This window comes from Falco cherrug, chromosome 2 (assembly GCF_023634085.1).
Source record: "Falco cherrug isolate bFalChe1 chromosome 2, bFalChe1.pri, whole genome shotgun sequence".
In the NCBI taxonomy this organism is placed as follows: Eukaryota; Metazoa; Chordata; class Aves; order Falconiformes; family Falconidae; genus Falco; species Falco cherrug.
Genome location: NC_073698.1, coordinates 99,750,793 through 99,822,881, shown reverse-complemented (window position 1 = coordinate 99,822,881; position 72,089 = coordinate 99,750,793). Strand labels below are relative to the sequence as shown.

General features: G+C 35.9%; 2 long non-coding RNA genes across 3 annotated transcripts; both read left to right on the top strand.

Moving 5' to 3' along the window:
• Positions 1-15,959: 15,959 nt before the first annotated feature.
• On the top strand, positions 15,960-34,147 carry LOC114014552 (uncharacterized). 2 transcript variants are annotated; one of them, XR_003558097.2, is made up of 5 exons: positions 15,960-16,065; positions 18,314-18,424; positions 19,887-19,971; positions 30,666-30,867; positions 33,353-34,147. It is a non-coding gene; the product is annotated as an uncharacterized LOC114014552 (long non-coding RNA). The 2 variants fall into 2 exon arrangements; XR_003558098.2 differs by lacking the exon at positions 30,666-30,867.
• Positions 34,148-48,200: 14,053 nt separating this feature from the next.
• LOC129735455 (uncharacterized) lies at positions 48,201-57,443 on the top strand. The gene is made up of 2 exons (XR_008731110.1): positions 48,201-57,186; positions 57,246-57,443. It is a non-coding gene; the product is annotated as an uncharacterized LOC129735455 (long non-coding RNA).
• The last annotated feature ends 14,646 nt before the right edge of the window (positions 57,444-72,089 follow it).

The following is a 72,089-nucleotide window of genomic DNA, read 5'->3' as shown; positions in this document are numbered from 1 at the left end:
AACACTGGTATAGCAGCTTTGACTTCAAATGGTAATTGTGAGGAAACCCCTGTATTAAATTTAAGAAGGTGATAGTGCCAGAGTACATTTTTGTACAAAATTTTTAGTGCCAAAGTGAATTCTTGTAAGAGATTGCTTTCTGGGAAAAACAAAACAAAACAAAACAAAACAAAATTAGATAAAGGTTTGAAGAATTAAAAATAGTTTCAACAAATAGAGCAGTTAAAAGTGCAAGATTAAAGTACTCAATCATAGGGGTGTTTTGGATTTAGTTTAGTATTCAGCTGCATATACGGGATCTAATGCACAGACAAGTGAGGAAGATTATGAATGCCATAAAAATGTATCACAATATTTACTGGTTTCATCACTCTTTGCATTAAATGGAACTGAAGGATATTAAAAGAAGTCAGTATTTGAGATTACATATAAAGGCTGAGGAATTTGTGGGTTTTATACTTTTAGAAGTGAAAGCATCGGAAATACTGATGTATCACAGCTCATACTTTACTGTACTAAGCACTATCATGTCTTTGCATTATTTGTTAAAATAAGCATAGAGCTTCTAATTTTGTTTAAGAAGAGTGAAAGATACTCCTTTTTGTGTTTTAAGTCTTCTGAAGACCTGTCTGACCAGGCAGCCTCCCAGAGACAAAACCAGACCCCCCCAGTGCTTCTGTCTCTCCACCTCTCCAGTCCAACCCTGCCAGCCTCCTGCCCTGCCTTCTCCCTGCCCTGGCTGTCCAGGAAGCAAATGAGGCTAGAGTAGGAACTGAAGTGTAAATTGAGATCTAAGCTTTCTCATGGCTGAATTGCTCCTTCCATCTGAACACAGAGAACCCACAAGTTAACAACAACATACTAAAATCTGAAATCTCTCTTCATTTGTAGATGGAAACCCCATCTACATGGATTTCATACCCTGTAATCCAGCACACAAGTTATAAAAGGAAAATGAAGCTATAACACACAGATGGCATTTTTTTCATTCCTGTAGCGTTTTGGCTAGGTTCTGAACATTAGAATCTTGCCAGGCACCTGTAAAATATGCCATATACTCCAAATAACTTTTTTATCAAATTTTGCAACTGAATATGAGGTGTTCCCTTTTTACCCCTGCCTAGACCTGAAAGCTCTGGGTGAAGGTTTTTTTTGGTTGAAATTGATATATGATCAGTCTCTGGCAAAGACTTAACTAAACAAATATTTCTAAGGCTGTGGTTTTCTTAAAAGACATAAAGCTTGGTTGTCTGTTTTATACATGATCCAAACTGATCCTTTATTCATTTCTGGTTTTCTGACCATTTTTACTCTATGAAAATACTTTGCTTCTCACCCCTTTGACTATGTTAGTTACAGCCTGCATGTTCAAAACCTAAGTAAATTATGTCAACTAATTCTACTTTAGTTACTCTACATTTATGTATTTAAAAAAACCCTAAAAATAAGGGGTTTTTTGAGAAAATATTTGACTTCTGGTCATCATCTTATGAAATATCTTTCTTTTTACATTATTCCAGCCACTTCAAAATTCCCATATATTCTATATTTACAAAATTTTTCTGCAATGGCCGCATTTAGAAAGCTGTGATGGATTTACGTAAGCATTTGTAATTAAAACAAAAGTCAGAATTCATTGTCATATTAAATTATACTCTCACACACACCTTTATAAATTAAGTCTTGAGCAACTTTAAAGAATGCAGCTGCTAGAATGTAAAACACATTTCATTTTTAAGTGAGATATTTTAGGGAAAGGAGACTTTAATTTACAAATTATTTTGATACCTTAGCATTTGCATTATGTTATAAATGGCAACACAAAGAAAGATACTGAAATGGAAATATGTTTAACTAACCATTTTAAATAATTCAAAATGTTATGATTGAATTATTTATTTTTCAAGTATGTCATATGCAGTTTTTATTCCATTGCATATTATGAAATAAAGAAAATCACAAGACCTAGTCACTATAAATGTAAACAATTCATCATTCAAAATAGTCACAGCTAAGCAATATCAAATATTTTTTTTTTATTTTATATCAAATTAAACTAGTGCAAAATTAACATAATTCAATAACCTAATTCAAGCTTTCAGTAATTGAACCTCATCAGTGTCAGGTAACGTCAGGCAAATGGTTCAGCTAAAGTTTCTCCTATTTATGTCTTTTGAATTCAACTACAAAATAAGAAAAAAAAACAGATGAGCACACACTAAAACCAGTAACATTCTGGTCACCCTCACTAACGTATATCTTTTACAGAGCTGAAACCCTATAAGTTGTAAGCCTCTGTCTTTTACATCCTGATTACTTTGCTGTGTAAAGCAAATTTTGTTGGCATTTTTTTGGTTACTGTTCCAGTACTTCCCAAAGTGGATTCTGTATTGACTGCACTAAATCATGCTACACAGATGCCAAAGTGATCTTACATTAATTCACATCACATCAGCTCCTTTCTATTTCCATTTACTGTTCTCTTACTTCTTCCTTGGTTTTTTTTTTTTCACTTTGAATGACTCATATCCTTTTTCATGTCTACCTGCATCTTGCCAAGATACAGCCAGAGTGTTTAGCAGTACAGATAGGTCAATGTAAACCTAATACACATAGATAAGAAAAAAAGTACATCAAGAAAAGACTTGGTCACAACATGATGAAAATACAGCATTTCTATTCATTATTTAGTTCCATTACATTTTCACGATTTTTACTGAAGAGACTGATCTTGTTTTGTTGACAGAAGATAAACACCTCAGCAGATAAAGAGGTGAACTTCTGTTTTGTTTTGTGTTCCCCATTTATTTTTCAAAACTATTGGTTTGTTGTGAAGTGGATCCGTTCCTCCTGGAATTAAAATTCTAAAAATTTTTGCTGTCTTGTTAATATATATCATTATTCTGAATTTCTTTGAGGAAAAAAAAAATTAGTTTAAAAATACAAAATCAAAACTAACATAGTAAGTGATCTCTTTCATATAAACTATACATGATTAAAAGAGCATATGATCTTAAGTATGTCCCAAAACTTATCAGATTGATGTCAGAATTCTGAAATATCTGGACTCATTCCACCTTGCTTTAAGAACTAAATGAATGTTATACCTCCCCAGACATCAAAAGAGAATATTCCATTGCTACATGTCTTGTGACAATGAACTTACATTTTCTTCAGCACATCTGATTTTGAGAAAACCTCAATTAGTTTACAGAGCACCTGAATACTACACGAGCAGGGATACAATGCTAAATGACAAAAGAGGATAACAACAACAACAACAACAACAACAATAATAATACCACACCAAGGGAATAATGAAGAGAAAGGAAAACATAAAGAAGGGAAAATAAATAAAAGAGGAAAAAAAAAGCAAAAAGGAAAAAGGAAAAAGCAAAAAGCTAAGGCTTTTATGTAGAATAGAACAGAACAGAATAGAATAGACTATTTCAGTTAGAAGGGACCTACAATGATTATTTAGTCCAACTGCCTGAAAACTTCACGGCTGACCAAAAGTTACATCATATTATTAAGGGAATTGTCCAAATGCCTCTTAAACACTGACAGGCTTGGGGAGTTGGCCACCTTTCTAGAAAGACTGTTCCACTGTTTGACTACGCTATGTCAGTAAAAAACTTCCCTATAGTCTGAACTTCTCCCAATGCATTGTTGGATGATTCCTATAAGTGTTGTCGGTGGACACCAGGGAGAAGAGATCAGCACCTCCCTCTCCACTTCCGCCCCTCAGGAAGCTGTAGAGAGCAACAAGCTCACCCCTCAGCCTCCCTCTCTCCAAACTAGACAGCTCCAAAGTCCTCTAGCTTCTCCTCATAGGTCATGCCTTCCATTCCTTTCAGTAGCTTTCTTGCCCTCCACTTGACTCATTCAAAGGTCTGCACATCCTTCTTAATTTTTTGCACCCAGTACTCAAGGTGAGGCCAAACCAACACTGAATACAGCAGGATAATCGCCTCTTCTGACCAGCTGGTTATACTGTGTTTGATGCCCCCCAGGATGCAGGATGCCTTCGTGGCTGCCAGGGCACACAGCTGGCTCCTATTGATCCTGCTGTCCACCAGCACCCCCAGATCCCTTTCTGCAGGGCAGCTCTCCAGCCACTCCTCCCCCAGTTTATGTCTGTGCCCAGCATTACTCTGTCACAGGTGCGGAATTGGCATTTGGACTTGTTAATCATTGTCCAATGGCCCAATCAATCTGGATCCCTCTGCAAGGCATCTTGTCCCTCAAGAGAGTGAACAGCACCTCCCAGTTTGGTATCATTAGCAAACTTGCTAATGGTGAATTCAACTCCTGTGTCCACATCATTGATAGAAATATTGAAGGGAACTGGCCCTGGAACTGATCCCTGAGGAACACTGCTGGTGACTGGTCACCAGCCAAATGTAGCCCCATTCACTACAACCCTTTGAGCTTTGATCTTCAGCCAGTTCTTAACTCAGCACACCATGAACCTGCTCATCACACAGCTGGACACCTTGTCCAGAAGGATGCTGTGAGGGACAGTATCAAATACCTCACTAAAATCCAGGAAAACTGTGTCCATCCCCTTCCCTTCATCCACTATCCCTCTGTGAACACACGTTCACTGTGCTTGACGCTTGCATTATTCTTTAAATGCCTTTCAGTAGTACCCAGTAAAACCTTGACCGTAATTTTCTCATGAACTGAGGTTAGACTAACAGGTCTGTAGTTCCCTGGGTCTTCCCTCACATGTTTTTTGTGCATTGGAATAACACTGGCTGGATTCCAGTCAGGAGGGACCTCCCCAGACTCCCAAGACCTTTGGTAGATGGTCAAGAAGCATCCTGCCATAACATCCTCTGACTCCTTCAGAACTCTGCAGTGAATCCCACCAGGCTCTGTGGACTTGTGATCATTCTTCTGAAACAGCTGATCCCTGACAATTTCAGTGTCCACAAATGGAAAGTCACTGCTCCCACACTCATGGTCCCCTGACTCAGGGCACCAGGCAGCCCAAGCTCTACCAGTATTACCAAAGGCTGAGGCAAAAAGTATGTTGAATGCTGTTGAATTCCTCTGCTTGTTCTTCATCCCTATTAGTCAGATGACCATCTTCAATAAGTATTGGTCCAATGTTTTATTCAAATCTCCTCTTGATATTAACATACTTCAAAAAAAGTCTTTCTTGTTATCTGACACAACGTTGGACAGTTTCAACTCTAAATGAGATTTGGCCTTTCTTGTCTTCTCCCTGCGTAAATGAACCACAGCTCTGTAATCCTCCTGCAAAGCCTGGCCTTGCTTCCAGAAGTGATACAATTTCTTTTCCTCCTGAGCTCCTTGAGGTGTTCCCTGTTCAGCTAAGCCGGCCTTCTGCCATGGTTGCTTGACTTATGACAGAGTGGAATTGCTGCTCCTGCTTCTAAAAGGTGGTTCTTAAAGAGTGACCAGCACCTGCGGACTCCTAAGCTCTCAAAAGCCACCTCCCAGTGTGCTCTGCTAAATAACTCCCTGAATAGCTTAAATTTTGGTCTCCTGAAGTCCAGGGTAGCAACTCTGCTATCTTTTTTTCTCATTACAGCAAAAATGTTAAACACAACTATTTCACGATCACTGAGGCCAAGACAGCCACCTACCATTCACATCCCCCATGAGTCACTCTCTAGTCGCAAAAAACAAGTCTAGAATGGTGTCTTTCCTAGTTGGCTCACTGAGTACTTCTGAGAAGACATTATCTCCCACAAACTTCAAGAATTTCCAAGACTTGCTTGCCACAGCAATATGATCCCACTTTCTGCTTTCTGGTTTTGGCTGAGATAGTTTTCTTCATAGTAGGTTGTAAGGTTCCATGTTTTGGATTTGTGACCTTAACAGAGCTGATAACACTAGAGATGATTTATGTATTGGTGAGCAGTACTTGTGCAGCATTACGGCCTGTTCTGCCTCTCACACTGCCCTGTCAGCAGGTAGGCTGAGGATGCACAAAAGCTGGGAGATGACACAGCCAGGACAGCTGACCCCAACTGACCAAAAGGATATTCCATATTATATAATGTCATGCTCAGCAATAAATGATGGAACAAATAGAGAGTAAGGGGACATGTTCAAAGCTGCTGCATTTGTCTTCCCAAGTAACTGGTCGGTGTGATAGAGCAAGGCTTTTTTTGAGGTGACAGAACACCTGCCTGCCGCTGGGAAGTAGTGCATGAATTCCTTATTTTGCTTTGCTTGCATGTGCAGCTTTTGCTTTACTTACCTTTATCTTAACTGTCTTAATCTTAAGTTATGATTTTTCTGATTTACCCTTCTTATTCTGTCCCCCATCCCACAGGGGTGGAGTCAGAGAGCTGCTGGGTGATGCTAGGTTGCCTACTGGGGTTAAACCATCACACATCAACAGCAAAACATTTTGTATCGCTATATTTGTATTTTAATATTTATATAAGAGAAGACAACTTCTAATTTTATGCATATATTTGTAAAATAGAGATATGAAAAGGAAGAAGGAGAAATATTTTACAAATAACTCTATACAGGATTATTATTCTGCATAAAGATTATCCCGATTAACATCTGTTACTAAATTTTTGCATTTCAACAGTTACTAGCATCCTTGGCAGTACAAGAGGCAATGGGTACATAGAAAACATGGGAAGTTCTGTTTGAATACAAAGAAATACTTCTTTACTGTGATGCTGAGTGATTGCCTTAAGAGGCTGTGAAATCTCCATCCTTCGACATATTCAAAAGCCAGCTGAAAATGGACTCAGGCAGGCTGATCTATGTGGCTTTGCTTGAGCAAGGTTTGATATGATGACCTTCAGAGGTGCTTTCCAACCTCAACAATCCTGTGGTTCTGCGGAATCAGTGAGAACAGATAGCTAGGTTCTGTAGGCCAAACCTTTCCCTTTGAAAGCATCAGCACAGTGAAATTAGTCTTCTCTGTTTATTGACTCCGTAAGAAGATAAGACTGTAAAGGATGTTCTGCATTATTGGGTTTGAGTCCCTGTCTGCTGTAGCCAAATACATCACACAGCAATATCCATAAATACATTAATTCTGAGTATAAACTTCCTTACATCTTTACAAGCTGCTTCAATGCCCTTCTATCCAAAGGGTCAAAAATATTAATCTGATTTTCAGCCAAGATAATTCATTAAAACCAACTACTTATTTGTAACTTGTGCCTGTTTAATTTCTCCCCATGGAAAATTTTCTATTTTTAGTACACACAAGGCACAGCTATAGTAGTCTGCTTAGCTGTTATCTGGATTTGCACAGAAACAGTGGGAGATACTTGGGCAGTTGTAAGGATAATAAAAATCTTTCAGATTCACTGCTGGATTGCCCGGTGGAAAGCTGCCAGCAGATTTCCAGTAAAAAAGCTGTGGTTTAAGTAGTTTTTCTTCCTTCTTAATGATTATCTCTCAATGAATTTATTAAAAAAATGCTACGCTAACATGGTTTGCTAACATTAAAACACATCTCCTTTTTTTTTACACTTTGAACTAATATGTCTTACAAACCAACAAGTTCAATAAAGAAAGGTAGGCAGAAATACCCCACTCATGTTTAGCAGGGAAGTGTCTGGGAATATCTGTCTCATGTGCTTCATGGCTGTCTACACTGAAATATTTGCTACCAACCTTTCTACTGTCTGACTGACGTCAGCAAGCAATGTAAAACTCCAGGTCTAAATCCCCTTTCTCCATGGAACATTTTTCTTTAAGTTACAGTAAAAACAAGCAAGCAAATGGAGTGTACACACAGGAATTTGGAGGTACTTTTATTAATGTGCATGCACACTCAAGAGTAAATTGATTTACTTGAAGCAGTACTATTTTTAGAGAGAACAATAAGCCTTTTACATAGGAATTCATAATAGCTAGCACCTTAAAAATTCAGGAAGTGTGTCATGTGCTGTTCAATGATAAATGGACAGAGAGACATATTCTGAAGTGAGCAGTCTCAGTGGCTCATGTACACTTTGGTTTCTTAGGGCCAGATGGAGAGAAATGGTAATGTAATGACCTTCTCCCTACAAATTCAAACACCTGAAATCCAGAAGGCAATGTTGCTAATGTACTGCTGGCCATATAATTGCTGAACAGGTGTCTTCTAGGCAAAGAATGCAACAGGAACAAGCTTCCAGGGCAGCTGCATTATGGACATTTCAGTCTGCTCACTATTAGGTTACAGAAAATGCTAAGTTTATATATATATATATATATGTGTATGTATGTATCTTTTAGTTTTTAGTTTTGTAATGGGAAGTAGTCCAGGGAGGGAAGAATTAATGTGGAAAGAAAGAAATCAAGAAGTCAAAATACAGATCATTATCTGCCCAATCCAAAATACAATGGAATAAAAGCCAGCTATTAAAATAATACAAAGCAGATGGTGAGCTCCCACTCTGCTTTTAACAAAACCACAGATTATGTTTATTTTGAATGTGATCCTTTGTTCTACTGTTTTTTTGAAAATTTCACTGCCAGCCTACATTTCTTCCCCTGTGTTATTTTCTACAGACATTTCATTCTGATTTTTGTTGTTTTGGTTGTCATCAGTTTTTATGTGGAAACTACTTTGGAAACTTGGAATGATGTTACCTTTAAGATAAATTTCTTACACTACTGCATACTTATAGGGATGTTTTTTAACTGTATAAAGATATTTTAGTTCAGCACAGTATAATGCCTTCATATGTACATATGTAGGAATGTGCTTGACCAACAATGTGCACTGCTGAAAGAGCAAGAACTGATGAAATCAAAGCAGTACCACTTAGGAATACTTACAAATACTGGGGACTTCCCAAACTTTTAATAACAAAAAAAAAAGTTTCATTACATTTCCTCTTACCACAAGGCACTCAACTTCTGAAACACAGATTTATGACAGTGAATTTCAATCTCTTTAGACTTGCTGACTCCTTGACAGTTACCCTTTATAGTTGTAAAACTCCTACATAACAAATGGAAACTTCCCGAAAGTGAAGTCTTTTGCACATTCCACAGATTGCTCAGAAGTTGCTGGACTACATATTTACTTACAGTGCAGAAAGTGTGCCACACATCATCTGTGACTCAGAATGAGCAAAGCTCCTTAGCAGCACACAGTCTCAGAAGTAATTTGTGCACAGGACGGCTATGCCATGATAAAAATTGCCATGCTAGCAGACCTTCAAACCATTCTCAGTCACGTGGCCTTTTACATGTCTTCTAGGGCACAGGGAGGACATTGAACACATAGCTACCACAGGCTTATTTCTCCCAGGAGGGCAATTTTGAATCCTTATCAGGTATGACTTCAGGGTTTGTTATGAGACTGTAGCAAACCTCCGAATTTCTCTCCAGAGTTCAGGAAACTGGAGTTCTGTGACTTATTACTTTAATACTCAACTGCTATTGTATCACTGTCCCCTTTGTACTTCCATTGCTATTATTTTATTTACATTAATTAATAATTACTGCTATTATTCTTATGTACCTATACAGAACCTCATTTGGCTCTTAAAAAAGTAAAACGTATTGCATATTCTCCAAAAATCTAAGAGGGGATTCTATTTGTGAACCTATCAAAATTATTCTACCTAACGCCAAAAAACAATAATAAAAATGCTGTTAGAAGCTTAGGAACAGGTAGCGATAGACATTGTCCTGTTATGTGTCTTAAGTAATGCAGAATGGACTTATCAAAGAATATGCTGTTAAAACAGTAATAGAAACAGTATAACTCCTGTGTGTGATTTATATATATGGTCCAAATGTTTTCTTCACATGGAATTTATCTCTCCCTTTTGAAATCAAAGTCTGTAGGTCCTTACAAGCAATTGTTCTTATGTTGCCATGTTAAGCATTTCTTTCAGAGTTCTTTGTGAACCAAGACAAAAATTTTCCGATGGAAAACCTAAGATCAAATTTTGGAAGCTATATATGCAGCATACTATCATTCGAAGAATACGTTTTGAGCTGAGTTTTTCTTCAAAAGTTTTCCCATTTTGTTGAAATCAAATCTGTTCAGTTTTCCAAACACTGTACCCTACACTTCATAAGACCTCCTAAAAACACCAAAAAAATCTTAATTCCAGGTTTCTGTGTTCTCAAGGACCCACAGAAAGAGAACCCTAATAACGGTAAGAAATGTGACCTGGTAAGATGAACAGTAGTAGCTCCAGAGGCACAGGTATAAAATTAATTATGTACAAATTAAGCAGAGGATATAAGTCCCAAATTTTTATTATCTTAATCAGAATTATTTGGAAATTGTACTGTTACATACACACTGATGGAAAATGAGAGCTTCCCCCAAGTATTCTTTTTGTGGGAATATACTAATTTGAGCATAATTTTAATTGGCAAAAGGATCTCACTTCCAGCAATTTTTCAGTAAAAGCAGTAGTCTAGTACTTAATAAATTCCAGTCAAATCCAGAATCAAACACCTGCCACAGTCAGGAGTGATACTTGAACTTAGCTTTCCTGCTTGTAGTGAGACCTAGTTCTTTTTTGAGGAAGTGATGAACTTTCAGTTCTTTGCATTGGAACTGCTCTACTTTATGTAAATTGTCTCTGGGAGAAGGGGAGCAAAAGGTGTCTCTACAGGCCAAAGCTTCTGACACAAATCTGACAGTAGTCTCACTTTTGAAGTCCCTCATTGCAATCAGAAGAATTTGTCTATGTCATCCTATCTGAATAACATCACCAGTGTGCTACTAGTTATGGCCAGCAAGGTATTTTCTTGTTCTCTTTAGTAACAAAAGAGCACAACTATTTCAAATGTTCTAGAAGAGCTTGAAATTATTTATACTATAAATCTGTTTGATGGCAAGGGAAAATAATTTCCCATATTCACCTCTTGTCAGTATCATCTTTTTCTTGTTTAAATATTTACAGTTAACTGAACAAACAATCTACAACTAGCTGATGTTTTGACCAGCTATTTGATACGGGTACTTGTATGCATACAATGTTATATTTCATAATATTTTTTCATCACTGCTGTAATTTTTTTGATGTAATTTTTATTTCTGTTTCAAACATACGTAGTTACACAGGTAAGTGAAAGTGTCCCCTGTCTTAAAAACCTTGTTATCCTCTGTATCTTCATAAACATTATTTTTTCCACTGAGATTTTAAACAAGTTCAGCATGCCATTTGTACTTTTAACAGATAGAATGAGCAGGAGGAATTTCTCAGGTGAATTTTATTGCAAATTGAAATGCTATTACTTTGTATTCCTTTTTGTTTGTTTGTTTGGTTGTTGTTGGTTTGTTTTGGTTTTTTTTTTATTCTTTTGTTTTACTTTACATTTCCTTTAACTTTATCTTCATGGAAATAAGCCAAAAAAAAAAAAATCCAGTCGTTACCATGTTATCCAAAGAATACTGCTTTTTTTTTTTTAATCTGAAATATAGAGACTAGTATAGAAAATTGTTTTGTTCACTCCCACCAGTTTTCAACTCTGTGATTACGATTCTAGTCCATTCTTGAGATTTGTGCTTAAGGAGAACCTAAACAAGTCGGTAAGAGGAATACACTGCAACCTCTGCCTTAATGTTCTTCAAACTTCCCCAACAAAGCATATTTTAATTATAGATATATGATCTGAAATATTATTTTTTCATTTCAATGTTTTGGGGTTTTTTTTGCTTCTATATACAAGCTCTATTTGCATCTCTTGACACCAGTTAGTAGTCAGCAAATTGAGGATTCCCATCTGCCTGAAACAGGACTAAACTGAGATTATCATCTTAGTTCCGAGATCATCTAAGTAAGTGCTACTAATGTCACTTTCTAGGGCTGCTATTCAGTTTCTCTGCATATGGCACAGTGCTTAATAAACCTGTTCTACTGCTCCTTAGGGTAAGTATATAAAATCCACCTGTTCCTTAGGGTAGTTATATAAAATCCACTACCGAAGTTCAACATACTGATAATCTATTCTATTATATTTGAGAGTTTTACTTACCCGCAGGAATTTCTAACCATGGAGGACTGAAATATAGTGTAACTGAGTGCTCCCATCTATTTTTGTCAGGACTCTTGTCCAAGAACTGAGTTCATTGCAAGGGAGGGGATTGTGCTGTCCCTCTGGCTTAAGCAGTTTTCTTGAGGTAGCTAAGTAAGCAGCTTGCAGAAAGGCAAAGAAACAGTAGAAAGAGACAAGATACGGGGATCATATAAACTGTCAGCAACTGAGTATATAAAGGAGTCAGGAGATAAGATATCAAGCAGTATATCTTGGGAGTTGAAAGCTAGTAATCTAGGAAATTGGAGACCACAGAAATTGGTTTTCCAATGGGACATGAGGTGGAGAAAAAATGTGATAGCATTTGAAAAAATCAATTAAAATATTTTATCAAAATATTTTCAAGTTTAAAAATGTAAACATTCATTTTAAAAATTGTTATTTAACATAAAATCCCTTACAATATGATTTTTTGCCTTTGGAACTCATAGAGTCCCCATGGAATTACAAATATTATTGGCTTAGGAAGAAGTCAGTCATTATTTATTATAATAATGTTTTCCTAGTGGATAATTCCATAGTAAGAGATGAAGCTCCCACTAAGAAAAAGGCAAACAGAAATCTGTGTTTTATAAAAAAAAAACAAACAACCAACCAATCTTAGAAACTAAGTTTGAAACAGAAGACAATATTTCTGTATGAATTCTGCTAACTTCCAAGGAAAAGGAAATTTATTCAGGTTCTAATGAACTGTGAAAAATGGCAATCCACATGAAAACTATGCCATTTCTTAGGAAAAAAAGAAAAAAGGGAAAAAAAATAATAATAAGAAAAGGAATTATGTCCTCCACCCCCAGATAACAACAGAACAAAACTGGGGGGAGGGGAAGTAATCTTTTCAAGTCTAATGAAGGTTTGGAAGGGTTAGTCTTTAAAACATGGCTTATGGAGTTAATTCAAGCAAAGCCATAGCTGTGAATGATGTGCATCAATTAGAAATCAAAGAGCTGTGAATGAGGGGCAGCTCATCAATTACTGAAACGGAAGTCTCAGAAATGTAAATAAAGACAACTAAAAATTAAAGAACCCAAAATAAATCCTCATGATTTAATGAAGACTGACAGGGTTCATCTGCACATGGTTAGCACAAAGCTTTTGAGACTGGAAATGTTCAAGATGGATTTGTGTTTGTTTTCTTTTTCAACACAGTACAATTTCAGGGAAATACATGCAATGCACACTGAAATCTATGTCATTTTGCTGAATAATGCATTGTCAATTGCTTCTGAAATTAATGACAGTACTTTGCAACTGATAGAATTATAGTTGCATATATAAATATGTTTTATTTCAAAACATATATTTATAGAAACAGTAACTTTTTCTCAGAGTCAATGCTTCTTCACTTACATCAATACATTTGTTTCTCAACTCCAGCTTTTTCCAGTCAGAAGTACTTGAACATCCAATGTATATTTCCACTCAACATATATCCATTCAAGCTAACACAATACAGCAACATCTACTATTCTGCTATGAATAAATATAACATACTTCTGTGGGATTGAATGCATATTACTGAAAACATATCTGAAGCTATCACACTTTACATTAAATCAGCATGGCATAACTGCAACCAAGACTTGTCTATTTTTCAGCTTCTGATGAATGCAGAATCCTCTACATATTGAATAGGCAGTGTTTTGCTGGACAAAACTCAGATCTAGTTGAATATATATTCAGGTATTTTTCAAGTGGAACTAAATGTTTTCAGTAGTAATGGGAAAACCAGTTCTCATAACCTAAGCAATTTTGTTTTCCTATAGTCTCTAATTCTTAGGACTGACAGGTGAAGGGCAAAAGATTTCAGAGACCAACTCCTCTAAATCTCATTACAACCTCTTTCTCTTCCTTACTGGCTGACAGGCTCAGTGGTTGTTTTGGGTGCAGATCCAGAAAGTATGACTAGAGATCCCTATTATCTCCATTCACACTATGGATCACCAGAGGGAATCTTTATCCAGTAGAAACTCAGTATTTTTATTTTTTTTAACATTCTCAAAAGAGCTCCTTCAAAGTAAACATGAGGTTGTGAGGTGGTGAGATACCTTGCTGTAGCTGCCCTCATGCATAAGCATGTCTGTTGAGACTCTTTCTTGATTCCTTCACTGATGATCATCATTCTGTGTACCATCAAAGCATTTTCTGTTATTCAGATTTAAAGATGAGAAAAATTTCAGCACTTTTTCAGGTGAAGGTGCTGAGTCACTTATCAGTCATTTTTTTCATACAACTTTCATGTTTGAAGTAGTATTTGACAACGTTATGTATTTTGCCCTTCCCTCTCCCCTGCAGAATACAAAAAGTTGATAAACAAAGAAGTATAACAAGATTGCTTGTCTACCAACTCTGTTTCCAATTAACAAATAATTAGGACTATTTTGAGTATATGTACTATAATTAAAAAGAGGAAATTTTCTAAGTATATTGTTTATCAAAAATATTTTCATGCTACTTGAAATATTTTTATCTGACAACAGTAAACATGTAAAACAAGTATAGTGACAGTTACCAATGGATAAATGGATTTCATGTTAGGTTTGACTCACTATAAACAAATTATTTTTTCTTCCTTAAGCCTTGATCCCACCAAAAGTGACTGACTGAGGGGACTGTTAATAATTCTATGTAATAAGCCAAAAAAAGATTTCAATCATAGGGTTCTTCAAAATGGTTATGTAATAACAGGTTAAAGTATCGATTATATATACATGGAATGAGCTCTATCTCTGCAGCGTTTCTACAGCGGACAGTAATATCCAGGAAAAAAAACAATTACGTTTTCAGATAAGGATTTATATTTTCATTATACTGTTTGACCTTAGGCTGAACATATTTATTGAATACAACTTCTTATAACTACCATACCAAATGTAACCTTAATGGTGCGCCACAGTTTTGCAATGCAAATTATAATCTGTTTATGATTCCTGATTGTGCAAATTAAGCCTAATTAAGTCTTTTCTATTCAGGGAAACATTATGCATTGTAAGAGGATTTTTTTATTGGAAAAGCAAGGTCAATATAAACAATTAAAAAGAATTTGTTGCTGAACAGTCTGAAAATGTAATTTCAAATGCTGTTTATCAGATTCAATTTAGGGGTTCCCCACTGGTTAATTTTTGAAGAACATTTATGAGAACTGCAAGCTTTGCACTGTCCTGGAATCTACTTCTTCATTAAATTAAGATAAAATATAGAAGTACACATACCTTAATAAACTATTGCACACAGACTTTCATCCCATAATTTGAAAGTTTTTTGCCAAAACAATCTTTTCTGCATTTACCCCAAATATACTTATTTCTCCATAACAAAAGTGCACTGCGTGGTAAGGATTGGCAAAAAGGAAGTTAAAGGTACTGTCCCATAGCAAAGAGATTTATCACTCTGACTTTGGGCAGACCTTCTGAAGAACATCATCTAATGTGAAAATATTTTCCCAGATCACATTTTAGTAATAATTTTATTTATTTTTTATAATATTTATTTTCTCAGTATCTTATATACATTATTTGGACTTAAGACAAAGCTTGTCTGTTACCCAGATACGGTAACACTACTAACAGAGTAAAACACCCAGTGAAGAAATGGAAGCAAGGAATATCTTTTATTAAACTTCCCTGAATGGGCTCCAACATAACTTGGGCTGTGGAGAACTGCTACGATACAGATACCAAAATATTAACAGTAATGTTTACATTAAACATCACTGTTCTTTTTAAGTTTTTACTTTTTTAAAAAAAGTGTTTGCAAGATATATAACATCATAGCCCTATGCATTCATGCCTGTATATGAAGATTTCAGCAACCGATTTTTGATGAGGATTATAACAACATTGTGGCTTCACTGCTTCTGAATCATACAATTTATCTGAACTCAGAAATCTAACGGTTACAAAGACCTTAAATAGTCTGTAATGATATTTTCTCGCCACTCAGCCTATCCTCCATCCACTGCAAATGCTGCAGTTGTGTCAGAAAACTTCTCACCACTAAGGAAAGGCTGGTGAATATTTTGTTCTAAACTGTCCTCCATACAATCCCATACAGGTAAGACCTTGAAAAAGACTTTCCCTCTCCCTTTCTCCCTTCTTTCTGCCTTCCTGTCCTACAATCTTTCTCTCTTTCTCCCTCTACCCCCCTCACTCCTTGCCCCTCCGCCCTTGCTTCACTCTCTGCCTTTTCCATGTGGTACCATCAGAAAGAAGATTATGTTGATCAGACAGTAACTTATGTTTCCAAAACACAAAATATGTGATATTAAGCAGCTGAGTGTGAGTGTGTGTGCACACATGTGCATGTCCACACTGGATTTATATCAACATTAATTAGTAGAGAGCTTGGTATCATGCATGGAAAAGGGTCCTTAATTCTACTGATAATGCATAAGAAAAAAATTGAAATGCAATTACTTTTTCCAACACTACATTTGCTTTTCAGTGCTAAATATAAAATTTCTCATGTAGATAGCAGTGACTTGTATTTGTTACAGTGCTAAAGAGAAAGAGCATTGGTAAGAAGTTGTAAGTGTATACCCCAGCACTACCATAGAATTCTGTGCCTTGAAAAATTCTAACATTCCTACATTTTTCTGATTCATCTGTGGATTCCTACCAGAAATGCTTGCTCCTGCTGGGCTGCCTGTACTACAGAGATGCTATTATACGAGATGATATTTTAACAACTTTTTTATCCAAAGACTGGGTAATGTATTGAGAGTGAAGGAAAAAAATGTACAATATAAAAAAGTAAACAGTTTCAATGCTGTTGAGGTGGAACTTCAACTTCTATGTCAGCAATGATTTAGCCCTTTTAATTTCTTCTCATGTGATATGTCATTTTGTACACAATTTTCTCTACTACTTATATAAGCTTTTTTACAAGAAATTGTTTACCTTCAAGCTTGCAACCACACTGTATAAATAAGTATACAAAACAGTAGAGGAAGGATCCCCATAAAAGATTCTATAGGTCAGACAGAGAAGGCTTAGACGTCAGTTTTAGCTATCACAGAATCACAAAACCACAGAATGATTTGATACAGAAGGGACTTTTGAGGATCATCTTCCAGCCCTCTGCCATGAGCAGGAACATCTTTCACTAGACCAAGTTACTCAAAGTCCTGTTCAACCTGACCTTGAACACTTCCAGGGATGGAGCATCCACAGCTTCTCTGGGAAACCTGTGCCAATGTCTCACCATACTCTTCATAAAAACTGTCTTCTTGATGTCCAATCTAAACCTATTACCTTTCAGTTTAAAACCATTCTCCCTTGCCTTGTCAGTACAGGTGTCTCTCTGTCTTTCTTATACACCCACCCATGCCCCACCCCCTTTAAATATTGAAAGGCTGCAACAAGGTCTTCCTGGAACCTTCTCTTCTCCAGGCTGAACAATCCCAACTCTCTCAGCCTTCCTTCAGGGAAGAGGTTTTGCAAGCCTCTGAACTGTGAAGTAAAGCAATCTGAAATTTCCAAATATAAATGATCAAGATTGTAATAAGGCTGATGTGAAGCTAGAGGCATCTTTATGATAAGCAGGAGGTATTTGATAAGATACTAGATCAACCAGCCTGAGAGCTGCTGAAACATATTTTGCATGCATCTCTTCACCACAAGAATGCTTCAGTTTCTCTAAGGAGGTACACAGCTGGTATAAAACACTGTGGCTGTGCTATTTTTTTTCCCCATACTGTGAATTATGTCACTATCAGTTCAGCTTAGTTAGGTTATTTTCTTCCAATCACTGTCAAAAACATGCACTTTATTTAAAGAATTATCTTTCAGGTGACTTTTTTGTTTTTAATTAATATTGAAAGACAGTATCATTTGTCTGAAATACAAAGTTTAAAACAGAAAAGCATTTAGTGCTCATAACTCTGAAATTTCATGACCCATATCACAGAAATATTTGTATCATCTGATAAAAGGCTAAGGCTTGAAAATTCTGCTACCAGATGTGCATACATTTTTTATATATACATTTGCCATATAGGTAGTGATAGCCTGGAGTTAAACTGTAATCTCTGCCAGCTGACTGAACTTCACAAGGCTGAAAATTGAAAAATGAAAACTTCTCTTCTGTGACAACAACAAAAAAAAGCAATTATAATTTCTGCCCACACCATATTTTACATAAATCTCATTATGGCATCTGGACAGCTATTACTCTGGTTATTCAACAACCTTGATGAGCTCTCTTTTTAAAGAGGATCTAGCAGCTATTTTTAGTATAGCACAAAAACACATTTTCAGTACGCAATTTTAATGTGTTGCTGTAATTCCTTTCAAACTTTTAGTACAAATCACTAAAAACATGTGCGCCGTGGGTCTCATCCAAAACCAATTTTAGTTAATGGAAAGAATCTTTCTGACTCTAATGGGCTTGGATCCATCCTTTTGTCATTTGGGTAAGTTGCTAAATTCACCCCTTTTCCAAGAGTTTTGGAAAAAGAAAGTGTTTTCAAGACTGGGTCTGCATTTTATGTTGTTTTGTTTTGGTTTACTTCAAGGATGAATAAAAAAGTATCTTTCTGGGGAAATCTAGTGAGTTTATTTTCAGTTTCATTAGTATTTGTAAAGGTGATGAAGACATTCAATGAGTTTGTGCAGGTTTTTGTTTATACACATATGCACAGAGTAGTACATACAAAACCTCAAGTGCACACATACATATGCTTTGCCTAAATATTATATGAATAAAAACAATCTGTGTTCTGTTTGCCTCTAATGAATGAAAAGTTTTTACATTTATTTTTATAAATATAATTATTTTATAAGTATAATAAGTTTATAAATATATTAAATTTATTTGTATAATATAAAAGAATGCTTAATCTTAATCACATTAGATATCCAGGCTATCAATCTACAGTTAAGATAAAATTGTTTTATAATTATGATCCTATATCTATTACCGTGAACATAATTAACTCAGATCTCATGTACAGAGGAACAGGATACTAAACATTAAAAAATAAAAAAACATAATTCACTGTGGTTCCTGGATAAGAACACCTATTTGAAACTTGGCAGAAACTCATTTGTTTTGCAAGCTTTATCTCAAAATGAGAAAGAAAACAGCACAGTCCCTCCGAGGTAGTTAAAAAGGTGTTTTGACAGTGCAGCATATGCAGCCAAACCCTGCCAATGGCTGTCAAGTCAACATATGCCCAGTGTTTCCTTGGTACAAACTGTTCCTGGCAACTGTAGGGGATGTTATTGCTATCAGAACCATTTCATATTTATGACCTTCCTTATTTTAAAGTGCAAGTAGAACTGGTGAGTGATATTGAAGAATAAATATCAAGATTGTGTTTGCAAGAATCTAGAATTGGTCTCTTCATTTCAATTACTCCTATGAGAAGCATGCACAGTAATGGACTGGTTAGCCCTATTTCAGGGGCTCTTCCACATTAGGCTACTGCCAAGGTTACCACTCCAGACGATGTGCTAGAAAATGAGAAGGGAATAAGGTCTGTCTCTCAGAGAACAGCATAATTAAAGAATGAAAAATTTAACTAGGAGGTAAAAATGTCTGGTCACTGCAAGGGTAGAGCAGCATCTTCTACCTAATGGAAAGGTCTAGATGATACTAGGATAGATTGAAAGGGTGTTAGCTGTCAATATCCCTCCTGCATTCACTGACTTCTGTCGAGAAAAAGTAAGCATTACAGCTGACTTTCAGCATCTACATGGGTTCAGCACCGACAGTCTAAATGTATGCGTGTGAAATATATACATGCTAAGCACATTCATGACCCAAATGGAGGATTGATTTTGCAGTAATAACTACCAGCTAAGAAACTTCACAGTACTTTTTGATAATATTCCTGTACTAAGTGTGCGAAAATTCATAGACTGCTCTTGCAGATTTCTACACCCATGAAGAACATAAGGCTGCCTCATGAACTGACAGGCACCGCAAACTAGAGTCAAACTGACCTTTATGCTCCAGGTATGAGCTTTTTTTCATTTACTGAGTTTGTTATGGATGTAGAACTTGCCACTTCTACTGAAACATGATATCACTTTGTGCAAAAGTACGCTGATATTCATCAGGCAAACAGCAAAGTAAAAAAAAAAAAAAAAAAAAAAATCAATTTATATGTAATCTCTCTCCAGGAAGAAAGTGTCACTGAATTTTGTCTGTTCTGCTGCATATATCTGTGGCTGTTAAGCAATTACCTTATTTACAGTGTTGGAGTTTTCATTGATCTGGTTAATAATTAGTACTTAAGCCAGCTCTTTGATTTGGTGCCAGCTGTCCAAAAAAAAGAAAAAAAAAAAAAAAAAAGATAACTTACAGCAGAAGTAGAGACTCTTTATTATGCTACCTGGTGATAGGTTATGTACCCCTAAGCAAGCAGGAGACACAAAGAAAAATGACCTCAGTGGGTGATTTGTATTTTTCTTGGAATGTGTTTGCATATTCTGCAGATGGTAGGGGAAAAAAACAGCCAGCACATGCTGATAAGTCTTCTGGAATGATATTACTGTTATTCAGATGGGCAGATAAAATGTTGGCCCTACACACTAAACAGGGATTTTTTCTGTATTGTGATCCTGTGTGTCTTTGTGGCATTCAATTACTTTATTCCATGTTTGACAGATATGTTGTCTTATATGTAGTTAAATTTGTCAGAATGTGCGTGTCTCTTTAAGAAATATTACTTTTCTATTATAAGCTACTTTTCCTTAGTAGCATCTCCTGGACCCTCCAAGATCCATCTTAGAAGTATGGGGGGTGGGGTGGGGTGGGTTTGCGGGGGGCGGAGGGGAAGACACACTTACAGTTTCAATTATGATAAATATTCAGATAAAAAACCCAATGGATTTAGTTTTAATGACACAAGTAGAAGTTCTTCAATGTGAATACAACTGGCAATCAAATGTTCTTAAGACCTGGTGAGATCTCAGGTCTTTTTTTTTTTCATATCTTTTTTTTTAATATCACATCATCAAAGATCAGTAAGTTAGGATAGACTTTGGGAAGTATCTAGAGCAACCTCCTGCTCAAAGGAGGTGTTCCAATGTAGTCCTGCATTCCAGTTATCTGAATTTTAACTGTACCACACAAATGGTTGTGTGGACTACCTCTTGAGAAAACCATTAAATCTTTTGTGTAAAAGTCAAGATTTGAGAAGGTGTCTGTATAGTGCCACAGAAATAACAGGGAGGACTCAGCTTAATTTTTGTGAAAGACACCTAATGGCCCTCCCCTTGAACCATGACTTTTCATCCATCCTCAGCTTTTAGAAGGCAGCTCTTTTTCCCTTATATCACATCACCCTCCACACTATTGCCCAGAAATCAGGTGTAATAGAATGAGTTCATGCTCTAGCAGAAAACTATCCTGTTTATTTCCCCCACATTCTTTATTTTTTCCCAGACATTAATTTATACTAATTAAACTTTGAGGGTTTAAACAATAATTGTAACTTTTCTGTTGCATTTTTTCATTAGTTTGGATTGACATACTTCTACCGCCATATTTTTAAAGGTTTTTGAAAGACCCATACTCTGCTGAACAGCTATTTATATAACAGAACCATTAGAAATTTGACAAACATCTGCTTTGTTTAGTGTCCAAGTCCTTGACTTCAAGCAATTTCTAAATATTTGACTCTGATGAAAGCTTCAAAAGACTGTATTCATCTCCTTACTTCATGGGATGTATGTGTGATATTATTCAATATGTGTGGTAGGACAATGGCATTTTACACTGCATGAAGTAGTGACTGGCCTACCTCATATACCACAGCAGGTCAAGCAGGTCATCAGTTTTGTTTGACACCAATTTACTATGAAGGAAAACAGACTATATGGATCAGATAGAAAAATTAATAAGGATACACTGTTTCTAATGTCTGATAACATTACAAATTCATTATCTTCAGTACCTTTACTGTTTGTGTATTATATACTCTACACTGTAAAGACTACAGCTTAAAACAGTGAAAATAACTTTTATAAATAAAAGTTTGGTAAAGGAAGAGTAATATTTAAGTTGGATCACAAAAAGCAAGTGCTCTGTGTTATATGATTAAAAAAGTTAGGTATGTATATCCTGTATTTTTATAGCAATACAACACCAGAAATGAAATATATATGTACAGCTAGAAATAGAATCCTTGTCTTTTAGAAGTGCTCAGATATTGCTGGAACTACAATTGGTTTTGGGGAAATGTAATTATGTAACATAAATAATTAAATACTATAAAATGCCTAAATAGCACATTTATTATTCTAAATTTATGTAAATTCATACATTATTGTTATACAAAATAAGAGACATTTTTCTCATTCTCTTTTTTTAAAAAAAAGATATATATGATACTGTGAATTAAAAAGTACCAAAAGAAGCATTTAGTTATCCTTCTGTAAGGACTTAGGGGTTGAAGCAGTAATTTTTTACCCTATAGATGAAACAATTCTTTTTAAAAGTACAGATTTAATAAATCTTATTAGAGATCTGCTGAAAACTTAAAGGGGATTTAACAAGCACTGCACATAAAAGTGAGTCTTTATTTGTTGTAGTTAAAAATAAAGCATCTGCCATTGGTTTTCTAGCAAGAAGATCTTCCAAATAACCATTGGAGACAATTTAAGAAAAATCCAGTCTGTCATTCATTGCTGTTTAAATCGATTTATAGATGCTATTATCATGAGAACTAATTAATGAGTACATTTTCTTAAAATCGGCATCAGTGGCAGGCATCCAAGAATATGTTTAAAATGTGATTGCTGAGGGTACACCTTTGCTATTTTGAACATTTTATATACAACTAAGGTAAAAGGTTTCTCATCCAAAAAAATACTGCGAATGATTCATGTGTTTTATGGCTGTTTATTTTGGGAAATATTGCCTGCAAATCTTCAATGAATCATGCACTGGTTAACAATGTACTCTTTTTAGAATACAAAAGGTCTGCTACACAACTCCATAAATAAAACAGCTGCCTACAATCTGGAATGAATGATGACATGGCAGCCCCACAATGCTGAATAGAGTTATTAACTCCCAACCACTTAACAGCAGTAGTATTCACAGAAACAAAAATCAAACAAAAACAAAAGTTAAAGCCTCTGAGGAGATCCTGTAAGTTATTCTCTAGTTAAAACAAACTCAAAAAAATCTGCTAATAAGATATACTCCCTGGAGCTTACTTTGCATCTCTCTTTTGCTAATGCATGATGCTCCTCATCTGAAGTTGCAGCACTCCATGATGTTGAAAACCTGGATAAACAACCCAAAAATTCCCTTAATCTCATTTATTCCTTAATGTCTGTAGCAACACTGCTAGGATTTTCAGACTATGCTCTGAAATTTAAGAATCCATTTCCTCCTCAATCCCACTTTTTATGTTTTTGTGGATATGGTACCCAGGTTTTTTTCCTGTTATTTTTTTTTTCTGTCTCTTTATAAAACACCTCTTCATCAACAGTCAGAGAAGCAAATAATCTTCAGTACTGTTATAATGTTCTAATTCAATGAGTTCTTACCTTCACCTGCATACTCTCAAAGTGCCTTTCAGCAGACTGTTAAGCAATATGACAAGACAGGATTCCTGTGCTCAGAGAAACTGTTTCTTACATCAACATCATCATCATCATCATCATTTATAGGTAGTACAATTTTACCACCTGCTCACCCTGTTCTGAGAAAGTTCAGAATGGAAAGACATTTTTCCAAATTTAGCTGAATAAGGTGTGAACGACACCAGTGAAAGCCAATTATTAGGCTATAGTCCATCCCACTTAATTTACATGATCAAGTGAAATATCAACAGTAGACTTCCTTGGGTGAGACCGTCGAACAAGTAAAGTTAATTTTGCAGCAAGTACACAAACATCAGCTGCAAGTAAAGAAAGATGAATTTACATTTACATTTAAATGTCAAAAGTGTTGAGCAGATTACTTTGCAGTTTCTAATACTTAATTTAAATCTATACAGTAGTAATTCCTCTTAAATTTCTGGGAGGAAAAGGATTACCTTGGACACTGGAAATTCTCAAGGTTGGGTGAGGGAACCTGGAGGCTGGTAGGAAATTAAAAGGGTAATAGGGAAGAATGATTTAAGGTTAAGTAATCCAAAACTGGATATATTTTTCTAAGGGGGCGTGGGGTGGGGAGGAAAGTAACATAGTGTCAAACTGATTTCAGTTAAGATAGTCTGAAAGACTTCATTGCATGTAGAAGTGACTTGTGTTAAATCAAGACTAATATATCACTCATTAATTCCTTAATTGTGGAAGTTTTTGGAAGAGTAAGGCTATTAGTTATGCAAGTAGGAATGTCAAGTGAGTTCTGAATATATTTGTTTAGGAAGATAAATCTTTTTTTCTCCTAATGTTTCCTTTGTGGGATCTTTAAAGGATACTGTACCCCGTTAGAAAGTAAGACTCATTTCAGTAATATAATTCTTACATGGATTCTGGTAACTCAAGGTTAATATTGACAGACCCAAGAGAGATTTACTATTCATTTCAGAAAGGACAGCATGTTATTCTTGGGTTTTAGGTGTAAATTTTAAATATTTCATGAGTATTTGAGCTCATGAAGAGCCTGACACACATAATTCTTTGAGTTCTCTCAGTGTAAAGAAAAAATTAAATTAATCACGTTGTTTGATGTTCAAAGCTATAGAATAAAGCAGAATACTGTAAAAGTTGTCTAAACTGCATTACACAATGAGAATTCAAATTTAATTTTAAGAAAAAGAAGAAACTATTAAAGAAGTTGTACCAAGATTTAAAAAAAAAAAAAAAAAAGTCAAATAGCAGAAAAGAGAGACAAAAAAAGCAAAAGACAGTTTAGCACTGTTTCAAATAGCTGCAATGCTTGCACAAGAAGATGATTCATACTTTGGTCAGGACCCCAAAATTAATTTAACACATAATGACACAGCATTGTCATTCTAAATGTTTAAGCACCTGCATCTGAAAGTACAGGAAATGAACACTTACGTATGTACCTGGGTTTCAAGTGTATTCCCAAGAAAATATATTAGATGCAAGGAAAAAGACTCATAGAAACATGATTCCAGTCTGCTAGAAAATCTGGGGTAAGGAGACCCACTGTCACCCCTGTTATGTACACCACTGAGCAGTGATGGCAGCATGTTACTTTTCTGGTGAAGTGTTGGGAGATAGAGTGGTTGCCCCATGACCAGTTAGGCATGAATGGGAGACAGAGAGGCAGTTGACCTAATAATATTCATGTTAGGTGACCTTAGTTATTGCAATGTCACATTTCTGTTTTGATTTCATCATCATACCTATTGTCTTGCTGGTCATGTCTATCTTACGTAAACTTTGCACCAGATTCTAAGTATTTTTTTTTTTTTCCTTGTAAGTGATTATTTGAAAATAGCTGCTCAAATTCTCTTCTGGCTGGTATTTCCAGCTGGAAGGTGTGAACAGTTTTAGCAAATCTTTTCAATTTATTAATAAACCCTGTCTTTATTGCTTATTTTCATTTTTGTTTTATTATTTATTCTATGCCAGTATTCCCTCAGCCTAGCTTACAAACTGTATAACAGCCAGAGAAATGCTGAACTCAAAACACATAAATGTGAAGGATTAAAGGTTTGTGTCCCCACAGATCATGAACTCATTTTAGAAAATGTTAGAGTAAGCTCGTGTTTGCAGATTTTGGCTGCTTGAAGAAGCTTAACAGGGACAGCAAGGGCAAGAGCCAGAAAGAAGCTGGAGACCAGTTTAGAAGTGCTCCTAGAAATGTCTTTACTGGTTACAACTCTCCATCAGGGTCTCACAGGACAAATTTATGAATAAATTATTGTAATGAACTGGCAAAAATCTGTAGTGTTGGATTAGTTTCATTAATACTGAAAATGTCTTTATTAGCCCAAGAGTGGATCGCATTCAAAATCAAATGAGTGACATCAGAGCCTTACTTTTTGTGGAGATTCAAGAATAGTCACCTTATTTTCTGACAATGGGTTCTGTAATACTGATACTTTCTTTATATGGGTGTTATTTAAACGGTATCTGTTGAGTGTAAAACGGTGATGTATGTATATTGTAAGACTTGGCTTTACTGTACTGTGGGTCTTATTGTGAGGATGTTTGTTACCCTGTTTAGCTGAGGGAAGCAATTATTCCTGATAATATCTACCTCTCTAGTAAAATGAAAAATAACTTTTAGGCATATATGTAAGACTGGAGAAATAAATACTTCCATTTTGTACTTGTCAAAGCCCTGAGGGCACCAACAGCTCTGAGTGTCCCTGCTTAGCCCCCAGTGGGGCTCCCCCCCACTGCCCAGGGCCCTGTTTTAGCCAGCATGGGGCTGTCAGTCCCCGCCCCAGCCATTCTGCAGGAATGTGGGTCTCCCAGCCCGTCTAAAGTGCCAGCAAAGGCATTGCTCTCTGTGCTGGTTTCTGCAGCCTTCTCTGTATATTGTGTGTGTATGTGTCTAGTGGCAATACACATTCAGCCTTGCTGCTGTAGGACCTAGGGAAAGGAAACTGCAGCAGCATGGCTGGATGGGACTGGAGCCGAAGAAACCCCCTTGGCTTGAGGAATGACCAACCCTGGCTCCAGTGGGGCTGGAAGGAATAATCCCGTGTCCCTAAAGACCACTGCATCCAGCTTCACTTGACAGAGCTGATGCCTTACCTTCACCCATATCATGTTGCTCTCCTGACTTCACATATGCATTTTAATTTCTGATTTGTTGCACTATTTGCATGGTTGGTACAAATGGCTGGAAATTCAATATTTTGTTGACAAAAGTGCTCAGTGGTGGAAGGTCTTTTACCATGACCTGTTTCACCTGTGCTTCCTGCTTTGTTGCTTCTAGCCATTTGCAGGCTTCCCTGCAGCCCTGAGACTTTACACACTCCTCCAAGATATTACATGTTTTAATGTTGAAATTTTTCTTTGTACTGTAAAAGGCAATATCTAGGAAATCAAGAAAAATATCTTCATTTCAGAGAACTCATCTTCCAAGCTTTCAAAATGCAAACTTATTTGGTATCTTGTGAACACTTGCAAGTCCAAGACCTGGTTTCACATTTCTATTGATGAAATATTATTTTTTTTTCTTTAGCAATATGCTGCCATCAGGCAGGAGATATTCCAGTCTGTCTTCAGCTTCACGGGGGCCAATGCTGTTGAATTTTAAAAAGCTGAATGTGCTGAGTTTTTTTCTTACTGCATCGAGTTCATAAAAGAGACCTAAAAATCTTTCCTCATTGCAAAAGTCAACATGGTATCTTTGTAGGAAACCACTACTGCCTCTGGCTGATAGCAGCCTTGAAATAGCATCTGCCAGAGCCATTAAGGTTGAGAGAGACCCTCACTGACCAATCCATGTCTAGCCCTAAGTCATCCTCAGGCTCAGGGGGGCAAGATGGGGGCTGACTGTGGCAGGAAAGGCATTCTGACCCATCATCTAAATGGCTTTTGAAGACTTTTATTGAAGTTTCTTTATGTAACATGTACCAAACATGGGCCAACACAGAGAGCACTGAACAATTTTCTCACGCAGCACTATGCCATGACAGTTTCAGGTAGATATCCAAATACATACCCAGAAATATTGACCTCAACTGCCAATTATCTCAGTAGCATCCAGCTAACTTCCCTATATTCCACATGCACAGTATTACTTCCTCTTGGTAGCTTTCCAGTTGCTTTACGTGTTACTCAGACTCATCCAAGGGTGAATGAGATATGAGGTATTCCTGGTATCCCTGCCAAGGGCTTACTTTCCTTGCAGAAAATTCAGATAGTCCTGAGATATACCTCTTCCTGATCACAAGTTTTCTCAAATGTGTCCTTACATAAATTCAGACCAAACATTGGAAGTCAGTGTAGGAGTTGCATGACCACTACCCATTGCCTGCTGGATGTGCAGAAGGCAAGTGGGAGTATCTTATTGGAAAGCACTGACAGGAATGAGATTACTGGAGCACAGTGTTGACACAGTTGTCTGACTCTAAACAGACTTTGAGGCCTTCACAAGAAAAAAATGTGGTGGGCTTGACTTCAGCGGGCATTTGTACTCTGCTATGGCAAACAGTATAGGCAGTAACAAACATGGTCACACTCACTTATATCAGGCATTGAATAAAGTGATTTTCAGCAAGAGTACAGCCAGCAACTTGCAGTGACTGTAACTTATAACTGTTTCTTTGAAACTAATTTTTGCTAGGCTTACATGTAAACAGAAAAACATTTGCCTGATACAAATCTTGCAAAACACAAATGAAAAAGAAATAAAGAGGCTTTTTACTGGTTTCCAGATGACTTTTCATTTCATTCTGTCTGAAAGGAATACAGTTTCCAGGAATACTTAGTTGTTAAATGTATTGGAGCTTTTGTGAGATGCCTTTCCTTCAAAGACAGGTAGGGAATCTTCTACATTAAGTTATCAGCTCTTTTTGTGCTGTTGTTGTTGTTGGGTTTTTTAATATGTTTTTCATTCCAGCCTAAATTCTGCAATATTCTGCATTAGTATTTTGCTGGTTTTGAAGATATTATAAATAATAAAAACTAGAATTGCAGTATGAAAAAGTTGAGCAGGAGTGTTTATGCAATATAGTTATGATATTGTATTTTTTCCCTTTCCTTTTTCTTTATTTCAGTGCTGATGATAGCTTTGCATGTCTAGTGTGGTTCATTTGCAGTTAGATGAAGCACTGCCAAATGATCCTGCTGCAGTCATATAAAACTTATGCAATAAACATTTGAGCATCTTTATCCCTTTTCTTTTTTCACATTAGCCTATTGCTTAGCTTTTTAAATACCCAGAAACACTTTCATCTGATGACATTGCACAGTTAGTGTCACAAAAGAAAACAGAAATATATTAGAATCTTTGCCTGCAAAACCCAACATATTGGCAAATAGTCAGTGTTCATTTTATATATTAATTTTTCTTTGATGCCATGAATTTCACTGTTTCCTGACTTCTATTAAAAATGCATAAACTTTCTGATTAGTTTATCACAATGTGGAACCAAACAACTGGGTATGACAAAATGTAATTTTGCTGCAGAAGAGCCATTCCCTTGATACAGTGGCTGGGATCACCCAGTCAAAGCCAGAGTAAAGGTTAGGAAATACATCACAGTCAGTATGGCAGGAAGCATTTGATAAAACCACAAATAACCTTATCCTTCCAATGATTTCAAAATGGGAGGGAGGGAAAGAAAGAAATTGAAACAGAAAGCTTGTTCAGAGCATGAAAGCTACTTTCAAGAAGCATTTTTTTTTTCCACTTTTCTGCATCAATGCTTCTCAGTTATTAATTTTTTCTGCTTAATGAATGCAGACTTTCTGTAGGAAAAGAGAAACAAATAAGACTTTCCAAGATGAAAATTCCTTGATGCTTTGAGTTAAAAATAATTAAACTCTAAACCACAGATTTCCTATGCGTATACAGATAGTGACATATATGAATTGATTTTGATTGCACTAGCAGTGAGGTAAACCAAATAACCATAATGGTAAAAAATACTTTCCTTGGTTAAATAAAATGCTGCCAATAATAACACTACAGATCTTAAATACTATATTTGCAGTCCCACTGAGAAAGAAAATGAGTTTTCACACTTACATGTAAGAAATATGATCTTGTGTAGGACAAAGCTTGAGTTATGGGACATAGCAAGAGACAGTGTGGTTCTGCTGGCCAGAGGAATGTAGGAATAACACTATAGATTTAGGTAGAAATTACTGATGGTCAACTGAGTGGCACAAGACTATTTGGACTGAAGAGTCAAAGATCAGATGTCATGCTAGCCATGTTGCTCCCTTCTCTGTTGTTGACTGCAGATTTTTAGTCACAATAGCCAAGTAACTAACCCTGAATCAGATGGCATTCTTATTGCTTAAAATCTATGTTTTTAAAAATATATACTGCAAAATATATTTGTTTCATGGTATACATTGGTTAACATTGCTTTATGGATCAGGGGCCTTAAAGGGGAGATCTTAAAGAAGAGATCTTGTACTTTTTTGGTCATTTTAATTAGTTTCTCAACCTTAAATTTAGCATCACCATTGCAGTAACACAGAGCTTTGCTTTTAATTATATCAAAACTTAGAAATTTCATCAGATGGCCATAAAACACAAATACTGTTGCATGTGACTTATTTCCCAAAGTAGTAATAGTGTTTGTTTCTCTCTGAGTCGCAAAAATAATATTACAGAGGACATAATGAATAATTCAAGAAGTCTGATTTAACACCAGGATTATTTCTGGCATCCAGTATCTGTGAATAGCATATTAATAGCATATACCAATTTTTATGATTGAATGATAGAAATAATGAACTGGCAATGAGCCTTTGTAATTCCTGGCCAAAAATGTGTTCTGTTCTCTAAGTCTAATAAATTTTATGTGTAAGATTAAGCAATTCAGTGACTTGGATTGCAGGCTAAAACACTGGCTTTTGCTTTATTTTCAACTGCTGTGTGAATTTACATGAGACTCATGACTGGTTATCATGATGGCCATAAGGAAGTAAAACATTCCTTATTTTATAATTATGCACCATGTAAATGTAAAGTATATATATGTCATAAAAATGTTATGTGACATTCAGAAACATGGTATGAATCCTGTAGCAGAAATAAAGCAATATTCTGGCCTTTGTCTTCCCCAGGTTTGACAGGTAGGACTCAAGACTTTCAGAGCTGGTTCAAGTTTATCAGCAGTATGAATAACAGAAGAGACTACCAGTAGAGGACCCCTGGAAAACAAGATTTGCTGTTGCTATTTTTCCTTCATTCCACACCATAACATCCTTCCTTGGCAGTAGCCAGCCTGGCTTTTCCTCCTGTACAGCGGGAGGAGAAACCATCTCTGTTCTGCTGGTGAGTGCCAGCATGGTGCCCGGAGTAACTCTTTTCGTGTGTCCAGATCTGAAGACAGTTTGAGAAGAAAGCCGACATTCCTTAAACCCATTAACTGCACCATATGCATTTCTTTTTAAAATCATCTCTCAGCCTTATGTACTACAGTCCCGAAATAGGGTTACAAATGCAGAGCTAAATCTTTTCAAAATGTTATAAATATTCCTACTAAACTCTACAGCAAATACAAACATGAACGCAGCAGAAGAGATCAGTAGATGCAAATAGCTGCTCCTAATCAGTAAGCTGTTCTTGCATTTAATTGTATATCCAAGTAAGGACCAAACCAGGACCAGGACAAATTTAGGACCCCCTGTATGGTTAGCATTTTTTGATGTCAGATTATATCTGGATCTGTACTAGGGTGAATTTCTGCAGTAATTTTTGCCTGTTAAAGAAAGAAACAAAGACTGCAGGATAGTCAAACAGACCTGCCTCTGAAGAATTAAGAAAGCCAGAAAGAAAATTTTAAAACTTTCAGCCTATGTATACAGTTTATTTTTTACTTCATGTAACTAACAGAAAGCCATTTCTGTGCTAATCTGTTCATCAGGTGCAGTTTGTTTAGACCAGAACAGAAGCCTGTTCAGTTAGTTATCCTCACCATTACTGTAATTATCATTAGAAATAATAAGATTCTATCCCTATGCTGAGACCATACTTACATGTGCACACAGTGCCCTCAAGAAAGAAATAATAAGTTAACAGGAAATAATTATTTAATATTATAATTTGTATAGGGACATAGCAGTTAATGCTTAAATGTGTGAAGATGATGAGTCTCAACTACGTGTCATATCAAATCTATAAATTAATTATTACTTGTTATGCTGCTCTACTCCTCCATCAAGCCTAGTATAATTTAGGGAATATGCATGTCTATTTTCCATTAAAGCAGTAATTCATGAGGTAGATCTGAGGCATTCAGTAGTGTAGCCAATTCATTTACCCCAGTCCTTAAATACAGGCCATGTCTCATACCTCTCAGGTCTCTCATTGATCTCACCCCCAGCCACTATGCTCCCAGGAAACAATTCTAAAAAGCATGAAGTGAAATGTACAGCATTACTGCTGTTTGCCATAGTTCACTGAAAAGGAACAAATAATAATAGAGAATTTCTTTAGAGGTGTTATGTAGTTCCCATGCTAAACAATATTGTTTTTAAGATGTATGTACAACTGGGCAAAGTGTGACATATGTTTTATAATCACTGCAAAACAGAAAATTCCTTTATGTGAAGGTAAACTGGTTTCTTTCTCATCTTTCCTATCCATGGCTGATATGAAAGGTTGCTTCTTGGCAATGCTGTGAATCCAGAGTAAGTGAAAATAGAAATTGTCCACATGTCCATTAGCCGATATCTAAAAGAGTTTTATAATTTTTTTATTATTTTGATAGTTCTCCAAATAAGAAACTAAACACATGTGGTAGAGATCAAGTGTAACTATACCTAAAAGAGTTTACTATCTTTAATCCCCAAATGCCCAAATATTTGAATGATGGGAAAATTTAAATACACAGCAGAAATCTAGTCTGAAGTTGGGCTTAGCATTGATTCCCACCTCTGTGAAACCTTTTTCTAGTCCATTTTCCTCTGAACTTGATTTCTGTTCCACCATACACAGATAAATAACTGCTTTCATCCACAGCAAACTAGTCTTGCTGAGCACAACTATGGATGAAATTATTCTATATTTTCTCTCAGCTATGCAAGGAAATCATGACTCTAAATAGAAAATATCTCTCATTTTCAGATTTGTCCATTTGATTGATGCTTTTATGTTACTTTTTGCTGTTTATCATGTTCTGTCATGGTTACTGTAAACATTAGAAATTTGTCTTCTAAAAGCTGTTTGGAAATCAGAAGGCATTATGTGCTTAAGTATATTTCTACTTATGGGGAAAAGCCACGGAAGAACAACAGAAGAAAAAAAAAAAAACACACCACCAGCATATCTGAACTTGAAGAATCTACTGCTGTGGACAATTTCTTATTGTTGAAAGCACAAAGAAGTAGAATATTTTTTTTTTTTTTTTTTTTGGTTATGCAACTGAAATTTTACCTGTCTTGTTTTAGCAAATAGGGTGGAAATTGTTATTCTACCCTGGCCAGTCCATGGATTTTCCAGTGGACATTCATATTGCAAGCTAAATTTAATTTGCCTATGACAGACTGGTTCCCCATTCTTCCTTGTGAGAAATCTCCTATAAAAATAACAGCTGTAAGTGTAAGTGCAGTACCTTAAAACTTATACCTGTAAAGTCCAGCAATGTGCACAACAATACACATATAAAATCTTCAGAACTCAACTTTAATTTCCCTGGTTTTCTCAAAGATTGCAAGGGCCACTCTTCTTTAATATGAGATCCTTTTTTATTTTCTTCTAAATCACAGCTCTCTTCACTTTCTCAAATTGCTAATTGATTCTTACATTTCTTTTACAGCTGCAATTGCTTTTTGCCACTTTACACAACTCCATCCAAGCCAAGAATCCAGCCAATCTATCCTCCCACTTGGAAGTAAGAATCCAAAAGGGATGAGAATAGCAAGCCTTTGCTACAAGATATGTTCAGTTTGTATTGAAAATACTTCCCAAACGGAGACATAGACGTCACTGTGCTACTTCTACTAGTATGTAGCCTGATTCTTACCTTCATACATTTCTGCACACTCAAAAAGCTGAAGACTGATTTTTGGCACTTAGTACTGGACTGCAAAAAGTTCAGGAATACAACCATATATTATACAATATTATACATATTATAAAATGCGTCATTAGTCTTCATTGTTATTATTACTATTTTAATACTATGAGAGAAATATCTATGTTACACTGACATTCTATGCCACTATATCATTACTAAGAATATTAAGGTACCTCTAAAGTAAACTGTAAAAGGTCATTTTTCACATCACATTCATTTCTCAATATTTTAGCAAGTGCGTTTTGAGCTCATGTTGCCATTCCCCAAAACATCCACACAGGAGATGTAAAACATTCCAGTATATCTGGTTGTTGCTACCAGATGCTCTGTGTGGGAAACGTAGAATGTTATTTAATACTTCCTCAGAGATGGCAAACAGATGGTTTAATGCACTCTTGAAATGTTTGTGCTTGAGATCCAATTATTTTTGTTCAGTTAACTGTCAGCTTTCAGGGTAGAATGATGTAACATTCCTCATCTTAGGGCCATAGACTGTAGCAGTCTAACATATAAACACTGTTATACAGCTTGTTTAACATTTTAACTTTCCCTACCCAGCAACTCTTTCTTACAGAACTCTTGAAGTTTTCTTTTTTAATTGTATGCTAAACAGTTATAGTTGCTGATACTTCCAACTTGATGCCTTTGGATGATGCTTACATTAAGAGCAACTTGATAAACCTACCATTTTATCAAACTGCCCCTGAACACAGCTCCTGACAGAGCTGAAGGCTTTCCCTGAGCATTTTGTGTGGCATGTCCTATGGTATTTCCCCTTCAGTTCATCAGCGTGAGTTTGGTCTTGCACCTGAAACATCGTTCAGATGCTTGGTCTCCACTCACTGCTTTACCAAGTGCTCTGACAAGCCATTTCTGGTGAGTGGTCTGCTGCCTGCATTGTTTGTGAGACCCAGCCGGTGACATCCAGCCAGCTGACTGAGCTGTCAGCCTGTGTGACACCCACTGGTACCGCAAATCGTGGTGACACAGGCAGTGACATGTATGAGCTTGCAGTAAGGAAGCATGCAGGGTTTTGAATCTGACAGCTTCTTTGAACAATGATTTTAATAGTAACCAGTTTCTGGTTTTATAAAGTCAATAGTCAATAACAACATATTTCTGAGTATGAGTTTTCTTTGCCAATAACACGAGGAATTTTCCTCATGCCATCACTTTGTCCTTTGTACAGCCACCTTATTGATTTTATGACGTTTCATTTAGATGAGAATTTTTGTGTTTCTTTTCATAAAATACAACAGTATATGCATAGATGCATAGAATTAAAAATTCAGAATTATATGTATAATATTATTGATATGTTAATTGCATGCCAAGACTATGTAAATAGCAAAGTTCATAGGCTATATTTGATCACTTTTAAGATTTCTTCACCCACTTGTCAATGCAGAAAATACCTTCTTCTTTCAGTCATGACTTCAGTAAGGTCACATTTAGTACGACTTGTGGCAACAAGGTTTTTATCAATTGTTGTGTACTTTTGAGACTCAGGTTACTCCAGGCAGTTATTCCAACTCTCCTTATCACCACCCTCACATTACAGCAGAATTTAGAATAACCAAAGAAGATAGATGAAGCACCATCCTGATAAAGAAAGTACACAGTTTGTACATTAGGATGTGAAATGTTTGATTGGCATTAGACCCACGGTCTTGTATCAGTATAGTGATGTACAGTAAAGGAATAACAGTGTAGGATGCAGATCGTGAACCAAGCTGTTATGAAGGTGCGTGGTCTGCCTTCTTTACTGTTGGAGGTTTTGATGAGGAAAACTTGGTTTTAGAGGGACACTGCAATAACAGTGAACAAACTCAAGTTGTAGCAAGCTAGATTTTTTAAATTTTTTTTTGTTAGTTGACCTGAAGAGTTAGAAACAAAAGATAACCTGTTCAAGGTAAGTTTTTGAGAGACTCAAAAGAGGAACTTAGACATGTCATCTTCTTCACTTCACTTCACTTCACTTGCCAAAGACAAGATAAGCTGTCCCAAATTATTCTTGACAGATGTCTGCCAGTCTCTTAAAACCTTCTAACGCTGGAGACAGCATTTTCCTAGGCAGTCTATTCTACTGCCTGGCCATCCTTCCAGTTAGAAAGGTTTTATTCTCTAAGTTCTAAGATAAATACATTTTGTATGTTCAAATGCCTTCCTCCCACATTTACCTGACTGCATGTATAGATGTACATACAGTAATTATATTCCTATACAGTCCCTTTTTTTGCTCTCTGAGAAAGCGGGTCATTTAGATCTGTAGCCTGCATTCACTTTCTTGATTTTTATTAACTATGAATGATAAAACGGTAGAAAATATTACAGATGACATACTACTAATGCCTTGCACTCAATACTGAAAGTACTATGCCTGATATGTCATCTATTCACTCTTTTCTTGGCTGCAGAAGAATCACATTGGTTTTAGATAACATAGATAACATTAAAAAATATACTTACAAATTTATTTTCTGGTTTTTTCTAAATTAAGAATTCATGGGTTTAGCACCATTTTCTTTCATAGTTTGCTTTTTCTGCTGTTGAAAGTATTCTCATTTATATGATCAATCCTCAAGGCAATCATAGTATTTTCAGTTTTTTGCAATCTGTTATCAGTCTGTAGTGGCAGTACTTCCTTTAAATTTGTGACAGCAACAAATAGAGTAATATAATGTTGCTTTTCAGTGTTGTGGTCGTTAAGAATTGTTTTCAAGTTTTTTCAAGGTTTAATTTTTTTTTAGGAACTTTACTAGCAACCTCTCTCCAGCCTTATCTTTCCTTTTTTTAAAAAAAAAAATCTTATTAATTTTATACATTACAAATCTTATGCAAATGCTAAAGCTTTCTAGTCTAATATTTAGTACTAAATCCAATGGTTTAGTAAAATCTAGATAGTACTACTGGCATTCCCTTGTTTAGAAAATCAGTTGTTTTATCAAAGTGACATATCAGTTTAATGTGACACAATCTTCCTTTGTTAGCATGTTGCTTATGGACGGAGGGTGAAATCAAGTGATTGTCCCAAAACAATGATGAACATGACAGTATTTTACATAAGTCTTTAACACTCAGAACAAAACCCTAATAAAACATCCATTAAAGCAAGCATGAAAATTCAGATTTGTTAGGAGAGAACACACAGCACTCAACACAGTTTAAGCTACTTATTACAAGCCATTTATTAGAAACTATGTAATTCTGTACATGACATCTATGTATAACTAGCTCAGTGTGAGAATCTTCAGATTTCTGAAATAGCTATAAAACACAGGGCACATTCAAAGGCTGATACAGCAACATTAACATAAATATTCTTTTACTATATTCTGTTGTTTCATTCAGTGATCTACTTGTTCATTAGAAACATGATTATTTGGCTTCAATGATGGGGTGGGGAGTGTTTCTCCCAAGTTATGCACACAGTATGTCTTTTTTGCGTCCATGCTCAGAATATCAACACTGACTGAAATTCTATACCGAATTTGGGTTGAAACAAGTTGAGCTACAACTTGAACAGCTAAAGACAATATGATGCCTTTTTCTAGAAAAAAGAACAAAACAAAATCCCTCATACTGATGGGCAACATTTTCATAGCAAATCTAAAGACAGGGAATATATTTTGAGAATGTAGAGAATGGAACCTTGCACAAAATTTTACTGTTTGTTTCTTATCAAGTGAGAGAACCAGGGAGATTGAAAAGAATTGAAAAATTTCATGGCACTTTATCATACCTCCTTTAACTCTGATATAAAACATTGTTCATCGTTCTGTGATCTCTTTTTTACAGGTTTAATGAAAATAAATTAAAATAAAAAGCAATTTTAAAAGAAGAAAAAATAATTTTAAAAATACCCCACACTTACTCTTTTCACTGAAAATTTAGTTAAATTCCATCAGCTGGATCTGAGAGTGGTACATTATTTCATCTCTATGCAGGTGGGTTTTGATTATTCTTTTTCCCAATGGAATTTAGCTTTGTTCTTGGTGACTTGAAATTTGTATGGAGAATGAGATTAAGAATCAAAATAAGAACAAGAATGAAAAGAATGAAAGGAAAAGGAAAATAAAAATCTGATTTGCTATTGGAAATCTTTAGTTACAGTCTATTGGAAGAGTATAGTGATTAACAAGAATTATTCTCCATACAAGTAAACAAAGAGGAGTTTTTGTTATTGTTTACAATAGCATCCTCATTAGATAACATAAACCAAATGCTTTATAAGCCTCTTCAAATCAAACATTTTTACCAGGTACTTTAATTGCTGATAGTTAGGAAACCATGAAATAAATTACAAGTTGCCCTAGCATGATTTAAACTTGTTATGAGATTTGCCACAAACAAAAGAAATATTTCTCTGCTGGATTTCTTTCTGCATCATTTACTCCCTGCAGTTTAGTGCAGATTAATGTGTTCAAAGACTGATTGCCGTAATTACTCTGCCCTGCTGCTCTTCTGTATTATGCAAACAAATGCACATGATGAAAGAGAGAAAATGGACAAGAATAGAGAATTTTAGGCTCTCTTAATTTCCAACTTAAAATATCAGATCATGAATAAAAGTTTAAACTTTCAATCAAACTTGAGTGTAGTTCACAAAGATGATTATACATCTCATTAGTTCTTTTTTCATGTTTTTTTCAATGACATTTTATGTAATTATTTTCCATTAAAATTACTTTTTTTGCAATTCATTCTCTTAATTTAGAAAACTTGGAACTCTAATGGACTTTCAGTGTTGGAAATTTTTAAGTTATTTTGAAAAACTACCTCCAAATATTTGCTTGCTGTTAGCAATAATCAATGGAAATTGTTCATTTACATTTCAGTTACAGGAAATTACCATAATAGTTTATTGTTGCTTTTTTATTCCAAGAGATAGCAAAATAAGAAAATGTTTAAAATCTGAAATAAGGCTGTAAAATGCATCAGGAAATTTGGAATGATAATCCCATAATTCCTACTAGGAGTATGCTGGCATTTTGTATATTGCATGTGTGTTTATAATCTTTGTGTCCATACACCCTAATGAAATCACTGATACCTTTTTCTGACTACATCTCTCTAGCACACTGTAAGAAATCTGATCTAACATTCCCGTTTCAGGCAAAAGGCTGCCGTTGCTGACCTCCAGACATCTCTAACAATGTTTCTGTGGCCCTATGAATCCTTGCTTTGTGGAAATCAGCTGAAACTCTCCCACTGACCTCTTTTTCATTTTTTCATATGGGTTACAATCTATTGTTGTTTATGGTTTACATAAATCTGATAGTTATGGCAAGGAAGCAGCTGACAAGATGTATGCTTATTACTGTTTCCCCCTACCTTGTAACTTTTCTGAGTCTGAATGAAGATAGGAACATGAAGTGGGGATTTTTGTACTTTCCATTTCTTCTTGTTTGTATGTTCTTCCTTGGGTAATTATCAAAGAACAAGGTTTAGTGAATTTTTGTAGTAGGCATTAGGTATCCTGTAATTATAAATTCTCCCATTTCCATGATACAAAAGACATCCTTTTTGGGAGGACATAAAAAGATCTTACAGTGTTGAAAGCATATTTGGGATTAAATTTCAAGTTACACATGGTAGAAAAATATCTTTTCTTCATTTCTTTTGTAAATATTTTTCACTATGTTTGTGCACTATGTCATTGAAATTTCTACTAAATACTGTTTTCTACTGAGCTTTTAAATATTTTTGTAATTCAGTTACAGTACTGATCTTTAAAAAAAATAATACAGCACAAACTAGAAGTTAATATATCATTCAAGAAAGAAAGAAAGAAAGAATAACAAATCAGTAAAATTTATTCTTGGAGCAAAGTACTGAGAAATCACAAACTTGTTTTTCTGCCAGAGGGAGCTGTGTGTTAAAATCATTGCCAGTCAGTGTGGACTCAGATAAGGGCACATATTGTCCCTTATAGGATTAGGAGAACACTATGTCTGCTTTATCGAATTGCTTCCTTTGGGACATATATCTGACTTACATTTGTCTCCCCTTTCCCATGCATTAAACTGCAAGACCAGATTATCTTCTTGTGTGTCTCAAGTAATTTATGGAAAATGTGACAAATTCAGTTAAAGCTTTCTACTTTTTTTTTTTTTTTAAATTGTACAATGATGTTTGTTTCATTTTTGTACTAAGGAAACAAAAAACCACCACAAACCAAAACAACCCAAACCCAACCCAAAACACTACAAAACAAAAAACCAAACCAAACATAAGTACAGAATTTCTATGAAGCTGTCAGTCTGATGAATGTACCTCACTCTGTAAATGCAAAATGAATATTTGGGGTGCAAGTCTCAGGAAAACAGTTTGTTTTCAGAAATCCCTAGATATTACAGGCCCTGAATGCTTCTAGCAGACATTTTCAAACAAAGGTGAAAGCCATATATCAGTGGCCAAGAAAGGCATTGAATAAATCAACTGGACTTATTTTGCCTGTTCTGTCTTGCCTGCTTTGTAGCCCAAAGTCTATCTGCACATAAAAATAACCCTTTTTATATTTTTTTCAATAACGAGGGGGCTTACCACTGAAAATTCACCTGTTGGGAAACTTGCATCTCAACCAGAATACCAATATGTTCGGAGTCAGCCTGCAACAGGTTCATGTGAGTTCAGTTAATTTGCAAACAATTGTTAGAATGAAAATTTTCAGTGTCTTTATCTGATTTTGGATATGGTTAATATGTTGTTAAAACCATAGCATGTTTTTTATGGTTATGAAAATCCAAATTTTATTGCACTGTTTCCATTTAAGGCAAGCCCTTTGCTGTGAATCAGGATGCAGCAGTCAGTACCTTGTTTTTACCCCTGATGCCACCCCCCTTTCCCCCTACCCCAGTCTCAGGCCAGGTACCAGCTATCCTGCCATTCTTGCTGTCATACCTGCACCTCGTCTATGTTAATCATTTGTTTCTGTTTGCCTCGGAAAAATTTATCTATTCTCTGTCTTGTACCAAAACTTTTCACCCTTGATTGTGTTATCACTTAGTAAAGGTGAATCAGTTCAGGAGGGAGATGTTAAGATATTTCTTACTTGCCTTCATCTATTAATTACAGCCTGCCATCTCAGACTTTTTAAATAACAGTATGAAAGATCCTAATCTGTCCTAGTGTATCTTCAAACAGTTTTTATTTCAGCTTTTTTTTTTTTTTTTTTTTTAATTTGAGCTGAAAAGCTCAAACAGGATGCTGAGGTATCAGAAAATAATTTCTGTTGAGTCCAATTTATGAGGGCTTAAGCCATCACAGTTCAGTCGCATACTATAACAAAACTGACATTCACATTCTCACTTTGACTTCTCAGAAGACAACTAACAAGAAAAAAATCTCAAAATACCTTTCATTTTTAATGGACTATATGTGCACATCTGACCCATTACACTATAATGAAGCCCTATTCTTTAGTGAAGACTAGTAACAACAATGGAAAACTAGATTACCTGACCTCATAGTGAAACCAGAATTCCAGAAAGAAGTTTTTCTCTTTCACTTTAACAAGCCTCATTATGCAGTTTGTTGTGAAACCTTGTTTTCTTGGGTATAATCAGTAGGGAAAGGATAGAAGTCTTATGCAATTCTACGCCTAAACTAAAATATTAATGGCAGAAATTGCAGAACCAAATATCACAACACCTACAGTTCTTTCTTGGATGCTTGCTCATCTCTGTTTTCTCTAAGGAAATAATAAGTACAATTATTGTTTACCTTTTAACAAGGTTGACTAAAATGGTAGAAGCCAAGCCCAAATACAGAGACTCAGAAGCTCAGATCAATGGATATTGATAATCACTACATGACCTTACAGATTTACCTTAGATTTACCATGGCATAGTAGATCACATATTTATACCTTAACCAGGGGAACAACTCTGCTGTTCCTTGGTACCATTGTTTCTTCTAGTCATGCTATTAGTGACATTATACACAATCTTTTGACTCCGAAAACTATATGCAGTTATTACATCAGAGACAAAACCCCTATATTAAGTGCAAGAATATACAGAACCAAAAATAATAGAAATAATTCTGTAAAGCACTTTGAAATAAACCAAACCAAGCCAAAACAAACAAAAAAAAACCCAATAAAATATCAAGTGCAGATTATAACCAATGGCACAGTTTTCAAAAGGAACATCTAGTTTTGTCTTTTTTTTTTTTCCTAAAAGTATGGATGGCCAATTTCTTATCAAAATAAATCTGTGCTCTAAGGAACAGACTTAACATTGTGGTCTTCAAAAGCAAATTGGAACCCGCCCTACTGACCGCTTTAATTTGCATTTGCATGTTGTGCTGGGAGTCAGTGACTGATTACTTTGTTAAGAGCACATCAGTGAAATCAGGTAAAAATATTGAAAAGCTTAAAAAAAAAAAAGGAAAAAAAAATAGCCATTTGCTCTGCTACTAAGTGTGCCATAAATTACAAATAACCCTTAGACAGAACTCACATCTAATCAATATCACCTTGTTTCCCATCACTTAAACAATAAAACCATTAGATCTAGTTCACTGTTTGATTGATTTTCTCTTTGTATAACTATATCAGTCTTTTGAATGGTTTGAATTTTACCTGGTCTCATTTACAAAATCCCCCCAAAATAAGACTACTTAAAGTTAACAGTGTTTTGGTTCAGTTTTGAGTTTGTTATTCAGTGCAAGAAGGACTGAGGGCAGAATTCAACCTTGGATTTTGCAAGAAGCTTTTGTACTTTTTCTCAATTTCTTTATGAGCAGTCTCCAATTACTTTTTTTTTTTTTTTTCCTGTCCCTAATAACAGGAATTTCCTCTGAGTTGGTCATCAGTTTTATTGCCTTATCTTTAGTTACTGTCCCTGTATCATTTTTATATTATGATATATAAAACAGAACAGAAATATTATGGTCAGTGACACAATATTAATAATTATCATAGAATATTATCTACTTGTTCAGGCAAAAGGCAATCAGGATCAGGACTTAATCTGATTCCAGAGAGGTTAAACAAAGCATCATGACAAACGATGAAGAAATAAAATCTCAGCCACAGTTTTGAGGGAGAAATCACAAGTATCTGTTTATTTCATCGCCTTTTTGTCCCCCTTGACACTGATGCCCAGATCCAGCATAAATACCTTCTGTATCTTGGTAGAAAAGGATGATGTTGCATAGTCTTGTTGCTCCTGATTTTCTGGATTAACTCTTAGCAATATTGTGATGCAATTCCGAGAGCCTACAAGATTTGGCTTGTGAGAGTTGAACTGTCATTTTGTTACGAAAAATGTTTGCTGCTAATCCAAGTAATGTCAGTGATGAGTGCATGTACACCTGGAAGACTGCAAAGAAACAACAAACACATTATTATGAGAGGTGAACTGTTCTGTCCTTGAAATGCCTTATATAAAAGAATCAATATCTTGTTAAATTAATGTATTTATCTCAGTTTTCTTCTCTCATTTATGTGTATATCCAGAGAGAGATTAATTTATATAAACACCGTCTAATGTAAATTGTTTTCTTTCTTTTCTATTCTTTTCTAACCCAAATTAAAATCAGTTTTACAGACTTTGGAAAGGAATTTTGATTAATGATACAATAAGTTATCCATATGTTTTTTGTTTTTATTGCTTTCACATAATTTTTTAACCTGAGGCAGAAATGTTCTTCAGCATATTTTAAAGGGTTTGTGTTTTTAAAAGTATTCACTATTTACTTATGGGACGGGGTTTTTTTCTTTTTGCTCTTGTTGTTGTTGTTGTTGTTGTGTTGTTGTTATATAAGTTTTCTTAAGATGAAAAAGATGCTATTTTGATTTCCCATTAAATGATTTCTATTTATTCTGACAGTTTTACTTCTATAATAACAGATCCATGAGTTAATAGATATGACTTAACAGTGCTTCAGCCTCCTGTCAATGTTAAAGAGGGTTAATATACTTCTGACAAAGATGCATCAGCTTGAGGTAAATCATACTTTATCAAGTCAAATTTTTCCCTCACTGGCTTCTTAAGGAGGTAACAGACACTGAGGAATTGTTTTTCAGTGCTTTTCAGTAAATCCTCTCTAGGCAATGTAGGATAAAAATCAAAATACTCATTTATAAAACTTCTGAACATGCTGTTTCATTTGAATATATACAACAAGGGTCTTTCAGGGCAACAGAAAAAAAATATTGTTTTGTCATACGATCATATTATCTAATTCTGTGTACATACTTTAAACTATTTAAAATTTGTAACTACCCAACACTTAGTAGAAGCTGCTTCAAACTTAGAACTCCAGCTTTCTGATGCTAAGTTTCTGTTTTATTCCTGTAGTAATCTACAATTATTCCTTGTTAGTTTAATATCCCTTGTTAGTTAGACATTTATTGATGTATTGACAGTTTCTTTTAATATAAATATTTTGTGTCTTTTTTAGATGCCTAAAATAGTTACCAAGTATTTAGAAAACTGTGTTTCCTCCAAGTTTTAATTATTATGTCAAACTATTCTCATTTGAGTTTGACAATAGTTGACAAACTATTGTGTCTACTCACAAAACAAGGTCTTTTCACAGGCCTTTTTTCAACCAGTTCAGTTTGAGCAAACCTTTCCTGAATATAAAGATCAGCATTTATCACAATGAGTATTCCATACAAAATTTTATCATTGAAGTCCACATGATTTCATTAATATTTTCATATCTCTTTTCAAAATACTTCAAATTAAAATTTATTTTGCTATCCTGTAACTTATGCCAGGAATAAACTAAATCTTATTTATGACCCACAGCTGTCCTGTGATTAACTAATGCATGTAGGTCTATCTGTTCTTCTCTTCTGCTTTAACATAAGGAATGCATAGGTCTGCTAGAAAATCTTTCAGCTAGCTGCCAGGTGTTTGATCTTTCAAAATTTCATGGGTTTTTTTTCTTCTTTTTTTTCTCCTTATATTCAATATAATATACAATTTTATTAACATTTTATTGCTGCTTCTCATGTATAGCTTCATGTTGTCTGAAACTGCATCTCCTAGAACATTATTCAATAAGGAGACTAAATATTCCAGACTTGATTATGAAGGTAGCCACTCAAAAGATGGTACTGTGCTGTGATTGTATCCTATTTTACAAGGGAGCAAGGTGGATGTCACAGAGTGTTGTACTGAAATTGTGGAGTTCTGAATTAGTTCAGTAACACAGAGGAACATTTTTAGACACATACTCACATCTAAATATATAGATATATCCTGACTAGCAGCCAGGAGCCACTTGGTACAAAATTTTTCTGAAGAATATTTGAAGTGTGAAGTCACCAGCAGCTCTCAGTTGCTGGTCCGATCTTATACTGTGTAAAAGACTGACACTACCATAGCCCAGGTTCAGCTCTGTGACCCAACGCTTAGTTTGGTGTAGCTGTGCTATCAGGAGATCAAAATTATTCCTCTCACAAAAAAAGTAAAAAGGTGCCTTTACATTAGATCATAATTATTCTTATTTTCTGAAGTTCTGTGAGCATCAAGCAGCTTTACACTTATAGTAATATTTTGGCAGAGCCCAAATAGTTACCTGTTTTCATCTTTCTGTTTTCAAATGCTTTGTTCTATTCCTTCCTGGAATATTTGGGGTTTTATTATTTTAACTGGTGAGCTTCACAGCATATCTAAAAACACTAAACAAGCTAGTCTATATGGAATTTTGCGACACAAGAAAATGGGATGAGTCCAAAAACTTCCCAGCAAATGCCAAAAAATATAGCTCTCCCAGTGTATCAGGAATGAGACAACTCAAATATTTTTCACTGTCAGTGGCAATATAGCAAAGCTTAACAACAGTGTTTCAGAAAAGCTATGAAGTGTTCTATAGCTGAAAACCGCTGTCTTAAATATTACCTAAACTTCTCATGCTGCACAGTTTATACGCTGCTAGTATACTCTGCATTTGAGAACTTACAGGGCTTTATATTAAATTTGATTTTAAAATCTATTTGCTTTTACCCATCTGGCAGAAAACTTTTTTTTAATATACTCTGAATCTATATATATTCAATTTCAGAACATTTTATATATAACACTTCCTCCAAATAGAAGATTTTTGTAACACTGCCCTTTGCTGAGTACAGAATGATCTCTTTAGGGGTTTAAAATCCAACAAAAGTCACCGACTGTTTAGAAGGAATCCAGTGCTTGTGACAGCAAATACATGCAGACTGGCAAAGCAGGAACAGAATGTCCCGTGATAGCTGCTCCACGGTGATTGATTCTTTATAGTCTCTTTTCCCATTAAACTTGAAGTTAAAATAAAACCTTGACTTTAATATGAACCTTTCTTGCTTATTTTTTACAGTGTTGCCTATTCTTTTTTTTTAAAACTACTGGTGTCTAACTCACTATAGCTTTTCTAATTATATTTCCAGATCAAAATACATGTTAAGCAAATTTTAGTGAAAAACCAAGGTGGAAAACGTATAAAGTGACATCTAAAAGATCACTATATGAATCTGTTGTTTTGACGTAGACAAAAAGTGTTACAGCGTCAAAATTTACACATAACTGGAAAAATGATCAGGTACAGACTCAGACATTTTATATGAAAACCAAAGAGTAATATCTTTGTTTCACAGTCCGTGTGTCTAAGACCCTAATGAGGAGAAACAACTAAATAGATATTTTTGAAAAAAGACTGAGGATAAAGTGTATTAGATATATATTTAGGAAATGCAGAGAAAAAAAATACAGATAAGTATCAGGCCCATCAGTGATTCTCAAGGTGCTTGACAATAGAAGAAGTATTATTATTCCCATTTCAAACATGTAGAAATGGAGATACAGAAGGTGGTAAGGCTGGGAAAAAGGCCAGATGCAAACCAGCTAGGAACAGCTTACAACTTTGAGAAGTATTGTATAATTTCCTGTTCAGCATTACTGTCTTTTGCAGCAAAAAAGTTAAGAAGCGAATGAAAGAAGAGAGGTTAATCAGCAGGCAATAATTTTTAAAGTGCAAGTGGAGGGAAAAGTATAATCATAAGAATTCTTGAAGATACAGAAATTTTGCATTTAAATTTAGCTACTTGTCAGAAATCTTTTAAGAGAGAAGACATTGACTCTTCAAACCAATATCAACACTATATTCTGTAACTTCTTCCCTAAGGACTATGTGCTGTCAAGTTAACATTTGAATTGGACTGATAAGACATTCCAATGTTTCTTTTTAATATTTGGTTCATATATTCAGGTAGAACACATAGCAGTAAGAAAGTACAATGCACCAAAAGCCACACAATGGCAGATAGTTGATTTTGGTGCAGTGTCTACCTGGGTTTCCACTGCTGTTGCACATTATAATGATACTATGTGAGGTCATTACTCAGCATATGAGAGGTGAGAGCAAGCCTCCTACATTCAGAAACAATTGCTTTTATTACTTTCACAAAATTTCTGTTGAATAAATGTTTTACAATTAAATATCAAAATACTTCTAAAATGATGCAGAATAAAGCAAAGAGACAAGACCTTACCCACACTCACACTTTATGTAAAAATAAGTAATTTTTTGTGGTTGAAATCTGCAGAAAGCAAGAATTATCAACTTATCAAGGGAAGAGAGAAACTGGTAACTGAATTTTATGTGCTTGTTTGTTACAGTTGTGACAAGATCCTTATAAAATAGTAACAATTGTCATGCTGGAAACTAGAATGGGATTTCTGAAGTTTTTCTACTTCTTGTAATTTTGGGTCCAAGGTGTCTCACAGAAATAAATAAGTGTAAAGGAGTATCATGGCTTCTTTGCATTTTCCATTTTTATATACCTTCAGATAAAGATACATCCTGTTGGGCTCCAAGTAGGACATCTGGCATGTGCACAGATGTGAATATGTAAGTTTTAGTGCATTGGTATTCTTCAAAATAGGCATGCCTTCAGTAGATCTTCATAATTCCCTTTTCTGTTAGCTGCTGTTCTATCTCTTCAGGAAAAGCTGTGGAAATGTGAAATGATCTATGACTACTCAAGTTAAATTACAACTTAATTTTTGAACAAGGCTTTTGTTTGTTTTCCAGGGGAATAGAAAGTAAGTTTTGCTTTGCTTATTTTCTTTTGGTGTGTACTGGGTTTGGCTGGGATAAGGCTAAATTTCTTCACAGCAGCCAGTATGGTTCTGTGTTTTAAATCTCTTACCAAATCAGAGTTGATAGCACAGGGATGTTGCGGAGCAGTGTTTGCACAGCATCAAGGCCTTCAATCCTCATGCTGCTCCCACAGCAAGTAGGCTGAGGATGAGATAAAGGTTAGAAGGAGGTGAGATAAAAGTTAGGAGGGGATACAGCTGGGACAGTTGGCTGAAACTGACCAAAAACTATTGCTGAAAAGTGACGCTAAGCAATAAATGTTGGTAGGGGAGGGAGGGGGAAGTTCTTCCAAGGCAGCCATTTCTTGTGGAATGGCTGGGCATCTGTCTGCTGGTGGCAAGTGATTGCTTTTGGAATCACTTTTTTTCCTTTTCCTTCCTTCCCACCCCCACCCCCCCACCCCCCACCCCGCCCCCTTTTCACTTACTAATCTGCCATTATTGTGACCCATGAATCTCTTGAGGGTGTGTGTTTGTTTGCTTGTTTGCTTGTTTGCTTTTCCCCTCACTTTGCTCTTCTGATTCTCTCCCACATTCTGCCAAGGACAAGTGACCAAGTGGCTGGGTGAAAGCTGACCTGCCAGCCAGGGTCAGCCCACCACAGGATGATAGAATAGGTCCTCCAGAAAAGGTTTTCCACCTTTGGAATATAGCTATTTTAAAAGAAACACAAAACTAATCATGGACTGCATTTTCAGGGAATGCCACAGCAAGTAAAAGAGCTGTTATTCACAGGTATGGACTGTTATTTGTATGAAGTTATTCATTTGTATAGACTGAAATGATACAAAAAACCCCAAAGGTATCACCTTAACAGATTTAAGGCAGTGAAACTGACTTTGCAATATCTGCCCTTAGCTGTGATACTTATAAAGTTTACATCTTTATATTGTTTAATCTAACCTAGTGGAAATTAATAATATAGTACCGTAAAAAAATACCGTGAGGGAAAACTTTCCAAAGATACAGGGAAAGTAAAAAGATGATAACTATACACTTAGCAGCCCATGTTTCCTCATCTTATTCTATTTTATAGGCTAGGGAGCTTGATTAAATCTCCATTAAAACAACTGAAATTTGCCATAGAGGTCTTCATTTACTTATTTATTAATAATATAGCACTGTCAGTGAGCATAAGGTGACCTAATTGTTCTGAACAATTCATAGTCACTTTCCCAAAGAGATTATGTTCTCAACTTGTACTGTATCGAAATAAAAACCTGTATAATGTGTATGTTCTTACAGAGAAGTTCTTTATATAAGATTGTCTGAAAACAAGGCCCAATGGTGGATGGACAGTTTTGGGTGTGGATTAATGCACTAGTTTTCCTTTCAGAAACGTGATGGGCCACAGTTTTGGCCACAGCTGAAAATGTGTCTGATGTCCTCAGCTTTATTCTTGGTGTAGATATGCATATGGCTGAAGGCAATCTATAGTTACCTCTTTGGGCCTGATGTGTGCCATGGGAATTCTACAGTTCTGTAGAAGAGATTGCAGTGACTATGAAAGACAGAATCCTGCAGTATGTTGTTTGGGAATGTTTTTTTCATTTAGAAAAGTTTGCAAAGTATCTTCTTTTCCACCGGTTCTGAGTGTCTGAAGAGCTAAATACACATAATTCCTTTTTCAATGTTTTTGTCAGACTGTCAGATTACATTACCAAATGAAAAATTGACTCCTGTGTAAAACCAGTGACAGCATAATTTCAGCTTTGTGTTTTAGGGTGAGAACTCTACAGAACAGGGCAGAAACGTAGTTACAGAAATAATTTCATGGTACAATACTGGTGGGCTTTCAAATGAAGCTTTTTGAATGTCATAATCTAGTGTAGATTTGTAAAAATAGATTTAATACAGATGAGAATATGTTTACGTTAGCTCAGCTCTCTTGGCTGAACAATATATGTTGATGTATGGTTTGTTTTTTAACTTGTCATAGTTCTGAAATTATAGATGTGCAATGTTATGCTGAGTTGCACTGATAGCTACGTTTATGCTCAGTGCCACATTCAGAGACACCTGAGAGTATTGCAGGAGACGACGTCATAGGTTTTAACAATGGCAAGAATGTGCAGATCAGGAACATCTGAGCTGAAAAGGGGCTGCTTTCATCTTTGTGGTTCAGGTGCATATCTTCATCACAGTTGTTAACGGTGCCTCAGATATGACACCAATCTGAGAGGCTGGTTGTCTCTTGAGCATTCAGCACAGCGTGCTTAGCTATATCCGCTCACACTTGATTTTGTCTTTCTGTCCAACTAGAAAAATTCTAGTTGGCTGGTTCAGCAGAGCGAATGCTCGGTGCAGAGGTTTGTTTTTCAATAGCTTCTTTTTCCTAAGAAAAGCCAAAACGATATTGGCTTCATCTGTTTTCCCATTTAAGTTAAATGTCTGGTTGTTCTACCGTTTCAGGCCTCAATGTCTTTTCAGTAAGGTTGATTGTTCTTTCAGACAGCTCTAGGTATGACAGGTGTCTTTTAGTAATGGATAAAAATGTGTGAACTACTTCCAGCAATGGGAACCAGACAGATACGGTAACTTCTGACAAGATATGACAACGTACAACATATCATCTGTCCCTTGTGCTCAAGGTACTGTAAAAATCCGTATACAGACAGATAGAAAAGTCAACTACTTTGCAATATCTGCCTGTGTGCAGACAGTTGGTAAATACAGTGTGATTTGAAATACATTAGTGGTCAAAGAAGGCTGGCCTATCATATATTTATTGTAGGTTAGAATGTGTAGAGAGATAGCTGGGAGTTTGATAGTGGATAGCCATGATAGTTTGCATCATTATGCAAACTTGTTTGTATATCAGTGAAGACTAGTAATTTTTTTATGTATGAGCTTTGCTGTGTGAATCTAATGTGATCGCTGCATTATAATTCCACAAAGACTGGAAAAAAATCTCATGTTGTTGAATAGTTTATAAAAAATATTGTAAACTGAATTGCATGTCAGGTTTGTATATGAATGAATGAATCCTAAAAGCCACAGTGATGATTTATTTTACTTTTTCCAGTGCTGATTGTTTATCAACTTTTGTTATTTTTTCAACACTAATTAGTATTTGTAAAGTAGTGCTATATATGAACTTGCAAAACATATTGCTTCCTGTACAAAATCAGAATATACATACGTGTATAAATAAAAATTATTAGAATATTTTCAGAACTAAAATATATTAATGCTGTCCATGAATTTTAACAATTTTTGTGTTCTGCATTCACTGTAAAACTATTCAGAAGAGCGAGCTGAAAAACTATTCATATGAATACACTTTCATGAAAACTTCTCCTTAAATTGCAACTGAACAGATATGAAATTAAGACACACTTGATTTTATGTTTAGAGGAAAATAAAACAAAAATCCCTCTTCAAAGTCTTCAGAACCGGCATTTCACACCCTTTCCCTAAGAACTGGTTTACTCTCTGATTTATTTCATATTAGTTGGCAAATTATTCTCAAATTGCAGTGTTTGATGCAGTTGACTTGCTATAGTAAGTAAATAAATAAAGCTCCCTACTTTGTTACTAGAGCTATTTAAAATATAATAATGCAGGCAATGATTCTCAGGATTTAGCCTGACTAGGAAATCATTTGGAAACAGTGGTATTTTTTTTCTCTGATGGTCTATTTACTATTATGTAGGGTGGAGAATGAGGTCTTCATTTGGATAGTTCAGTGTTCAGTGTTCTGATCCAAAAAGGCATAGTTAGTTTGAAATGTTTATTCAATTTATATTGAAGTGCTTTCTTTACTACAAAGGGCTAAACCACTTATGACTCAGGAGATAATTAAAAATATTTGGGGTATTTCGGTACACCATGTTTGCATTGGCTGATGAGTCTCAAAAAAATTAAAACAGTTTATATAGAAGTAGCTCATTTTAACTCACTGAAGAAAGATTTATTTTGCTTTTCCTCTTCTTTTCTAAACAAACATACAAATACAAGCCAGACCTTGAAGATCAGACAAAAGTCTAAAAAATAATCACATTTCCCTAAAGAATATTTGTTTACTAATTTTTATTTTTCAATATGGAGTTCGTTTCTTAAAAAGTAGGCATAGAAAGTAAAAGTTTGTTTGGAGATACTTCAGAAAGATGTGCAAAGGAGCCTTTTAAATGTAATCTGTGTTGAAAAGATACTCTATCGTACTTTTGTCTATCATGCTATCTAACTGCATTCAGTTCATTCAGTCTTCGTATCTGTTATAATAGTATGTCTCAGAAGAAATCCAAGCCATCTACTCTTTTTTTCATGTATTCTTAATGGAATGAAAAAGAGGAACAAAAACTACAATGAAAAGTAGTTTGAAATTGTGTTTTGGAATACAGGTTTTCCTAGAACATGTTAAGACGTAGGATTCCACCACATCTAATTAATTCAACTTTGCTTTGTATGCAGCATATCCATGCTCTGCCTTTTATGCTTTTTAAATCTCATGAAGTATCTACAACAAAATATCTGCAGATGATCTTATGGGTTGTGTTTTACTCTGCTTTCAGTGTGGATCCTATTAAATCCTCAGATCAGACACTAGCAGTTGCACTTGAACAAAAGCATTTCCCATTTATTTTTCTGCTTCTGTGCATAACACCAACTCTTCACTTACTATATTAAGTCTGTTTAGCTTTTAACTCAAAGTCTGTCATTCTGTTCTAGTTAATGAAAAGGCTTATTGATGTGTTAATCGTATAAAATGTTTGCCTCCTTTTTAAAAGTGTAGTTGCACAGATGTGTTAGGTTGGTGGCTCTTCAAGACATAAAGAGTAGTCTGTGGTTCAAGGAGGAATGGTGTGTCGTAAGCAGGAAAGTATGGTTTTAATTAGTGTAACCATAACTCCAACCACAGGACCAATAATTAAATCAGTATGGTCCAATTGCTATTTCAATCAGATTCAGATTTTATAGTCTGCTGTCTAATACTGTAGCAGTCTTACTTCTTTTAATCATTTAAATTGCATCTTATAAGCAAAATCCTATTTTCACCATTTATGACAGCACTGCAGAAAGGTTTGGTGTTGTAAAGCAGGATACAAAGGGCTGTGTCTTACACAATCTTTAAGTCTGTAATGCAGCACTACTTGCCAAGGCAGACTTTAGGTGGGGCAGCAACAAGACCAGCAGGACACTGGCCAGTGATGCAGAAACTGGAATTACTCAGCAGGATGTATTTTTCCAGCTGTTCAGTAATTTCTGTTTAAAATCACATATGCGTGCATGCATGTGGGCACACACACACACATACAGCCCATTGATGCCGCCTGCCCGTGCAGCACCACGTGGACACCCATGAACTGGGCACTTGCTCTGACCACTCAATCTGTTGGCCCTGACTGGGAGCCCAGCCCCTACAGATGTAACCACTCCAGCACGGGCCCAGCCTGCTGCACCATGCCTGACATCCAGGGATATCTCCTGTCCCACACTGAGAGGCTATTGTTTAGGTGAACTTTGGAAAAGGTCTGCTTATATTCTGTCCAAAAATTATAACTGAGTTATTCTGCAAATGAAACTGGCTTGGTTTACCTTTGAACAGTCTCCTTATATTTGTGTGGAATCCAAGAGTTACTTTGCTATGGTTGAGACTATAGTCTTAGTAGTGACTTAGGATAATATTTCATTCCTAAGGTTCTGATGTTGTTCCTGATATGTATACTTCCCTTATTCCATATACAAATCACCACCTCAACATTTTTATGTGACCTTTTGAGAGCTATTTGAGTTTCATTGTGTTGAAATCCACCACATTTCTGATAGGAAAAAACCAAAACAAAACAAAAAAACTCCAAAAGAAACGCTAAATGGAAAGCTGGAGAGAGAAAATTCTGTGGCAGCATATTTTTCCTTCCTGAAAATTAGGCACACACAACAATGAAAAAAAAATTAACGAAATCTTTATTTCCCTCTTAGTGTAATTACTTCCTCTATAACCATCATGACAGTATTAAACCTATTAAATGTAATGCTGATAGCTGGAAAATAGATGATTCAAGGCACTATGCAGCAAATACCATACAGCTTTAATTTTTGCATAATGCTTCATTTATCAACAGTGCCTTGAGGACTTTTCCTGTGCTGAACTCAATTTTTCTGTTGCATAAGATGAATTAGTTTTCCTACTGGTCAAAACTGTAATATTTTGAAGAAAGAGGTTAGTAGTATAGGATCAGCATGTTTTCTCAATAATGATACCTCTTGCTTGAATGAGTTACAGGTATTTCCCATTTACATATTAATTTCTAAATAAATAATTAGAATATGAGTGCCAATATGAGACCAAATGTGTTGACAATGAGAGACATTAAAAATGGGGGATTTCAGCTATTGATTTTATCACATAGAGATTATATTCCCTAAGGTACAGGTAAACCTCCGTGCAATTTCAGGAATATTGTTGGACTAATGTATTACAATAACTTGAAAAAAAAGTAAATAAATACAGTGCTCTTAACATCAAAAGACTACATTTTTAATGAGGATTAAGATATATTTTTGTTTACATTTTATGTAGGTAAAGGAAACCTTAATTAAAAAGTAAGTGCTAATTATTTTTTTTAAAGGCAAACCAGAAACTCCATGGAAAATAATGAAGATGGAATTACCTATTTCAAATTGGACAAGTTATTTTTAGGCAGAATGGACTTCCCATCTTTGAGCCTAGGCTAGAAGTGTATTTGTGAAAGAACAGATAGATGTGTCCTTCATTACTATTATAACAGAATAAATAAGTGGTTGCTACTGTCAAATTATAAGTTTTAATTATTAGGCTGGACCTTAATAATGGTAAGTCAATGTTTAAGTCTTTGTTGTGCACAAAAGCAGCTTCACTAATGAAACACAAACAAATCACCCATGTATTCCAAATGTTTTTAAAATAAAGATTGAAGTGAGAATAAAGACAGCCTATAAAAAAAAGCCTTGAAAATGTGGAAAGCATAGATAGAGCTTATCAAGGTAAAACCAATCATATTAAAAGTTTCACTTCATCTGGCCAATAGAAATTGTAAAAAAAAAAATAAATGCATTTTTCTCTTTGTGATGCACCTGTCATGTTGATAATCAGAGCTGTGTAACTCTTTTGCAGGTAAGACAGACCATTGTCATGTCCAAGTGCACAAAGTACGTGAAACAGTTCCTGAGACATAGATACTGCTGTCCCGTTTTGGATTTAATATCAGTGCAGTATTAAATTGTCTTCAGTTCCCTACACTTCTTATTTTCATATAGGCACACAGCATTTCTCAAACACAGAAACTCAGAATTCCATCTCTCTGGGGCCACCTTTAGACACAGGTAAAGTAGCTGTTATGGGTGTCTGGACCTGCTAAATTAAAACCATAACCTTCCTATTTCCCTCCCAGCCAAAGACAAAGAATTGGGCTGGTGAGGGCAACATCAGAAGTGTGCTGGGAACCAATACAGACCAGAGCAATATCAGGTGCCCAGGGCAGCCCAGGAGACATTGCTGCCACTGCTGTCCTACTGCCTGTTCTCCAAAGTCGAGTAGTGCCTTTTGCTGTATTTCTCCAAGCTATATGGCTAGTGCTTGCTAGTATGTAGCAGTCCTTAAATGAATTATGAATAAAATGGAAACGATTTTACTAATCTTTTGGATTTTGAGACTGTAGGTTGAAACTAGGTTGCATTTTCAGACTGTTCCATGCAGTTATGAAAGCTAAGGCTAATACATGTGTCTATGTACTTCTGTGTCTTTATAAGTATGTACGTTTGTGCACAAATTGGTGACCCCGACATGATCCGTTTAAGGATCTGACGTGATGGGTTTATGAACCGCCAGGCTGAGTGGCAGGCTGCGAGTCCCACAGAACATTGAATGAGCTGCTGAAAGGAAGCAGGAATTGAAAAAAAAGTCCCTCTGGAATTAAGAGGTGAGCTGTGGGAAACTTGGGAATCAGGTGTTCTTCCCCTATGAGAGACGTATATGGACTCATGAAGGGTCTTCTAGTCAGATCCGGGAGTCCGTGCCTCAGTCTTCTCAAATGGTGACCCCTATGGTGGTGTTCCAAAGCCTTGGAAGAATAAGGACAGAACTGATCGATAAAAAAGACAGCTCGTGGAAGAGGGCTGCATTCCAGAGGAGACGTCTTGGCTGAACTATCGTCTTGCTGGCTGGACCAGGCGGACAACCTGCATCAAGACAGGTGAGCAGCCAAGAAACTTTAGAGACTTTGAAAGAAATGAAAGTGTGTTCATACAGCAGCCAATTGTATGATGCTGTCGCGGAGGGGAACTCCATGTCGGGAATGCATTTAGCACCTTGGTGGCAAATTCTGACTATTCTTTGCCAAGTGTGGACTAATTATACTAACGGTGCTAAACCAGAGGAAGCTGTAAATTCCACCGACAGCGTGACTCTTCTCAACACACCGTCAGCAGTGACGATTCCGTCCACACCTCCTCTGCCCCCAAAGCTTCTGTCACTGATTGCAGTGACCCTCACAACACAGGACCAAGCATGGGAACAGGACAACTCGGACAATGATTCCATTGACACTGATAAACCTTTTGATCCAGGTCCTATAGATCTGGAAAAGGAGCTAAGACCTTTCCCCCACCCCCTTGTCTCTCCTGATGCATTGATTGTATTTTTGGGGAGGGTGAAAGGGGGTCTGAGGGATTGGTGGCAGGAATGCAAGTGGGAAACGCTTAAGAGAGGGGTTTTGGGAGTCGCTATGGCATAATAGGTTAGTGATAAATAGCTATGTAATTACATGAATGATTTTTGCCCTGAGCCTGGTGGTGCATACAGCTGTGGTTTGTGTCCAGGCTCAGAGATGTAAATATGGGCTTCTCTGTTATGACTTTTTGACTGAACCAGTTCTTGTTTGGTGTGCCCTTCCACCTATGTATAATGTTAATCCAAAAGAAGTTGATATTGTTTATTGTCTTTCTGTAGATGCTAGTGTAGTAGGAGGCTATGATGGGAACGTATTGCAGCGGTTCTTCTCTTATAAATCATCTTGTTTGGTAGGCAGTTCAGAATGTGAGTCAAAATTGCCACTGCTTTTTGTTGTTGGTTCAAGGACACGGCTGTGAGGATTTTGATGGTATGTGCTGCGTGGATTTTAGGTGCCCCATTGCAGCAACATGTTACCAAAATCTGAGAAAATGTCAGCCTTTTTGGCATCCATTCACTCAATTGACAGTATTGTTTGCTGTTACCTTGGCTGCTGTCATGTTTGCAAGGGCCCTGCAGAACACGGCAAACCTGGTACTAGCTGTTCAAAAACAAAAAGGGGAAATTGTAAAAATGTACAGAACAGAGACAGTGGGTTGTTTTGACATTGATAATATGTCTTAGTTGCTTTTTTTATTTGTTCTATTACAAAAACTAATGACTCGTTCGGTTTCAAAGGTTCTTTGCGTGCAACAGGAAGGGGGAGATGCAGGAGCGGGCTGGAAACTAGGACCATGCGTGGCAATCAGTTAGCTGAGGGGAATGTGCTCCAGTGTGTATAGGCACATCAATTAACATGATGAGTCATGCTGAGAGAGCATAGGGGAGTGGGGGACGGATGGCGCCAAGTATGGCACCAAGTAAAGATAACACCTTGCTGCTGATTGATGGTAGTTAACCACCAATCGGGGACTGCCTAGTATGCAATGCTTAGCTCAAAAGAACTAATCTGTTTAGAATGCGCAACTTCTGAAAGTATATATATCCATGTTTTTATACAATAAATTGACATTTGCTTGCATCAAGCTGCGTCCTGTCTCTCCATCGCAGCACTTTTGCTTGGCATTCTCAGATAATTACTGGTTACCAGGAGCTGTCCTTTTAATTAGGCATGTAGCACTACAAGATTCATAACAAAATTATATGCTTTAGCATTTTCAAGCATCATAGGGAAATAGTCCATAAATAAGAGCTTGCTGCCACATACTGTAGACATTGCATTACAGGGATTTTCACTAGGTATTTACTAGAGGTCTTTTAAGATTCATCTTAATAGCAAGGTGTAACATTGATCCAACAGAGACATCCTGAGAGCTAATAGACTCTTTATAGGCAGACTGTACCTATTAATTTATAGTGAAGGTAATTTCTATCCTCACATTGAATAGAAAGCAGCTGGGACAAAGGAGAAGAAAAGCTTTTGATAGCCACTGCCCGCCTTCCTGCCAAAATTATCTCATGCTTTGTAGATCCTCTCTCTAAAACAGATCATTGAGCAATTACCTGGTTCTGCTTACACTTTCAACACCTTCTAAAGGCACTACAATCTTCTCAGAATGAGACCCCATGCACAAAGGTGAGCAGTGTTCTTGTGCATTCAGGGCTAATCAGAGAGTAAAGAAAAAGTCAAATTCCTGTGCATCAATTAATACCACTTCAAGTTAAAGGTGATTTTCTTTCAGTATTTCCACTTTATGGTATGCACACTGGCTCCCATTCAGCTAAACATTTATGCTAGACCAGGTTATTACTTTGAACAGAGAAAAAAGATTTGAAATCAGAAGCTCCTGCAGATTAGGAAGCAGCTGTGTTCCTTCAGTGGCCATCAGGCCTTTTTTGCTTCAGCAGTACTATGTTGATCTCTTTTTTTTCCCTCTTTCTGTTGAAGATTTATCCCACTTAATGTTAGATGTTGAAAAGAAACACCTTTATCAGGAGAGAAATTAGCCTAGGCTCTTGAATGCAAATAATGAAAAATAAGTACATCCTTGCTTTGACTGTAAAGGGAACCCAAGGCTGCTTTTCTCCCAAGTTAGATAACTCCTTCAATAAAGCTTCCCATCCTACACACACACACACACACACGCCCACGCCCGCGCACGCACGCACACACACACACAAACACACTCTCTCTCTCTCAGGGAACTTCTGCCCTTGAAAACACTTATCTCCAAAATCAATAATAATTGCTAATAACAGATTGGAAGGAATTATTACAACAAAAGGAAATTTACTCATATTCAGACAAACTACTACAGAAAAAACATAATATCCAAGTGTTCTTATGTTACTGTGCCTGTGAGGCTATTGTACCTGTTATGCTCTTTACTTAATCACCTTTCTCTTTGCCTTCTGCTCAATACATTTCCCAATACTGTTAGTTTCTTCTTTCTTCATTCCATCACTAAATCATATCCAGTTTATTGGGGAAAAAAGGAAAGGAAAAAAAAAAAAAAAGATTAATTGTGTGCTCCTAATATTTACCAACCATTTTTGCATGACTTCAGAAGGAAAATCTGGGACTTACTATCTCAAGGAAGCAAGTTTCTGATATTTCCTCCTGCCAAAGCTTATAGATGCGGTTAATTATTTGCTCAGAGACATATTTAAAAGAATGGAGCTACTACCACAAAGTTAGAAGCATGCATAAGACTTAGCAGGCTCAGGGCCTAATTAAATATGTATATTGTCTCTCTTCTCATTTAGTTGCAATAAAGAAAACTGGAGAATTTTAAAATATTGTACATGGCTTGTCTTATTGCATTTCTACTGTGATGGTGCAATTTTAATCAACCTAGCGATGTATATTAATAATGTTAATGGAACATGTTATTATATTACTATCTTTTACAATTAACCTAATTTTTAGGATTCTGGTATTGCATAAGTATGAGAAAATATAAACTTAAACACCTCAATTAATAAAACAATATCAGATAACATTTAAATATTACTAGTATGGAAATAAGCAAAGACTGTTGCCATAAAAGTAGTGAAATACATTACTATTTCACTCTTTCATTTTTTTTAAAAAAATAATAGAAAATGATCAGGGAATGATGAGGATTTCTGAGTGAGCCCTGTTACTAGGACAATATTTTTTTCAGAGGTATTTGACTAGAAATGTTAGGGTGTTATATGAGTAGGTTACTAGTAAGTAACTGAGGTAAGAATGGTCATTTATTTTCAATAGCATCTTTCACATGAAAGCTAACTTAGAGGTTTTAGAATGATTTACCTTTAACTGAAGGTAAATTCTGTGTGAGTGCCATCCTGAAGTTATTTGCCTTGTCTTTTCCCCATAGCAAAAGCTATTAGCTCTGATAGGATAGGTATTATGGAAAAGAAAATTTAAGTCAGCAGAGCAGTAGTTGTTGGAACATTGTGAAGAAAAAAGTATAATATTCTCTTGTGAAAACAAAACAAGTCCTCCATTTCTAGAATTTACCACTTGTCATTATTCTGTGAGTTCAAACTCTCACTAGATACCTTTACAATACTTCAAAAATATTAATATCTTTTGTACTTGTTGACAGATTAGTTTCTTATCTGTTTTAAAAGCTAAAATGGCAGAATATTTGTGAATGCTATTATTCACCTCTTGATGATGACAGGTTTCTTACAAATCAAAAGAAAGTCAACAGGAGACAGAGAAGCTCACTAAAAGGTTTGTTTGGCGCTTTTTTTTTTTTTTTTTTTTTTTTTTTAAGGGGGGGAGGGGTGTCCTGGAGAAATAAGATAATATATCGTATTTAGCTGGTTCTAATTTGAGAGATCGTTCTAGGAGCAACTCAGTAAAACCCAAAATTATATTGAAGGGTGGAAAACATTATTTAGATTAATATCTTTCTTTCCATTTTTGCTTGCTGTAGAATCATATTAGATGTTTATACAATATTCACAGAAATATAAAGAAAAATATTGGAAATAACAATAAATTCATCACTAAGAAGACTAGGAATATAACATTTCTCAAAACATAAATTACTGGGCTTTAATAGGCTACCTTCAGAAGGCTGTATTGGAGATAAGCAATCTGAAGTGAGAAATGTGTTGAGTAGGAATGTTTATGAAATTTCTTGAGGAAATAAATGATAATCCATTTGTTTCATGTAGTGTTCAAGAACTGAACCACACAAATTTTTCATAATGTCTCGAGTCTCAAGAGGATTTCTAAACTAAATCCCGTAGAGGAACAGTATACTCAGGATGACTCATGCTGTCAATATGAGTTCATATAACGGCAAGCAGAATCGGGGAAATGCACAATGGCTTGCACAGAAAGAGGGAAGTTTTTATTTTGTTCACTTTCCCTGACACATTAGAAAATAAAACGACCACCATCACCACCACCACCCCTTCATCTTTCATTGATAAAGGGAATTTCTGGCTTAAATTCAAAAATTAAGAAAGATGAATTAAAGTGGATCTTAGGTCAGCTGTTCAATCAACCCAACAGGCTATTTCCAGCATGATCAGAAGACAATGTGTTTTTCTCTACAAAAGCTGTGTTTGAGGTATGAGAGTGTCTCACCTAATTTTACAAATACACTGTGCAAATATCTGCCTCTGAAACCATCATCCTAGTCTCATTTTATAAACAGTAGATAAACCAATATATATTCTAGGAGTGAGCTCTCAATCATTAGGATAGGAAAAAATATTTCTGCTCCTCATAATTTGTATGGTTACACTACAGTATAATATGCCAATTAATGGTAGATGATTCACTTTTGCAGGGTCTGCTTGAAAGCCAGCGGAAGCCTGAAAAACTGTCTTGTTATAGGGCAGGTGAAATCCCCTCAGTAAGTTGTTGGTTAAGTGTTTAGAAAGAAAACTAGAGGAGAAGCAGACAAATGCAGAAAGGCAACCAAGTTGGAGGGAATAATTTAGTGAAGATGAAGCCATAGAAATTGTGAGTTCTCAAGACACAACAAAAGGCTCCTGAAAAGATAAAAAATATGGTCAGAAACAGATGAGAGTATATTCAATGGTTCAAATCTTGCATGAGATTTTCTAATTTTTTCTTTCATGAGAAAGCAATGCATGGGAAAGCAATTTGTGGTATATTCCATAAATACACATATGACATGATATACACTATAGGAAAGGCAAAGTAGATGCCCTACTGAAGAAGTGGAATTATATGATAAATTAAATGCTGAGCTCAATAAAATATCAATAAATAGTAGAGTACCTGTTTACTTAAACTGCAATGTGGATTGTATCAAGCATTAAAAAGAAAAACTTAGAATATGGATCGTATCAACATCATGCTGTCCATCCAAGGTGGAATTGGCACTGTGACCAGCTAAGGGCTATGGTAGATTCAGTGTAATGAGGGCAGAAATCACTGCCTTTCTGAAACCTACTGGTAGCCTAGAACAACACTGTAATGAAAAAGCAGATTATTTAGTCACAGTGCCTTCTGGAGAAACTATCCAGAAAACACACAAACAAAAGGAAAATAAAATATTTATTTCTTAGGCATGCACAGGACATGGTTCAAAAGTGACTGTTGCAGTCACTAATAACAATAATCTAATCATATTTACAGGAAAAACTACCCTAAAAAAAAGTTTCTCCCAGTAACTCTCCCAGTGATTTCACTTCAAAATCAGTATAATACCAAAAGAAAACCCAGGCAACCTTTTTTGTTTGGTTGGATGTTTTTTTCATTTGTTTCTTTCTTTCTTTTAGAGGGATGATAAAAGAAATTGTCAGAAGGACATAGTGTACTTTCACATAGTACAAAGCTGTTTAAGGACACTATGTTAAAAGGTCGTATTTAATGTCTGTAACCTATCAGAACATATCCTTGACAAGGCAGAAATTAGGAAACTGTGGCAAGATAATGGATAGCCACAACAAGATGGCCAAAAAATTTAGAAAAACAACTTATTAAATATATTTAAACAAGTAATATAACACAACAGAAACATGAATTTGACAAAACACCCCTGAAGAACCAATGATCAATGTGCAAAAGGATCTTTCAGGATGATAAAGCCATAGCCATCAAGCTACATCAATTCTGTGTGCAAGTGTTCAGGTGCTAAGAAAGTTTCCACAGTGGTGCCATTTTTCATGGAAGAAAAATCACAGTTAGTGACTCAGACTGAAGTGTCAACTGAGAAGTTTTGAGAATAACCTTATAAACTGAAAAAAAGAAGTTTCTTCCTCTGCCTTTTATTCATTAAAAAGTTCTAAAGGAATTAAAGGGGTGAAATACTCCCATTACTAATTCTAAGAATGTACGGTTTAAATACTGTCAATACTAAAGTAAACAACTTCAGTAGAAGAAGCTATCATGAAAAGAAGAATGAGTAGGAATGTGGGTAGATATCTACATAAATCTGGTACAATGGTGAAAAGTAAGTGAAAAAATAGTAAATTACAAGGAAAAAGTTTTAGAACAAAGAAAAGGCAACTGCTTTTCAGACAACACATCATTAAACTGTAATTCAGCACCAAAATAGATTTCTAATGCCAACTTTGTGCATAACTGCAGGAAAAAAAGTTAGACAATGCACTGGTGAAAAACTCCAAGAGCTAATTAAAACAACCTCTGGAGAGATCCTTAAACTGCAAGTTTCTGAAAGCTAAGAGGGTATAATGGGGGAAGTTTCACTGTACATTTCCCCACTCTTGTATTCTTTTAAATATCCATTTCAAGCCAGTGTCAGCAAAGTACTGGAACAAACAGACACTTTGTCTGACTTAGTAACAGACATGTTAATGTATATCATGGTGTTCATGTATAAATATAATACATAATAGATACACATTTGAGATATGAATTATACATTATTACCAAAGAATAAACCATATAAGAAGAAACCATCATAAGAAACCTTTATAATGGTGTTTCCTATTTCATTTTCATTTTATACTTGTGCTATTTTTAAAGAAAATGGATTTTGTAGGTATGTCTTTGTGATTTTTCTAAAGAAAAACTTATGTAATACTTGGTTTATAGTAGCTTTTAATTACTTTTCAGCATCTGGTAAAACTGTTCTAGGAAAACACTAATTTCCATATTTACATTTTCCTTTTCTGTAATTGTGCTTCAGTGTCAGTCAAACAAGACTTCAGCAAAATTAAAACCAAAATGAAGCAAAACTCTGAATTCAAGCACAATAATTTAGATCAATTAAATAATATGCATGTAATGAAATTTAACAGTCTGAAGACAGAAGCTGATAATTAAAGTACATTTTTACTATACCTACAATGGCACAAACAGCATAAAGAAAAAATGACACTGATAATATATTTGTTTCTAACTGTTAATGTAAGAAGAATTATACTAATCAAGGAAAATTAATATATGTTAACTCAATTTTTATATATAAACATAAAATATGGTATCAAATCTGCATATGAATAAGAATTAGATTGTTGAGAAATTAATCCATATTTGCATAAGTTAAATAGCTGTTTAGATTCATTACAAACATATACATATTTCTACATAAAGACATTTTAAAGACTGGAGCTAACATTAATTGGCTAATCATCTTCAAATAATATTCTGAAATGTGTGAACACTCCATTTCAAAATTACAGTCAACATTTAATTTCAAAGTCATGGTAGCAGCATTTTATTATTCATTTCATGCTAGTAATCATCATGGGAAAGGCTTTAAGACACCAGACAAGACTGGGGCACCTCCCACATATCAACTTCCAGCAGAAGTTGCAAACATTAAAATGTCCTCTGTGCCTTTGTTTCAAACCAGAAGGCCAAAATTATAGTCAGCTGTTGTAGCATCAGCTGATATCTGTAGAAGACAGATTCTTTTTGTTTCCTTCGTTTCTTTTTTTTTTTTCTTTTTCTTTTTTTTTTTTCTTTTTCTTTTTCTTTTTCTTTTCTTTTTCTTTTTCTTTTTCTTTTTCTTTTTCTTTTTCTTTTTCTTTTTCTTTTTTTTTTTTTGTGACTGGAACTCAAACACCTTAGATCCTGATATTACTTCTGTTCTTGTCCTCAGCTTAATATCAATAATTTTACCTGAAACAATTAATGGCCATATAATTACTGAAAAGCCCTTCAGCTTTAAAGTTTTCTCAAACTATTATCTTTATTTTATAGGATATTAGGTGAAAAAATAAAACCTCTTTATTTTCTGTATTATTGAGGACAGTCAGCAGTGCAGCATATTGCCCTGAGAGGCTATGCCATCCCCATCCTTTGAGGGATTCAGTTCTCAGCTGGACCAAGACCTGAGCAGCCTGGTCTGACCTCAGAGGTGGCCCTGCTTCTGGCAGGGGGTGGGCTACAGACCTCCCAGGGTCCCTTCCATGATCTGCACAACTTCTCTATGTCATGTCAGCACAGAGAATAAATAATATCCTCTAAATAATTTTAGTCATTTTACCTCAGTAACAAAGATCTGTTGGAGTTAGCGAAGTCCCTTCAGGTCACACTAGGTGAATAAATAAGAATGGGGATGTTTTGGACAGTTGGATTGTTGCCATCTGCTGTGGTATCTGGAATTGATCACTCAAGTTCTTCATGGAATGAAAAAAAATTTTAAAAGACTATTAACCTTGTAATTCTGTTTCTGTTTTCTGAGGAGAGTATAGTGTGCCTGAACATAGTCCTACAAGATGCTACAGGAAGATTAAAACGGGCAAGAATTCCATATGAAACTAAGATTAGATTTTCCTTGCTTCAGAAAGCACTTGTTGTAAAAGTATGTTCAGAAAGAAAGTTTTCTTGGAATCAGGGGAGGATCTTAGAATCGCAATGCATCAAGATTTAATGCATTGGTTCATTGAGATTGTTACCCTGGGACTGAGCTAGTCAAGTAAAGGAGCAACTAGGACCTTGAACTCAATGCATAAGGAACAGGGTAAAGAATATTTGGGGTTAGAAAGCTGAACAAGAAAACTCTGACGTTTGAGGCTGCTGTGGTCTCATTTTTCTGTGCCCACAAACACACTGAGTACTGAACTTTGTTAGACTGAGGTAGCTGAAGACGAGAGATTTGTGATTATTTCAATATATCTATAACTTCTAAGAAAAAAATAAAACAAAACAAAACTTCAACTGCCATTTAATCAAAGGAATTTCGCTGATTCATTCTTGATGTCCTGCCTCTACTCCTTTACCGCCCTGTGCCTTGGCACATGTACGCAGTCATTTTAATTCCTGGACTCCATGATCTTAAAAGTCTTTTCTAGCCTAAATGGTTGTATGTTTCTGCACCACAGACTGCACAGGTGGATTTTCTCCAGTGGAATTTCTCAGCTATCTGAGAGAAAACAAGCTTCAGCAGCCTGGGTGGCCTAAGGAAGTGACGACTTCACTAGCTTTTGCTGTAGAAGATAGGGATGTCCAACAGAGGTCTCCCAAGCCATACAAACGGGTACTGCCCTTCTGAAATACTACATATTCTTCTGCCTCTAGCGGAGTGCACAGATTTAACGTCTGTTTTACTCTTAAAATTGCTGTCAATATATACAACATGGTTTAAATGGAACTTGAGAAATAGTTTATGGCTTTTTTCTGTGCAGCATCTTGTAATCATGAAAACAACATCAGGAAAAGTGTAGGTAGCTGGTCTAATTTGCAGTGTTTGTGTCACGTGTTAGACGTGAGTGGTATCGTTTGACCTGTTGCAGCTGCTTTCTGTGGTTTGTTGTTTTCAGTCACCTAACACCAGGAAGGCTCCTAGTCCTTGCCTTTCTTTCACATATGTGCAGCATTTCTTTCTAGTTTCTCGCATGCTTTGTTGAAAGAAGTCCTTGTACAGACTAATTGTGATATAATTCGTAGAATGCCGCTGGAAAGTGGAAGGATCCCATTTAATCTCTGAGAAATGTAATCATAGAGCCATAGAATAACTCAAGGTGGAAGGGACCTATAAGAGTCAAGTCCACCTCCCTGCTCCTTGCAGGACTACCTAAAATTAAACCATGTAACTAAGAGCATCATCCAGATACTCCTTGAACTCTGACAGGCTGATAAACTAAAAAACCTCCAGATTTTATTTTAGGCAAAATATACTAAGCTGAAGGTTCTGATGGGTTAGTGGGAAGCCTGAAATAAAATTTGATACAAGCAGTCCCACATTTTTTTCTTGGCAGTACCCACACTCTTTTCATCTATGGATATATTTTGACAGTACATTGCATGAAAAGCTAAGTTATGTTTGCTTTCATTTAAAAGGTGCAAGAAAAATTGCATAATACTTAAAAGGTATTTGCTGCCACTGATAAAAATGTATTCTAAGTTGCCCAACCTGTTCCTATTTTCTGTTCTTTTCTTGTCCCCTTTTTCCATCTTGTAATTAAAAATCTGTACTTAGCTTGCTTAATAAATCTTCTGTCTAGGAGATAAATCTTTTTGTGTCATTAATGCAGTTCAGACATTAGCTGAAGAGACAGAAGGAGAGGATATGAAGCTCTCCTTCTGTGTAATGTTTTTTTTTTTTTTGAAGAGGTGTAGAAAGCCAATCATAGAGGTCTGGGTAATGGATTTGCACCAGAGAGATGTTTAAGGGTGCTGCAGACTGAGAATTAGTTTCTGACAAACAGCTAAAAGGCACTGTGGGTATTAGTGTGTTGTGAAGCTGTTTAGTTGGGTTTGTTGGGGGGTTTTTTGTGGTTTTGGATTTTTTCATTTCTGCATGATTAAATGAACATTTTTTATTTTTGCATACGAAATTGAGAGAGAAATACTGGCCTATTGACATAGGAGAGATGGTTACTCTGAGTGAAATTCATCTCCCCTAACTCTAGCTGCCTGAAAAATGGGCACCTAGTCAGAACTATTTGTCTAGGCCTTTTCTCCCTCCCCTTTTAGTCAATGGAAAGGAACAGATAACTGCCACAGGCAATTCATCCCCCCTATCTCAGACACACAACCAAGATGGGATGAATTACCTTCCGGGAGTTGCTTCTTTCTCTTGAGTAACTACATACTACATGGCTACATTTCTAGCTCTGAGCAGCCATTTAACTTTTAGACGGCTGGCTGAGCTGAAACACCCTCTCAATGTACATTTGTAGTGCAGATTTCTGTTTGCAAACAAGGAAATTAAAAACTTGGCAAAGCTATTCCATATGCTGGAAGCAAATACTCAGTGTATGTTACCAAGAAAACAGTATTTGCATGGAATGCACTTAGTGTCTTTCATCTACTTCTGTGCCAGTGAACTGATGGGTCCAAACAGATATTTTCAAGCCAGAAAGATGAAGGGGCTGAGGAGCAGCAGGACAGAATAGGCATCTAAAAATGTTTTTGGATAACTTTTCTGAGAAATCAGTAATTATAGGTGCTTTGCATAGCTATAGATAAGCAAATTGTCACTGACTTTCAGCTTTCTAATAACACATCATTCAAAACTCTTCAGGGGGTTACTTTTAGTGTTTGAATAGTGAATTCAGAGCTTATGAACTGATCAACCAATACAGGAGCTGAGAACTGTGTTGTCCCAGGTCAGCTGCAGCAGAATCAGTGAAAGATGTAACCTACCACAAGGGACTGTGCAAGGGTAGTACTATGCTAGCCCACATAAATTGTGCAAAGGGATGAACAGAAGTTGTATCTTATCACAGAATCATATAGCATCATAGAATCATTTGGGTTATAAAAGACCTTTAAGATCATCAAATCCAACTGTTAACCCAGGACTGCCAAGTCCATCACTAAACCGTGTCCATAAGCACCACATCTAAACATATTTTAAACACCTCCAGGGGTGGTGATCCCAACACCTCCCTGGGCAGTCTGTTCCAATGCCTCACACCATCTCAGTGAAGAAACTATTCCTAATTTCCAGTCTAAACATCCCCTGGCACAGCTTGAGGCTGTTTCATCCTGTCACTTGCTGTCCGGAGAAGACACCGATACCCACCTGTCTACAGCCTCCATTCAGGTATCTGTAGAGAGCAAGAAGGTTCCCCCCTTGAGTGCAGGAGCAGGCTGGAAACTAGGACCATGCGTGGCAATCAGTTAGCTGAGGGGAATGTGCTCCAGCTTGTCTAGACAACAATTAACATGATACAGAGCATAGGGGAGTGGGGGATGACGGATGACGCCAAGGATGGCACCAAGGAAGGTAACCCCTTGCTGTTAATTGCTGGTAGTTAACCACCAATCAGGGATTGCCTAGTATGCAATGCTTAGCTTCAAGAACCAATCTGTTTAAAACGCGCAGCTTCTGAAAGTGTATAAAAACGCGTGCTTCTGTACAATAAATTGACATCTTGCTTGCATCAAGCTACGTCCTGTCTCCTCATTCGCAGCACTTGAGCCTCCTCCTCTCCAGACCAAACAACCCCAATTCCCTCAGCCATTCTTCTTAAAACTTGTGCTCTTGCATGCTTATTTATAAGCCTCTACATTTTGAAACATCAGGCCAGGGAAAAGAGGGTTCAGATCTCAGGCTTTAGCAATTTAAAAACCAACTGAAGTAAAAGTTAAACTCAAAGTTTTGACCTGAGCACGATGTATGCACCTTGCCAATATATTAATAAAAACATAATATAAGCTCCTTCTCTACCTTCCAGATATTTTTTATTATTATTATTTGTAATTTTTTTTCTGGTCAACATGAGATTTCTGTGTATATGAGTTATCAACCATATTACCTATAATTTTTAAAAAACTTCAGTTACACCTCCAGTGAAATTACAGAAATGTCAGGCTTTCTTTTAAGCTCTACTTTGAAGTCATCTTTCCAATTGTATGTGAATACAAATGCTACTTTGATTATTGTCTTCTAAGCAAGGAAGCAGTGGGTATGTCATGGTAACTTTCATGTCATCTGTCAAGTGGTGAATCTGACATCTAACATTACACCAACGCAGCTACATTTTTCTATCAACCAGCAGATCTTTTGTGTGTACCCAGTGTCGCAAACACTCGGATTGTCCTTGAATCGGTCACTGTGAATCAGTTTCTCATAAGAGCTGAGTTGTATAATACAGATGTATGAAATGTAAGGAGAGGATATACAAAAGCTATATGAGTTTTCTGCAATTTCCCTTCTAGCCCAGGTAGATACTGAGACAAGACTGAGCTCAAGGGCTAGAGGCAAGTGGCAATAATAAATGACAATATTATTTTGTGGTTTTGTACAGAGAAAGTATATTATCCTTCTAGTTTCTTTACAAATACTATAACATTGATATAACGTGCTGTATTGAGTTTGTGCGGTTTTGCCAGGTTCTGGTATTAAGAGTCTGTATGGTGAACTCTGAGAAGAGGCCAGGGGCTATCCTGTGTCTGGCACAGTCAGTTCCACTGGCTACACAATGCACTCAAAATGTATTTCACAGAAGGACAAAACACTTCATTGCAGAAAGAACAGTGAGAATAAGAATTGTGAGAGAAACCCCTGCAAACACCAAGGTCAGAAATGGAAGGAGGGAAGGAGGTTCTCCAAGCGCCAGAGCAGAGGTTCCCCTGCAGCCTGTGGAGAGGACTACAGTGGGGCAGATATCCATACTGCAGCTCATGGAGGACCGCACTCCAGACCAGCTGGGTGTTTGCTGAAGGAACTGCAGCCTGGAGAGATGGCCCATGCTAGAGCAGGTGAAAAGTGTGAGAAGAAAAGTGTGAGCAGCAAAAAGGAGCTGTAATGAACTGACCTCAACCTCCATTCCCCATCCACCTGCACCACGGGTCAGGGAAGGAAACAGAGAGGTCGGGAACGAAGGAATGAGGCTGAGTCTGGGAAAGGGTGGGGAAAAAAATATTATTTTAATATTTTTGTCTTTGCTTCATAGTACCCAGCTCTCTTTTAATTGGCAATAAATTAGAATAATCTTCCCCAAGTAAAATCTGTTTTGCCTGTGACAGTAACTGGTATGGGATCTCCCTGTCTTATCTCAAACCATGAGCCTTTTAAGCTTATTTATCTACCTGCCTTGTTGTGGAGGAGCGAGAGGGCAGCTGGGTGGGCATGGGGCTGCTGGTCACGGTTAACTCACTACGCTTGCATGTCTTAATCATATTTTTCCATTGAAAGAAAATTTCTTATGATGAAGTCAATTTAAATAAATAACTGGGTTTAGATTGTTACAGTTTGTATAAATTCTACCTTGACAAGTTCTTTAAACTTTCCCTAAACTGAAAATGCTCTTTTTCTTTAATGCAACCAAATATTTAAGACTACTTTTCCTTCTGTGGAAGTAGAAGAATTCATAGCTGTGAATTTTGTCACATTTATGTAGTGTGGTCCTGGTAGACAAGTTTAATGTCAGTCGGTGGTATGCCCTTGTGAGGAAGGTAGACTGCATGCTGCATGAATAAAAGCAAAGGCAATATATCAAAGGAAGAAGTTATTCCCCTTTACTGAGGATACAGAGGTCACAACTAGAGTACTGTGTCCACTTCTTCACCCCTGCCCCTCTACTTCTCCCAAGCAATTTTGAAGAACTGAAGAGATTTCTGTGAAGGACCAAAAAGATATCCGACTGCTAGAATATATGACTTACAAGGGGATACTGAGATACAACTGAAGTTTGTTTAGCCTGGAGAAGAGAAAATAAAGTTTGGATCTAATTGAAATGTTGCACTAAATAACAGTGGTTGGTTGAGATCTAAACTCTTCTTAGAGGTGTATGACAGAAGTACAAGAGCCAAAGATTACAATAATGTTGCAAGAAAAAAGATGCTGATTGTCAAAAAAAATTTCCTCGTAATAAGAATTGTTGAACTGTGAACCCAACTGCCCAAAAAGGCTGTGAAAACTCCATCTTTATATGTTTTAAAACTGGTGTGGAAAAGTCTTTACGCAACCAGTTCTAACTTGGAGGTTAGCTTTGCTTTGAGCGGAAGACTAGACACAATAGTTTTCAGAGGTCAAAATCAACTTAATTATTTATGTAATTCCAGGACTGAAGTACTGTATTTATCTTCAAAAAACCCAACAAACAGATTAAAACATTAATAGTTAATGAGACGTTTGACTTTTGAACACATTTTCATTAAGTTTCCACATATATAAATACACACAGGCACACACAAATGCACATACACATGACTTACTGTGAAGCCTGTTAGATATTTGTTTCTCCCTGTATATATATCATTAGATGATAGAAACCTAAAATAATTTAGATTGCAAAGGAACTCTAGAGAGCAAGTTCTTCATTCCCCTCATTAGAAGCAGGGCTAAAGCAGATCTATGTGAACCATATATAAAATCCCTTCTTTAGAATGAGAGGAATGTTCATTGCTGTAAAAATTATGATTACATCCCTGATATTGTATACATATATTGTACTAATTTAATGACAAGGCATGTATCCATACATAAAGGGTTAGGCTTTATTATTTAGGAAAACTAAAAATATTTGGGACAAATATCTGCAAATACAATAATTTTACTGAGGAATTTGCTTGTCTGAACAGCATCATGACTACAGAAAAACACAACACGAGTCAGTTGACATTAAAAATGCATTATAGCTGAAGTGTATGAAAAGTCAGTATGTTGGCTGGCTTAGCTTTTGCTTTGTTTTAGTATTATAAATTGAATTATCTTGGGGAAATATTGTTGAGCTTTTCCTTGGAGGGAAAGATGGTTCAAGCAGTGCTAGAGAAAAGTTTCCTTTCCATCTAAATCAGATAGAAATTTGCATTTGCCCCATAGTTCTAATGCGAAAATAACCATGTCATTATTACTTTGTACTGTACGGTATATGATCT